General features: G+C 37.4%; 1 protein-coding gene across 1 annotated transcript; it reads left to right on the plus strand.

The window, feature by feature from the left end:
• Positions 1–6189: 6189 nt before the first annotated feature.
• LOC133618061 (sodium-dependent phosphate transport protein 2B-like) lies at positions 6190–44606 on the plus strand. The gene is made up of 13 exons (XM_061978526.2): positions 6190–6321; positions 11603–11750; positions 11825–11956; positions 21299–21427; positions 21503–21646; positions 26543–26654; positions 26714–26909; positions 33225–33320; positions 38154–38265; positions 38448–38615; positions 41583–41699; positions 43406–43530; positions 43600–44606. The coding sequence occupies exons 2-13, from the start codon at positions 11705–11707 to the stop codon at positions 44128–44130; spliced, it is 1908 nt and encodes a 635-aa protein (XP_061834510.2). The 5' UTR covers positions 6190–6321; positions 11603–11704; the 3' UTR covers positions 44131–44606.
• Positions 44607–72089: the final 27483 nt, after the last annotated feature.

A 72089-nucleotide genomic window follows, 5' to 3' on the forward strand; every position in this document is an offset into this window, starting at 1 on the left:
CGAGCGTGATGAGCAGCTGGACTTTGTCGACTTCACATCTTCACAAAAACATATTCTCCACTTTCCACACCCACCTTTAAGAGTTTGAACTCCGGGAGCTCGGGATTTTATTCCCACCGGAGAAGATTTATAGAGTATTTCTATCGTGGCAGCTGCTTAATGAGTAACTTTTATTCCTCTGCAATGTAGTTGTTGTGCAGCCCTCATTAAACTATTGAGGACAAAGATCATCGCCAGCGATGAGATGCTTCACACGCTTCAAGCCAGCTAACCATTGTCTGTTAGTCATAGTGACAACAAACTGTATTACCACAGCAAACATTGTATGGAAACATGTTTCATCCAGTTGTCTTCAACGACTTGCTTGGTCACTCTTTCAAAATAAATGTCTTTGTTCGACAGTAGATCATATTCTGAAGTACATTAAGTTGCTTTTAGCATCTTTAATGTGCAAAATATTTTTTAACTGGCTCAATTAAGTTGGGAAACACTTTTACGTGTTACATTTTTATACTGTTTTAATCAAATTGAATTGGATGGATGGTTTGCACTAAAACAACTAACATTTTTAGTGCAAAACAATAAATGTAACACTAGATCGAAGCTAAAAAAAGAAGCTGGCATAAAACGCTAGCATGCGAATGTTGATGCGGAAAAATGGGAAGCGTAAGCGTACTTGCACGACGGCGGAACATTTTTAAAAACCTCAAATTTTAGGTTTAAATGTATAAAATTAGCTAAAGTGCTAGCATAAAGTGTTGTCATGCTAACATTAGCATAAAGACTTGGAAAAAGTGAGCATTCTTCTCAGATGGCGCCAGGTACCAAAACCCATCATTTTTAGGCATAAACAAATAAAAAATGGCAAAAATCCTAGCATAAAATATTAGCTGCATACTAAAAATAGCAAAAATGCTAACAAAAACATGTATTGCATGCTAATATAGACATAGTATGATGAGAACAGTGGGCGCATTTGCACGACGGTGAAAAGTCACACATTTTAGGTTTGAATTGATAAAAAGAACTTAAGTGCTAGCATAAAATATTAGCATGCTAACATATACATGATGTCATAAGAAAGGTTAGCGTTCTTCTAAGATGTCACCAGGTAATCAAAAGCCACGATTTTCCAGTGTAAACGAATAAAAACTGCAACGATACTAGCATAAACCGCTAGCTCCATGCTAAAGATAGCAAGAATGCTAGCAAAAAAACATTCGCATTCTTCTGAGATAATGCCAGGTATCAAAAGCCAGGATTCTATGGTGTAAACGAATAAAAACAGCAAAAATACTAGCATAGAATTGATAAAATGACCTAAAGTGCTAGTATAAAATAATAGCATGCTAACATTTACATGATGCCATAAGAAAGGTTAGCGTTCTTCTAAGATGTCACCAGGTAATCAAAAGCCACGATTTTCCAGTGTAAACTAATAAAAACTGCAACAATAATAGCATAAACCGTTAGCTCCATGCTAAAGATAGCAAAAATGCTAGCAAAAAAACGTTAGCATTCTTCTGAGATAATGCCAGGTATCAAAAGCCAAGATTCTATGGTGTAAACAAATAAAAACAGCAAAAAATACTAGCATAGAATTGATAAAATGACCTAAAGTGCTAGCATAAAATATTAGCATGCTAACATTTACATGATGTCATAAGAAAGGTTAGCGTTCTTCTAAGATGTCACCAGGTATCAAAAGCCACGATTTTCCAGTGTAAACGAATAAAAACTGCAACAATACTAGCATAAACCGCTAGCTATATGCTAAAGATAGCAAAAATGTTAGCATAAAAACGTTAGCCGCATGCATATGTTGACAACAGTGAGCTTGCTTGCATGACGGCAAAAAGTATCAAAAGCCACAAATTGTAATTTTTAATAGATACATTTAGCAAACGTGCTATTTTAAAACGTTAGCTGGATGCTAAAAATAGCAAAAATGCTAGCATAAAACATTATCGGCATGCTAATGCTGACACGGTATAATGGGAACAGTGAGCTTACTTGCATGACGGTGAAAAGTGTCAAAATTCACAAATGTTAGGTTTAGATTGATAAAATTAGCTACATTTCTAGCATAAAGTGTTAGCATGCTAACATTAGCATGATGACATAGGAAAGGTTAGCATTCTTCTGAGATGATACCAGGTATCAAAAGCCAAGATTTTCTGGTGTAAACGAATAAAAACAGCAAAAATACTGGCATGAACCGTTAGCTCCATGCTAAAGATAGCAAAAATGCTAGAAAAAAAATGTTAGCTGCATGCAAGTGTTGACAACAGTGAGCTTGCTTGCATGACAGCACAAAGTATCAAAAGCCACAAATTGTAATTTTTAATTGATACATTTAGCAAACGCGGTATTTTAACACATTAACTGGATGCTAAAAATAGCAAAAATGCTAGCATAAAACTTTATCGGCATGCTAATGCTGACACGGTATAATGGGAACAGTGAGCTTACTTGTATGACGGTGAAAAGTGTCAAAATTCACAAATGTTAGGGTTAGATTGATAAAATTAGCTACATTGCTAGCATAAAGTGTTAGTATGCTAACATTAGCATGATGACATAGGAAAGGTTAGCATTCTTCTGAGATGATACCAGGTATCAAAAGCCAAGATTTTCTGGTGTAAACGAATAAAAACAGCAAAAATACTGGCATGAACCGTTAGCTCCATGCTAAAGATAGCAAAAATGCTAGCAAATAACATTAGCTACATGCATATGTTGACAACATTGAGCTTCCTTCCATGATGGCATAAAGTATCAAAAGCCACAAGCTGTAAGTTTAAATTGATACATTTTGCAAAAGTGCTAGTCTAAAACGTTAGCTGGATGCTAAAAATAGTAAAAATGCTATCATAGAAACGTTAGCTGCATGCATATGTTGACAACAGTGAGCTTCCTTCCATGACGGCATAAAGTATCAAAAGCCACAAATTGTAAGTTTAAATTGATTAATTTTGCAAAAGTACTAGCCTAAAACATTAGCTCCATGCTAAAAATAGCAGAAATGTTAGCATAAAATGTTAGCTGCATGCATATGTTGACAACAGTGAGCTTCCTTCCATGACGGCAAAAGTATCAAAAGCCACAAATTGTAAGTTTAAATCGATACATTTTGCAAAAATGTTAGCCTAAAACGTTAGCTGCATGCTAAAAATAGCAAAAATGCTAGCATAAAAACGTTAGCTGCATGCATATGTTGACAACAGTGAGCTTCCTTCCATGACTGCATGAAGTATCAAAGGCCACAAATTGTAAGTCTAAATTGATACATTTTGCAAAAGTGCTAGCCTAAAACGTTAGCTGCATGCTAAAAATAGCAAAAACCCTGGCAAAAAACGTTAGCTGCATGCATATGTTGACAACAGTGAGCTTGCTTCCATGACGGCATAAAGTATCAAAAGCCACAAATTGTAAGTTTAAATTGATCAATTTTGCAAAAATGCTAGCATAAAACATTAGCTGCATGCTAAAAATAGCAAAAACGCTAGCATAAAAACGTTAGCTGCATGCATATGTTGACAACAGTGAGCTTCCTTCCATGACGGCACAAAGTATCAAAAGCCACAAATTGTAAGATTAAATTGATACATTTTGCAAAAGTGCTAGCCTAAAATCGTTAGCTGCATGCATATGTTGACAACAGTGAGCTTCCTTCCATGACGGCATAAAGTATCAAAAGCAACAAATTGTAAGTTTAAATTGATACATTTTGCAAAAGTTTAAGCCTAAAACGTTAGCTGCATGGTAAAAAATAGCAAAAATGCCAGCAAAAAACGTTAGCTGCATGCATATGTTGACAACAGTGAGCTTCCTTCCATGACGGCAAAAAGTATCAAAAGCCACAAATTGTAAGTTTAAATCTATACATTTTGCAAAAGTGTTAGCCTAAAACGTTAGCTGCATGCTAAAAATAGCAAAAATGCTTGCATAAAAACGTTATCTGCATGCATATGTTGACAACAGTGAGCTTCCTTCCATGACTGCATAAAGTATCAAAAGCCACAAATTGTAAGTTTAAACCGATACATTTTGCAAAAGTGCTAGCCTAAAACATTAGCTGCATGCTAAAAATAGCAAAAACGCTAGCAAAAAACGTTATCTGCATGCATATGTTGACAACAGTGAACTTCCTTTCATGACGGCATAAAGTATCAAAAGCCACAAATTGTAAGTCTAAATTGATACATTTTGCAAAAGTGCTAGCCTAAAATGTTAGCTGCATGCTAAAAATAGCCAAAATGTTAGCAAAAAACGTTAGCTGCATGCATATGTTGACAACAGTGAGCTTCCTTCCAAGACGGCATAAAGTATCAAAAGCCACAAATTGTAAGTCTAAATTGATACATTTTTCAAAAGTGCTAGCCTAAAATGTTAGCTGCATGCTAAAAATAGCAAAAATGCTAGCAAAAAACGTTAGCTGCTTGCATATGTTGACAACAGTGAGCTTCCTTCCATGATGGCATAAAGTATCAAAAGCCACAAATTGTAAGTCTAAATTGATACATTTTGCAAAAGTGCTAGCATAAAATGTTAGCTGCATGGTAAAAATAGCAAAAATGCCAGCAAAAAACGTTAGCTGCATGCATATGTTGACAACAGTGAGCTTCCTTCCATGACGGCAAAAAGTATCAAAAGCCACAAATTGTAAGTTTAAATCTATACATTTTGCAAAAGTGTTAGCCTAAAACGTTAGCTGCATGCTAAAAATAGCAAAAATGCTAGCAAAAAAACGTTAGCTGCATGCATATGTTGACAACAGTGAGCTTCCATCCAAGACGGCATAAAGTATCAAAAGCCACAAATTGTAAGTTCAAATTGATACATTTTGCAAAAGTGCTAGCCTAAAATGTTAGCTGCATGCTAAAAATAGCAAAAACGCTAGCAAAAAAACGTTATCTGCATGCATATGTTGAAAACAGTGAACTTCCTTTCATGACGGCATAAAGTATCAAAAGCCACAAATTGTAAGTCTAAATTGATACATTTTGCAAAAGTGCTAGCCTAAAATGTTAGCTGCATGCTAAAAATAGCCAAAATGCTAGCAAAAAACGTTAGCTGCATGCATATGTTGACAACAGTGAGCTTCCTTCCAAGACGGCATAAAGTATCAAAAGCCACAAATTGTAAGTCTAAATTGATACATTTTTCAAAAGTGCTAGCCTAAAATGTTAGCTGCATGCTAAAAATAGCAAAAATGCTAGCAAAAAACGTTAGCTGCTTGCATATGTTGACAACAGTGAGCTTCCTTCCATGATGGCATAAAGTATCAAAAGCCACAAATTGTAAGTCTAAATTGATACATTTTGCAAAAGTGCTAGCCTAAAATGTTAGCTGCATGCTAAAAATAGCAAAAACGCTAGCATAAAAACGTTTGCTGCATGCATATGTTGACAACAGTGAGCTTCCTTCCATGACGGCACAAAGTATCAAAAGCCACAAATTGTAAGTCTAAATTGATAAATTTTTCAAAAGTGCTAGCCTAACACGTTAGCATGCAGCTAATGTTTTATGCTAGCGTTTTTTTGCTATTTTTAGCATGCAGCTAATGCTGACACGGTACAATAGGAACAGCTAGCTCACTTGCATGACGGCGAAAAGTTTAGGTCTAAATTGATAACATTTGCAAAATTGTTAGCATAGCATGTTAGCATGCTAACATTAGCACGAAAACCTATAGAAAAAGTGAGCATACTTCTACGATGGCCATTATTTTTGAGGTATAAATGAATAAAAATAGCAAAAAAAACTAACATAAAATTCTGACAATGAAACGTTTTATGCTGGCATTTTTGCCACGCAGCTAACAAGTTGAAGTGGAGTGGTAATTTTTTTTTTTCTCATTCATGAAGTTAAGCTCACGACACAGTAAGTTGAACGATGCGGACACGTTTGTTGGAGACTTTGTCGGCAATAGGCAACTACAATTACTTAATATTTATTTTATTATTATTATTTACTTAGTCAATGACTATATCACCTTGCGTGCTTAGCTGCTGCGTAGCTGCCAGCATGTTTATAGTTGTGCAGCAGTACTGAGGTGAGCCACCAGAGGGCAGTGCAGTTAAAGCTCCTACACGTTGTCGTCATAGCCTAATTGTCCTCATTTGCATAGCACGGCGGTCACGTGACCACAAGGGGGGCGGGGCCGTCGGCTCGACCTTTGCGCGCGCTCGCCCGAGCATAAAGGCAGCGGGCGGGCCGCGCTCCCCGCAAACAGGTGTGTGGCTCTCCATCCCCCCAGGTGTGTCCCCTCGAAGCGGGTGGGTGAGAGCAGCGTGCACGCGACGCACAGACACGCAGGTGAGTTCCGCCGAAATTCACCTGACACGGGTAGCTCATTTGCATAAAGTCTCTTACTAATTAATTTGTCAAATCACACATTTATCTGTTGTGCCCTCGGGCAAGGCACTTTGCCACCATGTTGCTACCATTTAGGGATAAAATGTATGACAACTGCTCTGTATGAATTATAACTGGTTGTTGTTTTCTGCTAACTCAGCACAAATATGATCTTTTGTTTGTTTGTCAACAACATTTTTGATGAAACGGAATATTTGCTTTGGAATTTGTTTTTTGACATCAAATCATTTTATAAAAAAAAAAAAAAGAAAAGTGTTTGAAAATTCACTTGGTAAAAATGCAATTTTTTTAAATCAGCAAGTAAAAAATGAAAGGTAATGAAAATTCAGTGAAAAAAATTAAATGTCAAATATTTCAGTTAAAAAATTGGTACAACAAATTATAAATGTAATAAAAATTAATTGTATAAAATATTCAGTGTAAAACAAAATCAGTGCAGACAAATTTAGTGTAAAATTATTCATTGCAAAAAGTTTTTCATGTAAAAAAATTCAGTTAAAAATGTGAAAAAAATTCAGGGTAAAGAAAATCAGTGCAAAAAAAAAAATCAATGTAATGCAAATTAATTGTATCAAATATTCAATGCAGAAAAAAGGAGTGTAAAACAAAAACAATGCCGTGTACAAATTTTGTGTAAAAAATAAAGTTTAAAAACATTTTCAAGGAAAAAAAAAAACATATTGTGAAAAAATTTGGTGTAAAAAAAATGTATATAAAAAAATTAAGATAAAAGACTCAATGTAAAAAAAAACCCAAGGTGAAACAAAACCAATTCAGTATTAAAAAAAATATATATATATATATATATATATATATAAAATTGTGTGAAAAATATTTAGGGTAATTAGTGTGAAAAAAATTCAGTGCAGAAAATATCAGTGTAAAAAGTATTAGTACAATTTTTTTTAAATAAAAATGTATTGTATAAAAAAAATTCAGTAAAAAAAAAAATCAGTACAGACAAATTTAGTGGAAAATAATTCATTGGAAAAAGTTTTTTATGTAAAAAAATTCAGTTAAAAATAATGTGAAAACAATTCAGGGTAAAGAAAATCAGTGTGAAAAATATTTGGGCAAAAAAAAAAATCAAAGTAATGAAACTTAATTGTATCAAACACTGAGTGCAGAAAAAAATCAGTGTAAAACAAAAACAATTCAGTGTAAAGAAAATATCAATGCAGACAAATTGAAATAATATTGTAAAAAAATTGCTGTAAAAAAATTGCTGTAAAAAAAATCTGTATATAAAAAAAAATTCAGATAAAAGACTCAATGTAAAAAAAAACAGGGTAAAATTAAACCAATTCAGTATAAAAAAATATAAAATAGTGTGAAAAAATTCAGGGTAAAGAAAATTAGTGTAAAAAATATTGGTGCACAAAAATTCCGTGGAATAAAAATTTGTGTAAAAAAATTCAGTGCAGAAAATATCAGTGTAAAAAATATTGGTGCAAAAAAAAATAATTAATAAAAATTAATTGTATAAAAAAATTCAGTAAAAAAAATAAATCAGTGAAGGCAAATTCAGTGTAAAATAATTCATTGGAAAAGTTTTTTATGTAAAAAAATTCTGTTAAAAATAATGTGAAAAAAATATTTGTGCAAAAAAAAACATTGAATGAAAATTAATTGTATCAAACATTCAGTACAGAAAAAATCAGTGTAAAACAAAAAACAATTCAGTATACAAATGTTGTGTAAAAAATAAAGTTTAAAAACATTTTCATGTAAAAAAAAAAGTTCAGTTAAAAGACTTAGTGTAAAAAATAGTGTGAAGAAAATTCAGGGTAAAGAAAATCAGTATACAAATGTAGTGCACAAAAATTCAGTCTCAAAACAAGTCATTGTGTAAAAAGATTAAGTGTGTAAAAAATATTGGTGCAAAAAAAACCCTCAATACATTAAAAATGAATTGTATAAAAAATTCAGAGAAAAAAAATCAGTGCAGACAAATTTAGTGTAAGAAACTCCGTTTAAAAACATTTTAATGTAAAAAAAATTCAGTTAAAAGATTTAGTGCAAAAATAGTGTGAAAAAAAATTGTGTAAAAAATATTTGTGCAGAAAAATTCAGTCTAATAAAAAAATCATTTTATAAAAAAATTCAGTGTAAACAAATGTGTGTAATAATCTGTGTAAAAAATATTGGTGCACAAAAAAATCTATGTACTAATTGTATAAGAAAAATCAGTAAAAAAAAAAAAAAAAATCAGTGCAGACAAATTTAGTGTAAAAATTTCAGTTGAAAAACATTTTAATAAAAAAAATTCAGTTAAAAATATATAGTTAATCTTTAATAGTGTGGAAAAAAATCAGGGTAAAGAAAATCCGTGTAAAATATATTGGTGCAGAAAAATTCAATGTAATAAAAATTAACTGTATAAAAAAATAATTGCAGACAAATTTAATGCAAAAAAATCAGTTTAAAAACATTTTAATGAAAAACGAAAATCAGTTAAAAGACTCGGAGTAAAAAAAAAATTAGTGTAAAACAAAAACAATTTAGTGTAAAGAAAATCAGTGCAGACAATTTTAGTGTAAAAACTTCAGTTTAAAAACATTTTAATGTAAAAAAAAAAAAAATTGTAAAAAATTTGGTGTAAAAAAATTCAATGTAAAAACATGTTGTGTAAAAGAATTACGTTAAAAGACAAAGTAAAAAAAAAAGTGTGAAAAACAATTCACGGTGAAAAAAATCAGTGTAAAAAATATTGGTGCAAAAAAACCCTCAATGCAATAAAAATTAATTGTATAAAAAATCCAAAGAAAAAAAATCAGTGCAAACAAATTTAGAGTAAAAAAATTTAGTTTAAAAACATTTGAATGTAAAAAAAAAAAACAACTGCTAAAGACTTTGTGGAAAACATTTGTGTGAAAAAAATTCAGGGTAAAGAAAATCAGTGTAAAAAATATTTGTGCACAAAGAAAATTATGTAATAAAAATGACTTGCATAAAAAAAAATCTGTGTAAAACAAAAACAATTCAGTGTAAAAAAATCAGTGCAAACAAATTTAGTGTAAAAATGTAATTGTAAAAAATGTTTATTGTAAAAATATTCAGGTAAAAGACTTAGTGTAAAAATAGTTTGGAAAAAATGCAGGGTAAAGAAAAATTAGCGTGAAAAAAAATGTTGTGCAAAAAAAATCAATACAAAAAAAATTAATTGTATAAAAAAATCAGTGAAAAAAAATCAGTGCAGACAAATTTTGTGTAAAAATTTTTGTGTAAAAACAATTTAATGTAAAAAATAAAAGTTCAGTTAAAAGACAGTGTAAAAATAGTGTGAAAAAAATTCAGGGTAAAGAAAATCAGTGTAAAAAATATTGGTGCAAAAAAAATAAATGCAATAAAAATTGATTGTAGAAAAAATTCAGTGAAAAAAAATCAGTGTAGACAAATTTAGCGTAAAAAATTCCGTTAAAAACATTTTAATGTAAAAGAAATTCAGTTAAAAAACTTAGTGTAAAAAAAATTCAGGATATAGAAAATGAGTGTAAAAAATATTTGTGCACAAAAAAAAATCTATGTAATAAAAATGTATTGTATAAAAAATCAGTGTAAAACAAAAACAATTCAGTGTTTAAAAAAAAAATCAGTGCAGACAAATTTAGTGTAAAAACTTCAGTTTAAAAACATTTTAATGTACAAAAAAAAAATTGTAAAAAATTTGGGGTAAAAAAATTCAATGTAAAAACATGTTGTGTAAAATAATTAAATTAAAAGACAAAGTAAAAAAAAATGTGTGAAAAACAATTCACGGTGAAGAAAATCAGTGTAAAAAATATTGGTGCAAAAAAACCCTCAATGCAATAACAATTAATTGTATAAAAAAATCCAAAGATAAAAAAAATCAGTGCAAACAAATTTAGTGTAAAAAAATTCAGTTTAAAAATATTTTAATGTAAAAAAAAAAAACTGTTGAAGACTTTGTGGAAAAAAATTGTGAAAAAAATTCAGGGTAAAGAAAATAAGTGTAAAAAATATTTGTGCACAAAAAAAATCAATGTAATAAAAATGACTTGCGTGAATAAAAATATCTGTGTAAAACAAAAACAATTCAGTGTAAAAAAAAATCAGTGCAAACAAATTTAGTGTAAAAATGTAATTGTAAAAAAATTTTTATGTAAAAAGATTCAGGTAAAAGACTTAGTGTAAAAATAGTTTGAAAAAATGCAGGGTGAAAAAAGATTAGCGTGAAAAAAAATTTTGTGCAAAAAAAATCAATACAAAAAAAATTAATTGTATAAAAAAATCAGTGAAAAAAAATCAGTGCAGACAAATTTTGTGTAAAACATTTGGTTTAAAAACATTTTAATGTAAACAATAAAAGTTCAGTTAAAAGACAGTGTAAAAATAGTGTGAAAAAAATTCAGGGTAAAGAAAATCAGTGTAAAAAATATTAGTGCAAAAAAATAAAAGCATTAAAAATTAATTGTAGAAAAAAATCTGTGAAAAAAAATCAGTGCAGACAAATTTAACGTAAAAAATTCAGTTAAAAACATTTTAATGTAAAAGAAATTCAGTTAAAAAACTTAGTGTAAAAAAATTCAGGATATAGAAAATGAGTGTAAAAAATATTTGTGCACAAAATAAATCTATGTAATAAAAATGTATTGTATAAAAAATTCAGTGTAAAACAAAAACAATTCAGTGTTAAAAAAAATCAGTGCAGACAAATTTAATGTAAAAAAATATTTGTAAAAACATTTTAATGTAAAAAAAAAAACAAGTTAAAAGACTCATCGTATAAAAATCAGTGTAAAATAATTCAGTGTAAAAAAATTCAGTGTAAAAAAAATTCAGTGTAAAAAAAATCAGGTGCAAAAATAGTTGTTGCTTCAAAACTGAAGACTTAGTTAAGACCGAGGCACCTCATTGGCTGGTTCTGAGACAAGATTGATTGATTGATTAGTTTTTATTTGCTGATGTTTTTACTCTGATTTTCAAAATACAGTTTTATAACAAAATGTATTTTTAAAATTCACACATTTTACCCACAAATTTGTAGTAAATAAAATCGTTGACATAATTTGATGCATAAAATTGTCCAAAAAAATATTTGCTAAAGAAGAAGAACATCCAGTATGAAAGTAGCCTCAAAGTGTGATGATAACCATAGAAGAAGACCTACTTGCTCTGGCAGTGGAATAATTCATGTGGTCTTGTCCTTCAAAATAAAATACATTTGTGGAATAGAAGATGTTTTCTTCTATTGAAACAGACTAATTCTAAGTGTGCTGGACTTGGAGACATCAGCTGGGTCTCCAGAGAACTGCCTTTGAATTGAACCCTGACCCAAAGTCTTCTGTCCTTGGTTCCAGTCATGAGTCCCGGACCACAGGTGGGGACAGACCCCCCCCAGGACTTTGGTAGGTCTCCATTTTGGACGCGTTCCTCCTTATCGTCTCCCGTCCGTAACGTTTCTATGTGTCTCTTCCTGAAGACCAAAGTAAGGACGTGAAGGATGGATCCATCCTGCCCGCCTACTCCACCGTGGACCTGGTCAACCAGGACTCGGGTCAGGATGATCCCTGGGACCTGCCGGAACTGAAAGACACTGGGGTCAAGTGGTCTGGTGAGACTTGGTTGGAGTGTTGATGTTATGATCTTGTCCCTCTGATCTTGTCCCTCTGATCTTGTCCTTCTGACCTTGTCCCTCTGACCTTGTCCCTCTGATATTTTCCCTCTAATCTTGTCAGTCTGATCTTGTCCCTCTGATCTTGTCCTTCTGATTTTGTCCCTCTGACCTTGTCCCTCTGATCTTGTCCTTCTGATCTTGTCCTTCTGACCTTATCCCTATGATCTTGTCATTCTGATCTTGTCCTTCTGATCTTGTCCCTCTAATCTTGTCATTCTGATCTTGTCCTTCTAAACTTGTCCCTCTGATCTTGTTTTTTTATCTTGTTCCTCAGATCTTGTCCCTCTGATATTGTCCTTCTCATCTTGTCCCTCTGATCTTGTCCCGCTGATCTTGTCCCTCTGATCTTGTCCCTCTGATCTTGTCCCTCTAATTTTTTCCCTCTGATCTTCTCCATCTAATCTTGTCATTCTGATCTTGTCCCTCTGATCTTGTCCATCTAATCTTGTCATTCTGATCTTGTCATTCTGATCTTGTCCCTCTGACCTTGTCCTTCTGATTTTGTCTCTCTGATCTTGTCCTTCTAATCTTGTCCCTCTGATCTTGTTTCTTCTGATATTTTCTCTCTGATTTTGTCCTTCTCATCTTGTCCTTATGACCTTGTCCTTCTGATCTTATCCCTATGATCTTGTCATTCTGATCTTGTCCTTCTGATCTTGTCCCTCTAATCTTGTCCCTCTGACCTTGTCCTTCTGATCTTGTCCTTCTGACCTTGTCCCTCTGACCTTGTCCCTCTGATATTTTCCCTCTAATCTTGTCAGTCTGATCTTGTCCTTCTGATTTTGTCCCTCTGATCTTGTCCCTCTGATCTTGTCCTTCTGATCTTGTCCTTCTGACCTTATCCCTATGATCTTGTCATTCTGATCTTGTCCTTCTGATCTTGTCCCTCTAATCTTGTCATCCTGATCTTGTCCTTCTAAACTTGTCCCTCTGATCTTGTTTTTTTTATCTTGTTCCTCAGATCTTGTCCCTCTGATATTGTCCTTCTCATCTTGTCCCTCTGATCTTGTCCCGCTGATCTTGTCCCTCTGATCTTGTCCCTCTGACCTTGTCCCTCTAATTTTTTCCCTCTGATCTTGTCCATCTAATCTTGTCCTTCTGATCTTGTCCCTCTGATCTTGTCCCTCTGATATTTTCCCTCTAATCTTGTCAGTCTGATCTTGTCCCTCTGATCTTGTCCTTCTGATTTTGTCCCTCTGATCTTGTCCCTCTGATCTTGTCCTTCTGATCTTGTCCTTCTGACCTTATCCCTATGATCTTGTCATTCTGATCTTGTCCTTCTGATCTTGTCCCTCTAATCTTGTCATTCTGATCTTGTCCTTCTAAACTTGTCCCTCTGATCTTGTTTTTTTATCTTGTTCCTCAGATCTTGTCCCTCTGATATTGTCCTTCTCATCTTGTCCCTCTGATCTTGTCCCGCTGATCTTGTCCCTCTGATCTTGTCCCTCTGATCTTGTCCCTCTAATTTTTTCCCTCTGATCTTCTCCATCTAATCTTGTCATTCTGATCTTGTCCCTCTGATCTTGTCCATCTAATCTTGTCATTCTGATCTTGTCATTCTGATCTTGTCCCTCTGACCTTGTCCTTCTGATTTTGTCTCTCTGATCTTGTCCTTCTAATCTTGTCCCTCTGATCTTGTTTCTTCTGATATTTTCTCTCTGATTTTGTCCTTCTCATCTTGTCCTTATGACCTTGTCCTTCTGATCTTATCCCTATGATCTTGTCATTCTGATCTTGTCCTTCTGATCTTGTCCCTCTAATCTTGTCCCTCTGACCTTGTCCTTCTGATCTTGTCCTTCTGACCTTGTCCCTCTGACCTTGTCCCTCTGATATTTTCCCTCTAATCTTGTCAGTCTGATCTTGTCCTTCTGATTTTGTCCCTCTGATCTTGTCCCTCTGATCTTGTCCTTCTGATCTTGTCCTTCTGACCTTATCCCTATGATCTTGTCATTCTGATCTTGTCCTTCTGATCTTGTCCCTCTAATCTTGTCATCCTGATCTTGTCCTTCTAAACTTGTCCCTCTGATCTTGTTTTTTTTATCTTGTTCCTCAGATCTTGTCCCTCTGATATTGTCCTTCTCATCTTGTCCCTCTGATCTTGTCCCGCTGATCTTGTCCCTCTGATCTTGTCCCTCTGACCTTGTCCCTCTAATTTTTTCCCTCTGATCTTGTCCATCTAATCTTGTCCTTCTGATCTTGTCCCTCTGATCTTGTCCCTCTGATATTTTCCCTCTAATCTTGTCAGTCTGATCTTGTCCCTCTGATCTTGTCCTTCTGATTTTGTCCCTCTGATCTTGTCCCTCTGATCTTGTCCTTCTGATCTTGTCCTTCTGACCTTATCCCTATGATCTTGTCATTCTGATCTTGTCCTTCTGATCTTGTCCCTCTAATCTTGTCATTCTGATCTTGTCCTTCTAAACTTGTCCCTCTGATCTTGTTTTTTTATCTTGTTCCTCAGATCTTGTCCCTCTGATATTGTCCTTCTCATCTTGTCCCTCTAATCTTGTCCCGCTGATCTTGTCCCTCTGATCTTGTCCCTCTGATCTTGTCCCTCTAATTTTTTCCCTCTGATCTTGTCCATCTAATCTTGTCATTCTGATCTTGTCCCTCTGATCTTGTCCATCTAATCTTGTCCTTCTGATTTTGTCTCTCTGATCTTGTCCTTCTAATCTTGTCCCTCTGATCTTGTTTCTTCTGATATTTTCTCTCTGATCTTGTCCTTCTCATCTTGTCCTTATGACCTTGTCCTTCTGATCTTATCCCGAAGATCTTGTCATTCTGATCTTGTCCTTCTGATCTTGTCCCTCTAATCTTGTCCCTCTGATCTTGTCCTTCTGATCTTGTCCCTCTAATCTTGTCCCTCTGATCTTGTCCTTCTGACCTTGTCCCTCTGACCTTGTCCCTCTGATATTTTCCCTCTAATCTTGTCAGTCTGATCTTGTCCCTCTGATCTTGTCCTTCTGATTTTGTCCCTCTGATCTTGTCCCTCTGATCTTGTCCTTCTGATCTTGTCCTTCTGACCTTATCCCTATGATCTTGTCATTCTGATCTTGTCCTTCTGATCTTGTCCCTCTAATCTTGTCATTCTGATCTTGTCCTTCTAAACTTGTCCCTCTGATCTTGTTTTTTTATCTTGTTCCTCAGATCTTGTCCCTCTGATATTGTCCTTCTCATCTTGTCCCTCTGATCTTGTCCCGCTGATCTTGTCCCTCTGATCTTGTCCCTCTGATCTTGTCCCTCTAATTTTTTCCCTCTGATCTTCTCCATCTAATCTTGTCATTCTGATCTTGTCCCTCTGATCTTGTCCATCTAATCTTGTCATTCTGATCTTGTCATTCTGATCTTGTCCCTCTGACCTTGTCCTTCTGATTTTGTCTCTCTGATCTTGTCCTTCTAATCTTGTCCCTCTGATCTTGTTTCTTCTGATATTTTCTCTCTGATTTTGTCCTTCTCATCATGTCCTTATGACCTTGTCCTTCTGATCTTATCCCTATGATCTTGTCATTCTGATCTTGTCCTTCTGATCTTGTCCTTCTAATCTTGTCCCTCTGACCTTGTCCTTCTGATCTTGTCCTTCTGACCTTGTCCCTCTGACCTTGTCCCTCTGATATTTTCCCTCTAATCTTGTCAGTCTGATCTTGTCCTTCTGATTTTGTCCCTCTGATCTTGTCCCTCTGATCTTGTCCTTCTGATCTTGTCCTTCTGACCTTATCCCTATGATCTTGTCATTCTGATCTTGTCCTTCTGATCTTGTCCCTCTAATCTTGTCATCCTGATCTTGTCCTTCTAAACTTGTCCCTCTGATCTTGTTTTTTTATCTTGTTCCTCAGATCTTGTCCCTCTGATATTGTCCTTCTCATCTTGTCCCTCTGATCTTGTCCCGCTGATCTTGTCCCTCTGATCTTGTCCCTCTGACCTTGTCCCTCTAATTTTTTCCCTCTGATCTTGTCCATCTAATCTTGTCCTTCTGATCTTGTCCCTCTGATCTTGTCCCTCTGATATTTTCCCTCTAATCTTGTCAGTCTGATCTTGTCCCTCTGATCTTGTCCTTCTGATTTTGTCCCTCTGATCTTGTCCCTCTGATCTTGTCCTTCTGATCTTGTCCTTCTGACCTTATCCCTATGATCTTGTCATTCTGATCTTGTCCTTCTGATCTTGTCCCTCTAATCTTGTCATTCTGATCTTGTCCTTCTAAACTTGTCCCTCTGATCTTGTTTTTTTATCTTGTTCCTCAGATCTTGTCCCTCTGATATTGTCCTTCTCATCTTGTCCCTCTAATCTTGTCCCGCTGATCTTGTCCCTCTGATCTTGTCCCTCTGATCTTGTCCCTCTAATTTTTTCCCTCTGATCTTGTCCATCTAATCTTGTCATTCTGATCTTGTCCCTCTGATCTTGTCCATCTAATCTTGTCCTTCTGATTTTGTCTCTCTGATCTTGTCCTTATAATCTTGTCCCTCTGATCTTGTCTCTTCTGATATTTTCTCTCTGATCTTGTCCTTCTCATCTTGTCCTTCTGATCTTATCCCGAAGATCTTGTCATTCTGATCTTGTCCTTCTGATCTTGTCCCTCTAATCTTGTCCCTCTGATCTTGTCCTTCTGATCTTGTCCCTCTAATCTTGTCCCTCTGATCTTGTCCTTCTGATCTTGTCCTTCTGACCTTGTCCCTCTGACCTTGTCCCTCTGATATTTTCCCTCTAATCTTGTCAGTCTGATCTTGTCCCTCTGATCTTGTCCTTCTGATTTTGTCCCTCTGATCTTGTCCCTCTGATCTTGTCCTTCTGATCTTGTCCTTCTGACCTTATCCCTATGATCTTGTCATTCTGATCTTGTCCTTCTGATCTTGTCCCTCTAATCTTGTCATCCTGATCTTGTCCTTCTAAACTTGTCCCTCTGATCTTGTTTTTTTATCTTGTTCCTCAGATCTTGTCCCTCTGATATTGTCCTTCTCATCTTGTCCCTCTGATCTTGTCCCGCTGATCTTGTCCCTCTGATCTTGTCCCTCTGACCTTGTCCCTCTAATGTTTCCCCTCTGATCTTGTCCATCTAATCTTGTCATTCTGATCTTGTCCCTCTGATCTTGTCCATCTAATCTTGTCATTCTGATCTTGTCATTCTGATCTTGCCCCTCTGACCTTGTCCTTCTGATTTTGTCTCTCTGATCTTGTCCTTCTAATCTTGTCCCTCTGATCTTGTTTCTTCTGATATTTTCTCTCTGATCTTGTCCTTCTCATCTTGTCCTTATGACCTTGTCCTTCTGATCTTATCCCTATGATCTTGTCATTCTGATCTTGTCCTTCTGATCTTATCCCTATGATCTTGTCATTCTGATCTTGTCCTTCTGATCTTGTCCCTCTAATTTTGTCATTCTGATCTTGTCCTTCTAATCTTGTCCCTCTGATCTTGTTTCTTCTGATATTTTCTCTCTGATCTTGTCCTTCTCATCTTGTCCTTATGACCTTGTCCTTCTGATCTTATCCCTATGATCTTGTCATTCTGATCTTGTCCTTCTGATCTTATCCCTATGATCTTGTCATTCTGATCTTGTCCTTCTGATCTTGTCCCTCTAATTTTGTCATTCTGATCTTGTCCTTCTAAACTTGTCCCTCTGATCTTGTTTTTTTTTATCTTGTTCCTCAGATCTTGTCCCTCTGATATTGTCCTTCTCATCTTGTCCCTCTGATCTTGTCCCGCTGATCTTGTCCCTCTGATCTTGTCCCTCTGATCTTGTCCCTCTAATTTTTTCCCTCTGATCTTGTCCATCTAATCTTGTCATTCTGATCTTGTCCCTCTGATCTTGTCCATCTAATCTTGTCATTCTGATCTTGTCATTCTGATCTTGTCCCTCTGACCTTGTCCTTCTGATTTTGTCTGTCTGATCTTGTCCTTCTAATCTTGTCCCTCTGATCTAGTTTCTTCTGATATTTTCTCTCTGATCTTGTCCTTCTCATCTTGTCCCTCTGATCTTGTTTTTTTATCTTGTTCCTCAGATCTTGTCCCTCTGATGTTTTCCTTCTCATCTTGTCCCTCTGATCTTGTCCCGCTGATCTTGTCCCTCTGATCTTGTCCCTCTGATCTTGTCCCTCTAATTTGTTCCCTCTGATCTTGTCCATCTAATCTTGTCATTCTGATCTTATCCCTATGATCTTGTCATTCTGATCTTGTCCTTCTGATCTTGTCCCTCTAATATTGTCATTCTGATCTTGTCCTTCTAAACTTGTCCCTCTGATCTTGTTTTTTTATCTTGTTCCTCAGATCTTGTCCCTCTGATATTGTCCTTCTCATCTTGTCCCTCTGATCTTGTCCCGCTGATCTTGTCCCTCTGATCTTGTCCCTCTAATTTTTTCCCTCTGATCTTGTCCATCTAATCTTGTCATTCTGATCTTGTCCCTCTGATCTTGTCCATCTAATCTTGTCATTCTGATCTTGTCATTCTGATCTTGTCCCTCTTACCTTGTCCTTCTGATTTTGTCTCTCTGATCTTGTCCTTCTAAACTTGTCCCTCTGATCTTGTCTTTTTGATCTTGTTCCTCTGATTTTGTTTCTTCTGATGTTGTCCCTCTGATCTTGTCCTTCTGATCTTGTCCCTCTGATCTTATCCCTCTGATCTTGTCCTTCTGATCTTGTCCTTCTGATCTCATCCTTCTGATCTTGTCCCTCTGATCTTGTCCTTCTGATCTTTTCCCTCTGATCGTTTCCCTCTGATCTTGTTTCTTCTGATCTTCTCCCTCTAATCTTGTCTCTCTGATCTTGTCCCTCTGATGTTGTCCTTCTGACCTTGTCCCTATGATCTTATCTTTTTGATCTTGTTACTCTGATCTTGTTTCTTCTGATCTTGTCCCTCTGATCTTGTCCTTCTGATCGTGTCCCTCTGATCTTATCCCTCTGATCTTGTCCTTCTGATCTTGTCCCTCTGATCTTGTCCTCTGATCTTGTCCCTCTGATCGTATCCCTCTGATCTTGTCCCTCTGATCTTATCCCTCTGATCTTGTCCCTCTGATCTTGTCCTTCTGATCTTGTCCCTCTGATCTTGTCCCTCTGATCTTATCCCTCTGATTTTTTCCTTCTGATCTTGTCCCTCTGATCTTATCCCTCTGATCTTGTCCTTCTGATCTTGTCCCTCTGATATTTTCCCTCTAATCTCTTCCCTCTGATCTTGTCCTTTTGATCTTGTCCCTCTGATCTTGTCCTTCTGATCTTGTCCTTCTGATCTTGTCCTTCTGCTCTTGTCCCTATGATCTTCTCCCTCTAATCTCTTCCCTCTGATCGTGTCCTTCTGATCTTGTCCATCTGATCCTGTCCCTCTAATATTGTCCCTCTGATCTTGTCCTTTTGATCTTGTCCCTCTGATCTTCTCCCTCTAACCTTGTCCCGCTGATCTTATCCCTATGATCTTGTCATTCTGATCTTGTCCTTCTGATCTTGTCCCTCTAATTTTGTCATTCTGATCTTGTCCTTCTAAACTTGTCCCTCTGATCTTGTTTTTTTTATCTTGTTCCTCAGATCTTGTCCCTCTGATATTGTCCTTCTCATCTTGTCCCGCTGATCTTGTCCCGCTGATCTTGTCCCTCTGATCTTGTCCCTCTGATCTTGTCCCTCTAATTTTTTCCCTCTGATCTTGTCCATCTAATCTTGTCATTCTGATCTTGTCCCTCTGATCTTGTCCATCTAATCTTGTCATTCTGATCTTGTCATTCTGATCTTGTCCCTCTGACCTTGTCCTTCTGATTTTGTCTGTCTGATCTTGTCCTTCTAATCTTGTCCCTCTGATCTTGTTTCTTCTGATATTTTCTCTCTGATCTTGTCCTTCTCATCTTGTCCCTCTGATCTTGTTTTTTTATCTTGTTCCTCAGATCTTGTCCCTCTGATGTTTTCCTTCTCATCTTGTCCCTCTGATCTTGTCCCGCTGATCTTGTCCCTCTGATCTTGTCCCTCTGATCTTGTCCCTCTAATTTGTTCCCTCTGATCTTGTCCATCTAATCTTGTCATTCTGATCTTATCCCTATGATCTTGTCATTCTGATCTTGTCCTTCTGATCTTGTCCCTCTAATCTTGTCATTCTGATCTTGTCCTTCTAAACTTGTCCCTCTGATCTTGTTTTTTTATCTTGTTCCTCAGATCTTGTCCCTCTGATATTGTCCTTCTCATCTTGTCCCTCTGATCTTGTCCCGCTGATCTTGTCCCTCTGATCTTGTCCCTCTAATTTTTTCCCTCTGGTCTTGTCCATCTATTCTTGTCATTCTGATCTTGTCCCTCTGATCTTGTCCATCTAATCTTGTCATTCTGATCTTGTCATTCTGATCTTGTCCCTCTTACCTTGTCCTTCTGATTTTGTCTCTCTGATCTTGTCCTTCTAAACTTGTCCCTCTGATCTTGTCTTTTTGATCTTGTTCCTCTGATTTTGTTTCTTCTGATGTTGTCCCTCTGATCTTGTCCTTCTGATCTTGTCCCTCTGATCTTATCCCTCTGATCTTGTCCTTCTGATCTTGTCCTTCTGATCTCGTCCTTCTGATCTTGTCCCTCTGATCTTGTCCTTCTGATCTTTTCCCTCTGATCGTTTCCCTCTGATCTTGTTTCTTCTGATCTTCTCCCTCTAATCTTGTCTCTCTGATCTTGTCCCTCTGATGTTGTCCTTCTGAGCTTGTCCCTATGATCTTGTCTTTTTGATCTTGTTACTCTGATCTTGTTTCTTCTGATCTTGTCCCTCTGATCTTGTCCTTCTGATCGTGTCCCTCTGATCTTATCCCTCTAATCTTGTCCTTCTGATCTTGTCCCTCTGATCTTGTCCTCTGATCTTGTCCCTCTGATCGTATCCCTCTGATCTTGTCCCTCTGATCTTATCCCTCTGATCTTGTCCCTCTGATATTGTCCTTCTGATCTTGTCCCTCTGATCTTGTCCTCTGATCTTGTCCCTCTGATCTTATCCCTCTGATTTTTTCCTTCTGATCTTGTCCCTCTGATCTTATCCCTCTGATCTTGTCCTTCTGATCTTGTCCCTCTGATATTTTCCCTCTAATCTCTTCCCTCTGATCTTGTCCTTTTGATCTTGTCCCTCTGATCTTGTCCTTCTGATCTTGTCCTTCTGCTCTTGTCCCTATGATCTTCTCCCTCTAATCTCTTCCCTCTGATCGTGTCCTTCTGATCTTGTCCATCTGATCCTGTCCCTCTAATATTGTCCCTCTGATCTTGTCCTTTTGATCTTGTCCCTCTGATCTTCTCCCTCTAACCTTGTCCCGCTGATCTTGTCCCTCTGATCCTGTCCCTCTGATCTTGTCCTGCAGACCTGGACACCAAAGGGAAGATCATGCGTGTGCTGACGGGTTTATTGAAACTGGTGACTCTGCTGGGACTTCTTTACTTGTTCATCTGCTCGCTGGACGTCCTCAGCTCAGCTTTCCAGCTGGTTGGAGGTGAGAGGTTTGATGAAGAAGAAGAAGAAGAAGATGAAGGTCCTCCTGATGTCACCTCTTGTTGTTTGTGCGCAGGTAAAGCTGCGGGGGACATCTTCAAGGACAACGTGATTTTGTCCAACCCTGTGGCCGGCCTGGTGATCGGAGTCCTGGTCACGGTGTTGGTGCAGAGTTCCAGCACGTCCTCGTCCATCGTGGTCAGCATGGTGTCTTCTGGATGTAAGCGCTCTTCATACTACAAGTCAGCTCCTCCAAATCCAAGGCGAGGGTTTTTCAGAAGGAAAAATGATGGATTTTACAATTTGGGCTGAGAGCAAGTTCTTCTTGGAGAAGTTCAAGTGTTTCAGGGTCTGCTTCACAAGTGAGGGAAGGTACAATGGCCAGAAGGACTTCTGAGATAGTGTCAGACCTTTGTGGTGAAGACAGAACTCAAAGTCCTGGTCCATGGACCTTCCTCACTTCTGTCACACGCTTGTAGGTAAGAACTGAAGGAGTCAGACCATGGACACACAAGAGGTTCCTTCAAGAGACAAAGCGAGGAACTCCAGAATCTAGGTCATCCCTGGTGAGGTGTTTGGAGGAGGCAGGACTCAGGACTCAGGACTCAGGACTCAGGACAAGGACTGGAAGGTTATTTTTTTCATCAGCTGGCCTTGGAACACCTCAGTCTCCTTCTGGAGGAGGAGCCACGGACCAGGAACTAGGATTAGTGGATGGAGGGAGGGAGGGAGGGAGAGAAGGAGAAAGAGCTGGATGGATGGTTGATAAAGGGGAACATTGAAGGATGATGGAAGGAATGGTTGGTTGAATGGAAGGAGGGATGAATGAATGATGGGTGATGGAATTATGGATGAATGGTAGATGGATGGATGATGGATTAGTGGATTGATAGAATGTTTGTGGATGGATGGAATGATGGTGGATGGATGATGAATGACGGATGATGGATTAGTGGATGGAAGGGTAGATGGACGGATGGATGGCAGATGGATGAATGATGATGGATGAATGATGATGATTGATGGGTGGATGATAGACGGTGAATGAATGGATGGTGGATAGATGATGAATGATGGATGGATGGACACATGGCGGATGGATGGATGATGGCGAGATGGACGAATGAATAGATGGATGGAGGATGAATGATTGATTCATTGGATTGACGGAAGGAAGGAAGGATGATAGGATGGATTGTTTGAAGGAAGGAAGAATTTTTGGATGGAAGGAAGAAAGGAAGGATGGATGGATGGATGAATAGATTGTTGGATGGATGGAGGATGGATGGATGGTTGGATGAAGGAAGGAAGGAAGGATAGATGATGAATGGTTGGTTGGACGGAAGGGTGGACAGAGGGATGGTAGGATGGCTATTAGGATGGATGATTTGAAGGAAGGAAGGAAAGATGAAGGATGGATGGATGAATGGAAGGAAGGATGGATGGGCGGATATATGGTGGATGATAGATAGATGCTGGATTGATGGATGAATGGATGGATGGATAGATGGATGGAGGATGAATGATTGATTCGTTGGATTGACGGAAGGAAGGAAGGATGATAGGATGGATTGTTTGAAGGAAGGAAGAATTTTTGGATGGAAGGAAGAAAGGAAGGATGGATGGATGGATGAATAGATTGTTGGATGGATGGAGGATGGATGGATGGTTGGATGAAGGAAGGAAGGAAGGATAGATGATGAATGGTGGTTGGACGGAAGGGTGGACAGAGGGATGGTAGGATGGCTATTAGGATGGATGATTTGAAGGAAGGAAGGAAAGATGAAGGATGGATGGATGAATGGAAGGAAGGATGGATGGGCGGATAGATGGTGGATGATGGATGGATGCTGGATTGATGGATGAATGGATGGATGGACAGATGGATGGATGGTGGAAGGATGGATGGATGGATGGTTGATGAAAGGAAGAAATGATGGATGGATTGATGGACGGTTGAATGGAAGGAAGGAAGGAAGGAAGGAAGGAAGGAAGGATGGAAGGAAGGAATGATAGATGATGGATGGTTGGAGGGAAGGGTGGACGGATGGATAGAGGGATGGTAGGATGGATATTAGGATGGATGATTTGAAGGAAGGAAGGAAAGATGAAGAATGGATGGACGAATGGAAGGAAGGGTGGGTGGGCGGATAGATGGCGTGTGGATGGATAGATGCTGGATTGATGGATGAATGGATGGATGGATAGATAGATGGATGGAAGGATGAATGATTGATTTGTTGGATTGATGGAAGGAAGGAAGGAAGGAAGGAAGGAAGGAAGGAAGAATGGAAGGAATAATAGATGATGGATGGTTGGACGGAAGGGTGGACGGATGGATGGAGGGATGGTAGGATGGATATTAGGATGGATGATTTGAAGGAAGGAAGGAAAGATGAAGGATGGATGATGAATGGAAGGAAGGATGGATGGGCGCATAGATGGCGGATGGACGGATAGATGCTGGATTGATGGATGAATGGATGGATGGACAGATGGATGGAAGGATGAATGATTGATTCGTTGGATTGATGGAAGGAAGGAAGGAAGGAAGGAAGGAAGGAAGGAAGGAAGAATGGAAGGAATGATAGATGATGGATGGTTGGACGGAAGGGTGGACGGATGGATGGAGGGATGGTAGGATGGATATTAGGATGGATGATTTGAAGGAAGGAAGGAAAGATGAAGGATGGATGGATGAATGGAAGGAAGGATGGATGGGCGCATAGATGGCGGATGGATGGATAGATGCTGGATTGATGGATGAATGGATGGATGGACAGATGGATGGAAGGATGAATGATTGATTCGTTGGATTGATGGAAGGAAGGAAGGAAGGAAGGAAGAATGGAAGGAATGATAGATGATGGATGGTTGGACGGAAGGGTGGACGGATGGATGGAGGGATGGTAGGATGGATATTAGGATGGATGATTTGAAGGAAGGAAGGAAAGATGAAGGATGGATGGATGAATGGAAGGAATGATGGATGGGCGCATAGATGGCGGATGGATGGATAGATGCTGGATTGATGGATGAATGGATGGATGGACAGATGGATGGAAGGATGAATGATTGATTCGTTGGATTGATGGAAGGAAGGAAGGAAGGAAGGAAGGAAGGAAGGAAGAATGGAAGGAATGATAGATGATGGATGGTTGGACGGAAGGGTGGACGGATGGATGGAGGGATGGTAGGATGGATATTAGGATGGATGATTTGAAGGAAGGAAGGAAAGATGAAGGATGGATGGATGAATGGAAGGAATGATGGATGGGCGCATAGATGGCGGATGGATGGATAGATGCTGGATTGATGGATGAATGGATGGATGGACAGATGGATGGAAGGATGAATGATTGATTCGTTGGATTGAAGACTTAAACGAGTGCGACAGATTTGAAGACTTAAATGAGTGTGACAGAGTTGAAGACTTAAATGAATGTGACAGAGTTGAAGACTTAAATGAGTGCGACAGAGTTGAAGACTTAAATGAGTGTCACAGAATTGAAGACTTAAATGAGTGCGACAGAGTTGAAGACTTAAATGAGTGTGACAGAGTTGAAGACTTAAATGAGTGTGACAGAGTTGAAGACTTAAATAAGTGTGACAGAGTTGAAGACTTAAATGAGTGTGACAGAGTTGAAGACTTAAATGAGTGCGACAGAGTTGAAGACTTAAATGAGTGCGACAGAGTTGAAGACTTAAATGAGTGTGACAGAGTTGAAGACTTAAATGAGTGTGACAGAGTTGAAGACTTAAATGAGTGTGACAGAGTTGAAGACTTAAATGAGTGTGACAGAGTTGAATACCTAAATGAGTGTGACAGAGTTGAAGACTTAAATGAGTGTGACAGAGTTGAAGACTTAAATGAGTGTGACATAATTGAAGACTTAAATGAGTGCGACAGAGTTGAAGACTTAAATGAGTGTGACAGAGTTAAAGACTTAAACGAGTGTGACAGAGTTAAAGACTTAAATGAGTGTGACAGAGTTGAAGACTTAAATGAGTTTGACAGAGTTGAAGACTTAAATGAGTGTGACAGAGTTGAAGACTTAAATGAGTGTGACAGAGTTGAAGACTTAAACGAGTGTGACAGAGTTGAATACCTAAATGAGTGTGACAGAGTTGAAGACTTAAATGAGTGTGACAGAGTTGAAGACTTAAATAAGTGTGACAGAGTTGAAGACTTAAATGAGTGTGACAGAGTTGAAGACTTAAATGAGTGCGACAGAGTTGAAGACTTAAATGAGTGCGACAGAGTTGAAGACTTAAATGAGTGTGACAGAGTTGAAGACTTAAATGAGTGTGACAGAGTTGAAGACTTAAACGAGTGTGACAGAGTTGAATACCTAAATGAGTGTGACAGAGTTGAAGACTTAAATGAGTGTGACAGAGTTGAAGACTTAAATGAGTGTGACATAATTGAAGACTTAAATGAGTGCGACAGAGTTGAAGACTTAAATGAGTGTGACAGAGTTAAAGACTTAAACGAGTGTGACAGAGTTGAAGACTTAAATGAGTGTGACAGAGTTGAAGACTTAAATGAGTGTGACAGAGTTGAAGACTTAAATGAGTGTGACAGAGTTGAAGACTTAAATGAGTGTGACAGAGTTGAAGACTTAAATGAGTGCGACAGAGTTGAAGACTTAAATGAGTGTCACAGAATTGAAGACTTAAATGAGTGCGACAGAGTTGAAGACTTAAATGAGTGTGACAGAGTTGAAGACTTAAATGAGTGTGACAGAGTTGAAGACTTAAATAAGTGTGACAGAGTTGAAGACTTAAATGAGTGTGACAGAGTTGAAGACTTAAATGAGTGCGACAGAGTTGAAGACTTAAATGAGTGCGACAGAGTTGAAGACTTAAATGAGTGTGACAGAGTTGAAGACTTAAATGAGTGTGACAGAGTTGAAGACTTAAATGAGTGTGACAGAGTTGAAGACTTAAATGAGTGTGACAGAGTTGAAGACTTAAACGAGTGTGACAGAGTTGAATACCTAAATGAGTGTGATAGAGTTGAAGACTTAAATGAGTGTGACAGAGTTGAAGACTTAAATGAGTGTGACAGAGTTGAAGACTTAAATGAGTGCTCCTCCTGCGTTTGTTTGTGCAGTGTTGGAGGTGCAGTTGGCGGTGCCCATCATCATGGGCGCCAACATCGGGACCTCGGTCACCAACACCATCGTGGCCATGATGCAGGCGGGCGACCGCAACGAGTTCCGCAGGTAAAGCACAAATCCAAGGAACAGTTCTTGGTGCAGACCCTCACCGTGATCTCCCACAGGGCTTTCGCCGGCGCCACCGTCCACGACTTCTTCAACTGGCTGTCGGTGTTGGTTCTGCTGCCCCTGGAGGTGGCCACAGGTGTGCTGTACAAGCTCACCTTGGTCATCATCAACTCCTTCCACATCCAGACCGGAGAGGATGCCCCGGACCTGCTCAACGTCATCACGGACCCCCTCACCGACTCCATCATCCAGGTAGACCCCTTGGGTGCCAAGCAAGACCTGCATGATGAAGCTTCATGACGTGCACTTGTTGGTTGTTAGGAACGTTCTGGGCTGGTTCTCCCGCCTTGCAGTCAGGCCGCCTTTTGACTCCAGGAAACTAAATCAGTTTCTTCTGTTTTCAAATCAACACACAAAATGTCAGCAGCTCAAAGGATGGATATTACTGTAGTAATAGATAAATATTACTGTAGTATTAGATTAATTTTATTCTAATATTAGTTAAATATTACTGTAGTATTAGGTGAATATTATTGTAATATTAGATGCATATTACTATAATATTAGTTGAATATTACTGTAATATTAGATTCATTTTACTGTAAAATTAGATGAATATTATTGTAATATTAGACGAATATTACTGTAGTATTAGGTGAATATTATTGTAATATTAGATGAATATTACTGTAATATTAGATGAATATTACTGTAATAATAGATGAATATTACTGTAGTATTAGATTAATTTTACTCTAATATTAGTCAAATATTACTTTAGTATTAGGTGAATATTATTGTAATATTAGATTAATATTACTGTAATATTAGTTGAGTATTACTGTAATATTAGATTAATTTTACTGTAAAATTAGATTAATTTTACTGTAAAATTAGATGCATATTATTGTAATATTAGACGAATATTACTGTAGTATTAGGTGAATATTATTGTAATATTAGATTAATATTACTGTAATAATAGATGAATATTACTGTAGTATTAGATTCATTTTACTCTAATATTAGTCAAATATTACTTTAGTATTAGGTGAATATTATTGTAATATTTGATGCAAATTACTATAATATTAGTTGAATATTACTGTAATATAGATTAATTTTACTGTAATATTGGATTAATTTTACTGTAAAACTAGATTAATATTATTGTAATATTAGACGAATATTACTGTAGTATTAGGTGAATATTATTGTAATATTAGATGAATATTACTGTAATAATAGATTAATATTACTGTAGTATTAGATTAATTTTACTCTAATATTAATTAAATATTACTTTAGTATTAGGTGAATATTATTGTAATATTAGATGCATATTACTATAATATTAGTCAAATATTACTTTAGTATAAGGTGAATATTATTGTAATATTAGATGAATATTACTGTAATATTAGTTGAATATTACTGTAATATTAGATGAATTTTACTGTAAAATTAGATGAATTTTACTGTAAAATTAGATTAATATTATTGTAATATTAGACGAATATTACTGTAGTATTAGGTGAATATTATTGTAATATTAGATTAATATTACTGTAATAATAGATGAATATTACTGTAGTATTAGATTAATTTTACTCTAATATTAGCTAAATATGACTTTATTATTAGGTGAATATTATTGTAATATTAGATGCATATTACTATTATATTAGTTTAATATTACTGTAATATTAGATTCATTTTTCTGTAATATTAGATTAATTTTACTGTAAAATTAGATGAATATTATTGTAATATTAGACGAATATTACTGTAGTATTAGGTGAATATTATTGTAATATTAGATGAATATTACTGTAATATTAGATTAATATTACTGTAATATTAGATTAATATTAATATAATAGTTAAAATTTACTCTAATATATATATATATATATATATATATATATATATATATATATATATATATATATATATATATATATGTGTGTGTGTGTGTGTGTGTGTGTCATGAAGTGGTGGCGACGAACCCCAAGACGCAGAGATGACAGGCGGTGTACAAGAAAACATGGTTTTAATGTTTTAAAAAAAGCAAGGAAAACACGAACCAGAAACAGCAAACAGGGACAGGAGTCAGGATCCAGGAAATAGCTCACAGAAACAGGCAGTCCACAGCATACAGCAAATAATACTCCAGCACTGACTGGAGGGCAACGCTAGTTTAAATAATGCCTCTGATTAGTGCTCGGTCCGCAGGTGAGCGGGCGAACACTAATCAGAGGCAGGTGGAAATAATAAGTAACCATGGTAACTAAAACAAACAAGGATGCACAAAAAACAGGAACTATGAAGTCCAAAACTAACAGAACATAACAAAACATGATTCGGGACGTGGATCATGACAATGTGTGTGTGTATATTGTGTATATACTGTATGTATGTGTATATATATATATATATATATATATATATATATATATATATATATATATATATATATATATATATATATATATATATATATATATATATATATATATATATATATGTACATATATATATATATATGTATATATTAGACTTAGATTTAGACTTCCTTTTCATTGTCATTCAAATTTGAACTTTACAGTACAGATAAGAACACAATTTAATTTCAACAGCTCATGGTAGTGCAGGATAAAAAAGCAATAAGGTGCATATATAAATAAATAAATAGGTTACTGTACAGATAAATATATTGCACTTTTTCACATGCGTCCACGTTTATGGATGTATGTTATATTGTCTTTTTTATTCCATATTTTTATTCCCCCAATCCATTTTGGGGGGAGTTTCGGGGATTTTTTATGATGCGTTCAAGAGTATGTATACATACATACATATGTGCATATTTACCATACTTGCCAACCCTCCCGGATTTTCCGGGAGACTTCCGAAATTCAGCGCCTCTCCTGAAAACCTCCCGGGACAAATTTTCTCCTGAAAATCTCCCGAAATTCAGGCGGAGCTGGAGGCCACGCCCCCTCCAGCTCCATGCGGACCTGAGTCCGCTTTCTCACAATATAAAGAACGTCTACAGTAAAGCAGTCCGTCTGCCGTAAACAGCAATGTTGTGACACTCTTAAACAGGACAATACTGCCATCTAGTGCATTTGATGAAAGCACTTTTGTGCGTGCCACACATCAATGCATAATCAGAGAGGGTGTTCAGCATGGTTAGAAAAATAGTGACAGAGAATAGAACAAGGATGGACAATTCAACCCTTAACTCAACAATGAGTAGATGAGTGTTATGTGTGTGTATATGTGTAAATAAATGAACACTGAAATTCAAGTATTTCTTTTATTTATATATATTTATATATATATATATATATATATATATATATATATATATATATATATATATATATATATATATATATATATATATATATATGTCTTAATAAGGTTATCCAAAAAATAATGCTCGATACCGTAGTAGAGCGCAATATATGTATGTGTGGGAAAAAAATCACAAGACTACTTCATCTCTACAGGCCTGTTTCATGAGGGGTTCCCTCAATCAAATCTCCTGATGATTGAGGGAACCCCTCATGAAACAGGCCTGTACAGATGAAGTAGTCTTGTGATTTTTTCCCACACATACATATATATATATATATATATATATATATATATATATATATATATATATATATATATCCATCCATCCATTTTCTACCGCTTATTCCCTTCGGGGTCGCAGGGATATATATATATATATATATATATATATATATATATATATATATATATATATATATATATATATATATATATATATATATGAAATACTTGACTTGGTGAATTCTAGCTGTAAATATACTCCTCCCCTCTTAACCACGCCCCCAACCACGCCCCCGCCCCAACCACGCCTCCCGCACCCACCCCCCACCACCCACCTCCCGAAATTGGAGGTATCAAGGTTGGCAAGTATGATATTTACACACACACACACACACACACACACACACACACACACACACACACACACACACAGACACACACACACACACACACACACACACATATATACATATAGACACATTCATACATATATAGATAAATATACACATACATATATAAGCATGCACATACATACATATATATATATACACATACATACATATATGCATATATATACATAGATATACACTTACATACATATATACATACAGTATATATATATATATACATAGATATACACATTCATACATATATACACATACATACATATATACATGCATATACATATATACATAGCTATACACATACAAACAGTACATACATATATACAGTACATATATATACACATGCATACATGTACAGTATATATACATACATATATACACATACATACATACATATACAGTATATATACACATACATATATACAGTACATATATATACACATACATACATACACATCCAACCCTCTATAGCCTTACATGTATGTATATATATATATATATATATATATATATATATATATATATATATATATATATATATATATGTATATATATATATATACAGTATATATATATATATATATACCTGAGAAATAACAGCTACCAACCATTCACGAAACCCAACACAACACTCCAATACGTGCACCATGACAGCAACCACCCACCCACCACCACGAAAAGGATACCTACCGGAATTAATAAAAGGCTATCGATGCTGTCATCTAGCAAAGCTGAATTTGACCAAGCAACCCCCCCCCCGTACCAAAAAGCCCTTGATGAAAGCGGATACAATTTCACCCTCACCTATGAACCCACGCCAGGAAACCAACCAAAAAAGCACAGAAAACGAAACGACATCATCTGGTACAACCCCCCATACAGCAAAAACATCTCAACTAACATTGGACACAAATTCCTCAATCTGATTGACAAACACTTTCCCAAAGACAACACCCTAAGAAAAGTATTCAACAAGAACAACATTAAATTGAGCTACAGCTGTATGAACAATATACGACAAATCATCTCAAACCACAACAAAACAATTGCAAATGAGCCGTCGGCCCCCGGACAGAGCGACTCCAAAACCAACAAAGGCTGTAACTGCCGAAAGAAACCTGATTGCCCTCTCAACGGGGGGTGCTTACAAACATCAGTTGTCTACCAATCTAAGGTAACACGCAAGGACATTAACACATCCGACACATATGTAGGATTAACCGAGGGAGAGTTCAAAACCAGATGGAACAATCACAAGGCTTCTTTCAGGAACCAAAACCTGCGGAATACCACAGAACTCAGCAAACACATTTGGGACCTCAAAGACAATAATGTTGAATATTCAATAACATGGCAAATTCTTGCATCCAGCACACCTTACAATAGTGGTAATAAAAGATGCAACCTATGCTTGAAAGAGAAACTGTTTATTATTTACCGTCCAGACCTGTCATCCCTCAACAAGCGCAGCGAAATTGTAACAGCATGCCGCCATCAGACGGAAACACCTCCTAGGTAACACATGAGCCAATCACCACGCCCCTACGCCAGCCTGTACCCACCCACTCTGTGCCCTATATAAACCATGGTATGTGAATGCTCCCATTAAAATCTCCTGATGATTGAGGGAACCCCCTCATGAAACAGGCCTGTAGAGATGAAATAGTCTTGTGATTTTTTTCCCACACATACATATATATATATATATATATATATATATATATATATATATATATATATATATATATATATATATATATATATATATATATATATATATATATATGTCTTAATAAGGTTATCCAAAAAATAGTGCTCGATACCGTAGTAGAGCGCAATATATGTATGTGTGGGGAAAAAAAATCACAAGACTATTTCATCTCTACAGGCCTGTTTCATGAGGGGGGGTACCCTCAATCGTCAGGAGATTTTAATGGGAGCATTCGCATACCATGGTTTATATAGGGCACAGAGTGGGTGGGTACAGGCTGGCGTAGGGGCGTGGTGATTGGCTCATGTGTTACCTAGGAGGTGTTTCCGTCTATGGCGGCATGTTGTTACAATTTCGCTGCGCTTGTTGAGGGATGACAGGTCTGGACGGTAAATAATAAACAGTTTCTCTTTCAAGCATAGGTTGCATCTTTTATTACCACTATTAATATATATATATATATATATATATATAGCGGTCTGAGGCTAAAGGTGGTGTTGTACCGTGAGTGCTGTTGCATGTTTAAAATGGCTGTTTGGGCCCCACAGACCATTGGCACCTTTTCACTTTGGCCCCTGGAGGCCAAACATTGGGACAAGCCAGTATCAGACGGATTGCTACTTTAAAGACAGACTGATAGTATTAAAAAAAATACAATAATATTGAGTTTGAACAAGTATCACGGTCACAAAGTGAGAACATCGTAGTTGTAGTTTGCTTCTTCCAGGAAACAAAAGAAGGTTATTTTACTTCATCAAGCATTTGAAAGATATTTCATATCTAGACTAGACTAGGTTTCCATGCTCTTAATTAGTCTGATTGTTTTGTACTGTCACACCTGCATGTTCTTCCTTTCTGTCGCAGCTGGATAAATCCGTCATCACCGGCATCGCCACCGGAGACCCGGAGGCCAGAAACAAAAGCCTGATCAAAATATGGTGCAAGAAAAAGGTCAACACGGTGAGAAAATATGTTCTACGTCATTGTTTTTTAGACCTTTAACATCAAAACTGTATTTGCCATTATGATGTGCAGTGATGTTTTTAAAATGTCTTCAACTATATTTCAATGGTCGAAATCTGCACTTTTGGGTGTTATAGGAGTTATTATGGTAATCTAGGTCACAGCAGCTAAGAACAGGAACAAAGCAAAGTGGGCGGAGTTTTACATGATAATATATCATATTGTAGGTGTTCATTGCACTTTGATATGTTGTTGATATTCAGTGTTTTATTGTTCATAGTTAATATTGTAAATCCCACTTTCTTTATTTTCATGTGCATTTTTGGGTGTCCCATTCAGGAAAAAACTGTAAAATTCCTTTCCGGTTTTTTGAGGTGGTCTATCATAACGTTTTTACAAAGTCATCACGTCGTGTAAATGGTAAATAAAAACAGAATATAATGATTTGAAAATCCTTTTCAACTTATATTCAAGTGAATAGACTGCAAAGACAAGATATTTCACGTTCTGACTGGAAAACGTTGTCATTTTTTGCAAATATTAGCTCATTTGGAACTGGATGCCTGCGACGTGTTTCAAAAAAGCTGACACGAGCGGCAAAAAAGACTGAGAAAGTTGAGGAATGCTCATCAAAGACTTATTTGGAACATCCCACAGGTGAACAGGCTAATTGGGAACAGGTGATTGGGTATAAAAGTAGAGTCAATGAAATGCTCAGTCTTTCACAAACAAGGACGGGGCGAGGGTCACCACTTTGTCAACAAATTGTCCAACAGTTTAAGAACTAAATTTCTCAACCAGCTATTGCAAGGAATTTAGGGATTTCACCATCTACGCTCCGTAATATCATCAAAAGGTTCTTAGAATCTTTTCAGAAATCCATGATATTACGCACCTTGGATCGCACCTTGGATCCTTCAGGCGGTCCTGCATCAAAAAGCAACATCGGTGTGTAAAGGATATCACCACATGGGCTCAGGAACACTTCAGAAAACCACTGTCAGTAACTACAGTTGGTCGCTACATCCGTAAGTGCAAGTTAAAACTCTACTATGCAAAGCGAAAGCCATTTATCAACAACACCCAGAAACGCTTTGCCGGCTTCGCTGGGCCCGATCTCATCTAAGATGGACTGATGCAAAGTGTAAAAGTGTTCTGTGGTCTGACGAGTCCACATTTCAAATTGTTTTTTTTGGAAACTGTGGACGTCTTGTCCTCCGGACCAAAGAGGAAAAGAACCATCCGGACTGTTCTAGGCGCAAAGTGTAAAAGGCAGCATGTGTGATGGTATGGGGGTGTATTAGTGCCCAAGACATGGGTAACTTACACATCTGTGAAGGCACCATTAATGCTGAAAGGTACATACAGTTGGTCGCTACCTCCATAAGTGCAAGTTAAAACTCTATTTTGCAAAGCGAAAGCCCTTTATCAACAACACCCAGAAACGCTTTGCCGGCTTCGCTGGGCCCGATCTCATCTAAGATGGACTGATGCAAAGTGTAAAAGTGTTCTGTGGTCTGACGAGTCCACATTTCAAATTGTTTTTTTTGGAAACTGTGGACGTCTTGTCCTCCGGACCAAAGAGGAAAAGAACCATCCGGACTGTTCTAGGCGCAAAGTGTAAAAGGCAGCATGTGTGATGGTATGGGGGTGTATTAGTGCCCAAGACATGGGTAACTTACACATCTGTGAAGGCACCATTAATGCTGAAAGGTACATACAGTTGGTCGCTACCTCCATAAGTGCAAGTTAAAACTCTATTTTCTATTTTGCAAAGCGAAAGCCCTTTATCAACAACACCCAGAAACGCTTTGCCGGCTTCGCTGGGCCCGAACTCATCTAAGATGGACTGATGCAAAGTGTAAAAGGGTTCTGTGGTCTGACGAGTCCACATTTCAAATTGTTTTTTTTGGAAACTGTGGACGTCGTGTCCTCCGGAACAAAGAGGAAAAGAACCATCCGGACTGTTCTCGGCGCAAAGTGTAAAAGGCAGCATGTGTGATGGTATGGGGGTGTATTAGTGCCCAAGACATGGGTAACTTACACATCTGTGAAGGCACCATTAATGCTGAAAGGTACATACAGGTTTTGGAGCAACATATGTTGCCATCCAAGCAACGTTATCATGGACGCCCCTGCTTATTTCAACTTTTTTGCTGCCATTAAATTCTAAGTTAATGATTATTTGCACAAAAAAAAGGAAAAAAAGAAATATCTTGTCTTTGCAGTCTATTCAAGGCCTACTGAAATGCGATTTTCTTATTCAAACGGGGATAGCAGGTCCATTCTATGTGTCATACTTGATCATTTCGCGATATTGCCTTATTTTTGCTGAAAGGATTTAGTAGAGAACATCGACGATAAAGTTTGCAACTTTTGGTCGCTGATAAAAAAGCCTTGCCTGTACCGGAAGTAGCAGACGAGTAGCGTGACGTCACAAGTTGTGGAGCTCCTCACATCCGCACATTGTTTACAATCATGGCCACCAGCAGCGAGAGCGATTCGGACCGAGAAAGCGACGATTCCCCCATTAATTTGAGCGAGGATGAAAGATTTGTGGATGAGGAAAGTGAGAGCGAAGGACTAGAGGTCAGATAGGGAAGATGCTGTGAGAGGCGGGTGGGACCTGATATTCAGCTGGGAATGACTAAAACAGTAAATAAACACAAGACATATATATACTCTATTAGCCACAACACAACCAGGCTTATATTTAATATGCCACAAATTAATCCCGCATAACAAAACCCGCCAATACAACTCAAACACCTGCACAACACACTCAATCCCACAGCCCGAAGTACCGTTCACCTCCCCAAAGTTCATACAGCACATATATTTCCCCGAAGTCCCCAAAGTTACGTACGTGACATGCACATAGCGGCACGCACGTACGGGCAAGCCATCAAATGTTTGGAAGCCGCAGCTGCATGCGTACTCACGGTACCGCGTCTGGGCATCCAACTCAAAGTCCTCCTGGTAAGAGTCTCTGTTGTCCCAGTTCTCCACAGGCCAATGGTAAAGCTTGACTGTCATCCTCCGGGAATGTAAACAATGAAACACCGGCTGTGTTTGTGTTGCTGCAGCCGGCCGCAATACACCGCTTCCCACCTACAGCTTTCTTCTTTGCTGTCTCCATTGTTCATTGAACAAATTGCAAAAGATTCACCAACACGGATGTCCAGAATACTGTGGAATTTTGCGATGAAAACAGACGACTTAATAGCTGTCCTCTACAATCAGACGTTTTCAGCAGGATATTTCGCGCGGAATTTAAAATTGCACTTTAGTAAGCTAGTATTGGCATGTGTTGCAATGTTAAGATTTCCATCCATCCATCCATCCATCCATCCATCTTCTTCCGCTTATCCGAGGTCGGGTCGCGGGGGCAGCAGCCTAAGCAGGGAAGCCCAGACTTCCCTCTCCCCAGCCACTTCGTCCAGCTCTTCCCGTGGGACCCCGAGGCGTTCCCAGGCCAGCCGGGAGACATAGTCTTCCCAACGTGTCCTGGGTCTTCCCCGCGGCCTCCTACCGGTCGGACATGCCCTAAACACCTCCCTAGGGAGGCGTTCAGGTGGCATCCTGACCAGATGCCCGAACCACCTCATCTGGCTCCTCTCGATGTGGAGGAGCAGCGGCTTTACTTTGAGCTCCCCCCGGATGGCAGAGCTTCTCACCCTATCTCTAAGGGAGAGCCCCGCCACCCGGCGGAGGAAACTCATTTCGGCCGCTTGTACCCGTGGTCTTGTCCTTTCGGTCATAACCCAAAGCTCATGACCATAGGTGAGGATGGGAACGTAGATCGACCGGTAAATTGAGAGCTTTGCCTTCCGGCTCAGCTCCTTCTTCACCACAACGGATCGATACAGCGTCCGCATTACTGAAGACGCCGCACCGATCTGCCTGTCGATCTCACGAGCCACTCTTCCCTCACTCGTGAACAAGACTCCGAGGTACTTGAACTCCTCCACTTGGGGCAAGATCTCCTCCCCAACCCGGAGATGGCACTCCACCCTTTTCCGGGCGAGAACCATGGACTCGGACTTGGAGGTGCTGATTCTCATCCCAGTCGCTTCACACTCAGCTGCGAACCGATCCAGTGAGAGCTGAAGATCCTGGCCAGATGAAGCCATCAGGACCACATCATCTGCAAAAAGCAGAGACCTAATCCTGCAGCCACCAAACCAGATCCCCTCAACGCCTTGACTGCGCCTAGAAATTCTGTCCATAAAAGTTATGAACAGAATCGGTGACAAAGGGCAGCCTTGGCGGAGTCCAACCCTCACTGGAAACGTGTCCGACTTACTACCGGCAATGCGGACCAAGCTCTGGCACTGATCATACAGGGAGCGGACTGGCACTGATCATACAGGGAGCGGACTGCCACAATCAGACAGTCCGATACCCCGTACTCTCTGAGCATTCCCCACAGGACTTCCCGAGGGACACGGTCGAATGCCTTCTCCAAGTCCACAAAACACATGTAGACTGGTTGGGCAAACTCCCATGCACCTTCAAGGACCCTGCCGAGAGTATAGAGCTGGTCCACAGTTCAGTAGGCCTTTCAATTGATTATTTACAAATAACACAACGCGACAACTTCACTGCTTTTGGGGTTTTGTAGAATTCTATCGGACTTTGTGACTTTTTAGTGTCCCTGACAAAAAAGGGACACCAAACACACATACTGTACAGAAGAGTTGTAGGCTCCCTAGACACATTTTTTCCTTTCAATATGGCCCCCTGAGTCCAAATATTTGTTATCTCCTAAAGCCGAACCAGGTTTTGGATCACAATCCTTTCACCCTCTGCCTGCTTTTCCTAATCAAGACTTTCTGGAACGAGACGGTGGAGAGTTGCCCCGTCGGTGCCGTCTGCTGGGAGGTGAACAACCAAAGCTGGACGGAGAAGAACACCACCTGGACCGACTACCAGGAGAAATGTAAGGGTAGCTCCGGATGAAAGCCCCCTGGAGAGAAAGCTGAGAGGCCTCGTAGGAAACATGAGAGGAGACCCAACAATGACAACCTTTGAGTCGTTGACTCAGCAGATTCCTGGGACCCGCTCAATGAGAGTATTCACGGGCCCCTGAGTCTCCGAGTTAATGGTTGCTTCTCCTGACAGGCGCACACATCTTTGTCAACGCCAACCTGCCCGACTTGGCGGTGGGCCTCATCCTTCTGGGTCTGTCCCTCTTCGTCCTCTGCACCTGCCTCATCCTCATCGTCAAGCTGCTCAACTCCATGCTCAAAGGCCAGGTGGCGCTGGTCATCAAGAATTTGCTCAACACAGGTGAGAGAGCCCGCCAAAAAAAATGGACTTTTTGTTGATTCAGGCCAAGGGCGAGGATTAGTGATTCAGAAGTAGCTAAAACACTGTGGATGGATGTTAGCCGCTAGCGAGTTAGCCATGTCTTAAAGCACCTCTTCCTGAGGGTGTTTCAGTGTTAGAACTTCACCTTTATCTTTACTTTTTACACCAAAATGTGTGCGTCCAACTGTGACTTTGAACTGTGAGTATGGACTGTGAATATGGACTGTGAATATGAACTGTGATTATGGACGATAAATATGGACTAAGTATGAAATGTGAGTATGGACTGTGATTATGGACTATAAGTATGGACTAAGTATGAACTGTGAGTATGGACTATAAGTATGAACTGTGCGTATGTACTGTGAGTATGAACTGTGAATAAGAACTGTGAGTATGAACTGTGAGTATGGACTGTGAATATGGACTGTGATTATGGACTATAAGTATGGACTAAGTATGAACTGCGAGTATGGACTATAAGTATGAACTGTGAGTATGGACTATAAGTATGAACTGTGAGTATGGACTGTGAGTATGGACTGTGATTTTGGACTATAAGTATGGACTAAGTATGAGCTGCGAGTATGGACTATAAGTATGAACTGTTAGTATGGATGGTGAGTATGAATTATAAGTATGGACTGTGAGTATGGACTGTGAATATGAACTGTGAGTATGGACTATAAGTATGAACTGTTAGTATGGACGGTGAGTATGAATTATAAGTATGGACTGTGAGTATGGACTGTGAATATGAACTGTGAGTATGGACTATAAGTATGAACTGTGAGTATGGACTGTGAGTATGAACTGTGAATATGAACTATAAATATGAACTGTGAGTATGGACTGTGAGTATGGTCTGTAAGTATGGACTAAGTATGAACTGCGAGTATGGACTATAAGTATGAACTGTTAGTATGGACTGTGATTATGGACTATAAGTATGAACTAAGTATGAAATGCGCGTATGGACTGTTATTATGGACTATAGGTATGGACTAAATATGAACTGCGAGTATGGACTATAAGTATGAACTATGAGTATGGACTATAAGTATGAACTGTGAGTATGGACTGTGAGTATGGTCTGTAAGTATGGACTAAGTATGAACTGTGAGTATGGACTGTAAGTATGAACTGTTAGTATGGACTGTGAGTATGGACTGTGATTGTGGACGATAGGAAGGACTAAGTATGAACTGCGAGTATGGACTATAAGTATGAACTGTTAGTATGAACGGTGAGTATGAACTATAAGTATGGACTGTGAGTATGGACGTGAGTATGGACTGTGAGTATGGACTGTGAATGCGAACTGTGAGTATGGACTATAAGTTTGAACTGTGAGTATGGACTGTGAGTATGAACTGTGAGTATGAACTATAAATATGAACTGTGAGTATGGACTGTGAGTATGGTCTGTAAGTATGGACTAAGTATGAACTACGAGTATGGACTATAAGTATGAACTGTGAGTATGGACTATAAGTATGGACTGTGTGTATGAACTGTGAGTATGAACTATAAGTATTAACTGTGAGTATGGATTGTGAGTATGGACTGTGAGTATGGACTGTGAGTATGGATTGTGTGTATGGACTGTGAATATGAACTGTGAGTATGGACTATAAGTATGAACTGTGAGTATGGACTGTGAGTATGAACTGTGAGTATGAACTATAAATATGAACTGTGAGTATGGACTGTGAGTATGGTCTGTAAGTATGGTCCAAGTATGAACTGCGAGTATGGACTATAAGTAGGAACTGAGAGTATGGACTGTGATTATGAACTGTGAGTATGGACTGTAAGTATGGACTGTGAGTATGAACTGTGAATATGAACTGTGAGTCTAAGTATGGACTGTGATTATGAACTGTGAGTATGGACTGTAAGTATGGACTGTGAGTATGAACTGTGAATATGAACTGTGAGTATGGACTATAAGTATGAACTGTGAGTATGGACTATAAGTATGACCTGTGGGTATGGACTTTAAATATGAACTGTGAGTATGGACTATGCGTATGAACAGTGAGTACGAACTGTGAGTATGGACTCTAAGTATGATCTATGAGTATGGACTGAGAATAGGATCTTTGAGTATGGACTGTGAGTATGAACTGTGAGTATGAACTGTGAATATGGCCTGTGAGTATGAACTGTGAGTATGGACTATACGTATGAACAGTGAGTACGAACTGTGAGTATGGACTCTAAGTATGATCCATGAGTATGGACTGAGAGTAGGATCTGTGAGTATGGACTGTGAGTATGAACTGTGAGTATGGACTATGAGTATGGACTGTGAGTATGAACTGTGAGTATGAACTGTAAATATGGACTGTGAGTATGAACTGTGAGTATGGACTGTAGGTATGAACTGTGAGTATGGACTATGAGTATGGACTGTGAGTATGAACTGTGAGTATGAACTGTAACTATGGACTGTGAGTATGAACTGTGAGTATGGACTGTCAGTATGGACTGTGAGTATGGACTGTAAGTATGGAATGTGAGTATGGAGTATAAGTATGGACTGTGAGTATGGACTGTGAGTATGAACTGTGAGTATGGACTATAATTTTACTTGGTAATAATGAACTGTGAGAATGGATTATAAGTATGAACAGTAAGTATGGACTATGAGTATGGACTATAAGTGTACTCTGTAAGTATGGACTGTTAATATGGACTATAAGAATGCACTGTGAGTATGGACTGTGAGTATGGACTGTGAGTATGGACTGTATGAACACTCCTGGTCGCCTGCTTGATAGTCAGCACATCTGCTGTGGTGATGATGCTTGATGAGCTACGCAAGCCAAGCAACTCTGAAGCTTCCACCGCACATTCAGATCCTCCGAGTCCTGACTTGTGCGATGGACGAAGCTGAGAAACAAACCTCTTCCTCCCTTTCAAAGACGTATTTCTCCGCAGACTTCCCCTTCCCCTTCGCCTGGGTGACCGGCTACATCGCCATCCTGGTGGGAGCCGGCATGACCTTCATCGTTCAGAGCAGCTCCGTCTTCACCTCGGCCATAACGCCTCTTGTTGGTGAGCCTGAACCTCTTCCAAATGTCTCCTTCCAGTCAGAACCAGGGAGATCTGAAGTCCCTAAGGGACCTTGGACAGACCAGTTTAGATACGAGCTTCAGAAACCAGAACAAGATGCTAGCTTCGGATTGTCTTTGACGTTACAGAAACACGTTTGCATAAGTGAAGACTCATCCTTAGTAGTTATAAAAACATTGAACAGCCTTCAAGTACTTTAGGTCCACTGACGGTCAACCTCTCAAAAAACCTGTATTTTGAAGACTGAAGAATCTAGTAATGTACGTTAAAATATGGAATATGGCAGAAGAAGAAACACATGAAGACCAAGATGGCTAGTTTGAAAACGGGTTAGCAGCATTTACAAATCCCGGTGTGAGAACGAGTGGTTAGAAACGGTTCGGAAAAGTCCAGATCAGACCAACCAAAAGGTATCCCCCCTAGCTACCACCTGCAGATCTTCAAAGGTTGTTGATTGGTCCTCTCATCTTGTAGAAAGACCACAAACTAGTTTGTTGATTTACTTTGCTGTCCAATTCTCCCTGGTGGTGTAGTGGTACACGCTGGACGGTTGGTTCCTGTTCCTGGCACCCACACTCGACCATCCCTACAGTCCTCGTTCCAATCCTGGGTCAATGAAAGTGTTGTGTAACGAATACTAAGCCAAACAATCCTCTTCAAAGAATGTTGGTTGGTCCTCTCATCTTGTAGAAAGACCACAAACTAGTTTGTTGATTTACTTTGCCATCCAATTCTCCCTGGTGGTGCAGTGGTACACGCTGGACGGTTGGCTCCTGTTCCTGGCACCATACACGACCATCCCTACAGTCCTCGTTCCAATACTGGGTCAATGAAAGTGTTATGTCACGAACACTAAGCCAAACAATCCTCTTCAAAGAATGTTGGTTGGTCCTCTCATCTTGTAGAAAGACCACAAACTAGTTTGTTGATTTACTTTTCCATCCAATTCTCCCTGGTGGTGCAGTGGTACACGCTGGACGGTTGGTTCCTGTTCCTGGCACACACACACAACCATCCCTACAGTCCTCGTTCCAATCCTGGGTCAATGAAAGTGTTATGTCACGAACACTAAGCCAAACAATCCTCTTCAAAGAATGTTGGTTGGTCCTCTCATCTTGTAGAAAGACCACAAACTAGTTTGTTGATTTACTTTTCCATCCAATTCTCCCTGGTGGTGCAGTGGTACACGCTGGACGGTTGGTTCCTGTTCCTGGCACACACACACAACCATCCCTACAGTCCTCGTTCCAATCCTGGGTCAATGAAAGTGTTGTGTAACGAATACTAAGCCAAACAATCCTCTTCAAAGAATATTGGTTGGTCCTCTCATCTTGTAGGAAGACCACAAAATAGTTTGTTGATTTACTTTGCCATCCAATTCTCCCTGGTGGTGCAGTGGTACACGCTGGACGGTTGGTTCCTGTTCCTGGCACCCACACATAACCATCCCTACAGTACTCGTTCCAATCCTGGTTCAATGAATGTGTTGTGTCGCGAACACTAAGCCGAACCATCCGTGCCTTAGACTCAGGTGGTGGAAGAAACTGAAAGACTTCTGGACCACTATCAACTATCATTTCCTGATTCATTCCAGTAACGGTTGCCAGTGTGTGCAGGAACAGGAACAGAGCAGCAAAGTCAGGACAACCTGTGTGGATTTCATTTGAAACCTTTTGCTTGTCTTGAAGGTATCGGCGTCATCAGCCTCGAGAGGGCCTATCCTCTAACTCTGGGCTCAAATATCGGTACGACCACCACGGCCATCTTGGCGGCGATGGCCAGCCCTGGAGAAACCCTCTCCAACTCGCTCCAGGTACGGCGCCAGAGAGAGTCGTGCGTTTTATTTGCTGTTCCAGGTTCTAATAGTGGTCTCTCTTGGTAGATTGCCCTCTGCCATTTCTTCTTCAACATCATGGGCATCCTCCTGTGGTATCCCATCCCCTTCACACGCTTGCCCATCAGGCTGGCCAGAGGGTTGGGGAACCGCACAGCCGAGTACCGCTGGTTCGCCGCCCTCTACCTGGTCCTGTGCTTCCTGGTCTTGCCTCTGACCATCTTCGGCCTGTCGATGGCCGGCTGGCAGGTCTTGGTGGGCATCGGGGCCCCCATCATTGTGCTCGTCGTCTTCGTGGTGATCGTAAACATCATGCAGTCTCGCTGCCCACGCTTCCTGCCCCGCTTCCTGCGCGACTGGAAGTTCCTGCCGCGGCCCCTGCGCTCCCTGGCGCCCTGGGACTCCGTGGTGACCTCCCTCATGGGTTTCTGCGGCCACTACTGCTGCTGCTTCTGCCGGTGTTGCGGGTGCTGCCAGAAGGACAAAAAACTCGGAGAGGGCAAGAGCCTGGAGATGTACGATAACCCGGCGCTGACTGAGGAGGACGACCCGAAGGTCATCCGAGGAACTCATCTTTGATGATGTTGACCTGGGCTGTAGTTATGGCACAGGTGTACTCCGAACTCTGAACACTTTGCACCTGTTGTTTGTCGCGAAGAACATTATGAAACACTTCTCTGTCTTTTTAAGTCTGTTTATATTTTATCTACGTAGAGTAGGGAAGGGGTTCACACGGCCCCAGTCCTAGGTGGATCCCCTGAGAAGAATGTGGGACCGTGGGGGTAATCATTTGGCAATGCAGTCTGCCAAAAGCAATGGAAAGCGCCACCCTACATAGCAACTGAACATTTTAAGATGTTCAACACTCTAAAGTGGATAGTGCCTCCCGCGATTCGTCACGTTTCACGTGTCAGGTAAAGGGTGACCAATGGGGCCGTATGGATCCCCTTCCTACTCTGTAAGAAATGATCTTTGCATGAACATGTTGCTCCTTCCTCAGTATTTAAGGCTGAATCATCTTTGTCAATTAAAAATAAATATTTTTCACTAACTTATGGGCGTGCCCCTTTTTTTAAATACCGAAGGTGGACAGTGGTGTGTGTTTGTGGGACTCCACTGGAGGGTGTGTCCAAACATGCCACTATTCTTTTTCATTACAACACAAGTTCACTTGACTTGAAATTTCTCACACAGCTCACACAAACACTGTGTTTTGTGTGTTGCGTTGTTTTCCCAACTACTATTAAATTAGGTACACACTACTAATTTTGTTTTACTATATTATATACACTAATATACTCTATTGTTTTACTATATTATATACACTATTATACTTTGTTGTTTCACTAAATTATATACACTATTATACTTTGTTGTTTTACTATTTCACACTATTATACTATGTTGTTTTACTATTTTACACTAATATACTATGTTGTTTTACTATAATATATACACTATTATACTTTGTTGTTTCACTAAATTATATACACTATTATACTTTGTTGTTTTACTATTTCACACAATTATACTATGTTGTTTTACTATATTATATACACTATAATACTTTGTTGTTTCACTAAATTATATACACTATTATACTTTGCTGTTTTACTATTTCACACTATTATACTATGTTGTTTTACTATTTTACACTAATATACTATGTTGTTTTACTATATTATATACAGTATTATACGTCGTTGTTTTACTATTTTACACTATTATACTGTATTGTTTACCTATATTATATACACCAATATACTTTGTTGCTTTACTATATGATATACACTATTATACGTTGTTGTTTAACTATATTATATACACTATTATACTATGTTGTTTTACTATATTATATACACGATTGTACTATGTTGTTTTATTATTTTACACTATCACACTATGTTGTTTTACTATATTATATACACTATTATACTATGTTGTTTTACTATTTTACACTATTATACTTTGTTATCTTACTATATTATATACCAGAGGTGGGACCAAGTCATTGTTTTGCAAGTCACAAGTAAGTCTCAAGTCTTTGCCCTCAAGTCCGAGTCAAGTCCCGAGTCAAGACAGGCAAGCCCCGAGTCAAGTCCAAAGTCAAGACTGGAAAGTCTCAAGTCAAGTCCTAAGTCCTGCATTTTGAGTTTCGAGTCCTTTCAAGTCCTTTTAACCACAGACTAATATATTAACACAGATTGTGTATGCTTTTCAAATGCTGTATTTATTTATTAAAACAAGTGCATTTTAAATTGCAGGAAAGAAAATTGTGCTGGCATTGCACTTTATAATAGCACTATTAACCAGTCATTTTAAACATTAACTCATTCCTTTACAGAACAAACACATTGAAAAATAAAGTGCAAATGTACTTATTTGTACAAAAGTGTTAACATTGAAAAAACATGACATATACGTGAACATAACAAAAAAGTTGTACTTTTTATATGTCAGGGCCCTATGCTGCATTGCATTTGCAAAAGACCAAATTAGCCAAGAGTCTGTCAGTCATTTGTGCACGATGGGGGCGTAGTATGATGCCACCATGGCTGAAAACTCGCTCCACTGGAGCACTGGAGGCAGGCACTGCCAAGACTCTCATGGCCACTCGGAACAGTGAAGGAAGAGTCTTCATGTTCAATGCCCAGAACAAAAGGGGGAGAGAGTTTTTTTGGGTTGGTGCACTACTTGTAAGTGTATCTTGTGTTTTTTATGTTGATTTGATTTAAAAAAAAAAAAAAAAAAATTCTTGTGCGGCCCGATACCAATCGAACCACGGACCAGTACCGGGCCGCGGCCCGGTGGTTGGGGACCACTGAGGTAAACAACCAACAGTATGTCAGAAAGCTAGCTAAAACGGTACACATATTCATAATATAGTATACATTTTAACTGACCTTTATTTTACTATTTTTGTCTTTTTTTTAGGTGGCTAAAATACGCGGTGCTGCTGACCGCCGTCTAACGTTACGTGTGATATATTGACTAACGTAACCCTGCTTAAAAAAAATCACTGAACAAAAAGTATGAATAAGGTAGTGAACTGCAACAGATTCCCGTGTTTGCAATAACGTTATAACGTTAGCAGTGAGTTTACAGCCTCACTGATTTAACTACACAGCAAATAAAAGTCACGTTACTTAGCCAATAAACGTTATCTTACATTCAAAACTTACCGTTCTTTGTGCAACTTCAAATGCCGGACGAAGTTGGAAGTTGTTGCCTCTCCATCAGTAATTTTCGAACCGCATGTGTTGCATACTGCAAACCGTTTTGTGTTGACCACCTCGTAATTTTTATACCCAAACAAAATTATTTTAGGTATCATTTTTTGTTCACTGGCGTGTGGTTTGGACATGTCTTCTTCGTTGGTTGTCCTGTAATTTGATTGGATGAATGCTGTGTGATGAAAACAAAGTAGATCTAATTTGATTGGCTGTTGTACTGAGCGCACACCAGCTGACACACGCAACGCTGATAGACAAGTACACAATGAAAAATACGGAGCGCTCCCGAATAACTTTTTCATCTTTGGGTTTTGGGGAAAGTAGCAAGTCGTGTCAAGTCATGTCAATTCAAAAGGCTCAAGTCCAAGTGAAGTCACAAATCATTGATGTTAAAGTCTAAGTCGAGTTGCAAGTCTTTTTACATTTTGTCAAGTCGAGTCTAAAGTCATCAAATTCATGACTCGAGTCTGACTCGAGTCCAAGTCATGTGACTCGAGTCCACACCTCTGACAACTTCCAACATCGTTCGACATTTGAAGTTGCACAAAGAAGGGTAAGTTTTGAATGTAAGATAACGTTTATTGGCTAAGTAACGTGACTTTTATTTGCTGTGTAGTTAAATCAGTGAGGCTGCAAACTCACTGCTAACGTTATAACCATAGACATCTTATAAGTAGACGCAGCATAGAGCACTACTGCCTACTGGCGCAGACGAGGCGCGTGGCCGCCATCTTGGAGTGGTGATCCGCTCCACTCAGTGCAATTAATTTGGCAGGAGCAATGAACTGTCAGCGCATTTAATTCATTTTACCTCACTGAATACCACTGATTTTCACACCCTTTTTTGTCATACGTGTAGCTATGATAACAGACACATGTTTTGGCGTGTTTTATTATTCATAGTTTGCTTAACAGTAATATAATATTCTTATACGCTATAAGTGACCAGACGTCCGAGATCAAAACTGGGAATATAATCCCAGAGAAGGGGGAAAAAAACGGTAATCTATTTTTAATTTGAAGAAACAATATGATTAGGTTATATATACATATGTGTGTATTAGAGATGCGCGGATAGGCAATTATTTCATCCGCAACCGCGTCAGAAAGTCGTCAACCATCCGCCATCCACCCGATGTAACGTTTGATCAGAACTGCATCCGCCCAACATCCGCCCGTTGTTATATATCTAATATTAATAAAAAAAATTTAAAAAAAGGGTGAAAGCTACGCGAATTGCACCTTGTGCAGACAAGATTTTTCGATCGGACACGGAGGAATTAGCGATGTAAAAGACCACGTTGGGACAAAAAAACACAAGTCTAATGCCGTTGCTAGCGATACAAGTGGAAAACTTTCAACGTTTTTCGTCGCCCAAACAGATTCTTTGGATGTGATAAATGCCGAAGTTTTATTTACGGAGGCAATAATTGAGCATGGACTTCCAATCGCACTGGCTGATCACATGGGTCAGTTAATAATGCAACCTTTAAAAATCATTACGCGGTGATCGCGATCCCAAAAATAAACTTTTCTTGCATGATAATGTCCAGAAAAATTCGCTTTATATTACTATAGAGTCCTTTTAACGAATGAGTTTGATGGTTTATCACAAACCTTAAATGAAAGAAGTCCTTTGTTCTCCTGCACCATGCATGCACAATCCTGTCGGCTGTATTTCACAGCACGACATACTGTAAAAAGTGTTTATACTATTTATACTTTCAATTAACAAATTGAAGTCTTGTGAAAGGTTGACAGGATAACTGGCATTAACTGTCAAAATAATTTCAAACTATTGAAGTTAGCTTACAGAATAAACATGTCAATCAACCCATATGATTTTTGCTGTAATATTTTTGTTTTGAAAAGTCACTGTGACTGATAGAAAAGTGATGGTTTTAGCAACATTTTAACCTGTCTGAATGCTAATAGTCATTTTGCGTCGGGGGGCGAAGCCCTGAACCCTCCACCAGGACTTTGTCCTGGACCTACCGGGGCCTGCGGCCCTTGGACCCTGGCTACTAGGTTTTTCTGATTTAAAAGTTGGCAGGTATGGTGAGGTTATAAAGCTTTTGCCTGTTAAAGAAAGGAGACTGATCCAATGCACAGACATTCGCGTGCCACGCTGTCACGACCCAGACGCACACCAGTGCGCAATCATATGGGAGCCGCGCTGAGCGCACCTCCAAGCGCGTCTCGCTGCCGGCGACGGCCAGATATGGGCCCACGCTCCAGCGCCATCCATTTTCAGGGCTAGTTGATTCGGCAGGTGGGTTGTTACACACTCCTTAGCGGGTTCCAACTTCCATGGCCACCGTCCTGCTCTCTATATCAACCAGGGTGAGCCCCACCCCTTTCATGAGCGCACTACGCGCGGAGTGACCCCTGTTACGCGCCCCCGGCAACAGGGGTGGCAAGCAGGTAAGCTGCGCGGGCGGAGCGCGCGGAGTGACCCATGTTACGAGCCCCCGGCCACGGGGGTGGCGGGCAGGTAAGCTGCTTACCTGCTGCGCGTGACGCCGGCCGCGGCGAAAGCGGACGAGGCGGGGTGTCGGTGCGGTGGGCGCGGTAGTGACCCTGGACGTGCGTCGGGCCCTTCTCGCGGATCGCCTCAGCTACGGCTCCCGGTGGGGCCCTCTCGGGGGAAGGGGCCTCGGTCCCGGACCCCGGCGAGGCGTCGGGGGCCTTCTCCGCTCCGTAAAAGTGTCCATCTCTTTTCTTTTTTTTTCTTCTGTTGTGGCATATGCAGCAGGTGCCTGCTCGTTTTTCGTATGTGGGTAACAACATTTAACTATGTATATATATTTCCCAATTGGTTTAACTGCCACCCGCAAAAAAAAAAAAAAAAAAAAAAAATTAATCCGCCCGACCCGACCCGCGAGCGGATAAAATCTTAGTTTTTTTAATTTCATCCGCCCGATCCGCGGATAATCCGCGGACTCCGCGGTTGTGTCCGCAAACCGCGCATCTCTAGTGTGTATCCTACATAAACAATGTATGAATACATTAGATATCTATACGTATATCTTAGGGACCTATAGACTGTATCTCTGTTGCTTCAGCAGCAGAGAGTTTATTCTGTCTTGACACTTTGTATTGATATTTTCTATTACATTCTTCCCTTAGATGATAATGTTTGCAGTGATTGTTTTATATGTATTATTTTATGTAAGTCGCTTTGGATAAAAGCGTCTGCCAAATACTTAAACATATACAAACACCTGAAAGTCCTCATATCAGCTAAAACCACCAATCTGTTTCACTGGATTCAGAATAAAACCAAATTCTGTTTAACCCAACAATGTTAGTATTTGAATATTGTTACTTGAAGACTTATTCCTGGTTACAATTATACTGTTAAGAAAGTATTGTCTTATACTTTGCCTAAAATGAGAATGCATCATAATCAGTGGCGGCTGGTGAATTTTGTTTTAGGTGGGGCTGAAAGTTTGTAAACCAAACCCCTGTAGGGGCGTCATCCTCCCCCAGAAGATTTCTTTGTGATTTTCACATACAAATATTGAAGATCTTTGCTCCTTCTCAACTCTGTGGTAATATTATTTTCATAAAATACAACCAATAGTACGTTAATGTTAAATCTCACTTGTGAAAAGTAATCCCCCGATTCCTATTTTCAACAGTCCGCTCATTTGAGCAGGAAAACGCTACCTGTCAACTGTCAGTTTAGGCTGCTCGCCGGCTCCTCATCACCACTTCAAGATGGCAGCCAAATTGCTCACGTCACAGCAACCAATGCTGCGTCTAATTATAAGATGTCTATGGTTATAACGTCATTGCAAACACGGCAATCTGTTGCGTCCACTGCAGTTTGCTACCTTATTCATACTTTTTGTCAAGTGATTTTTTTTTAAGCAGGGTTTCATGAGGTACCTACACATAACGTTACGTTAGTCAATGTATCACACACAGTAAAGTAACGTTAGACGGCAGTCAGCAGCACCGCGTATTTTAGCCACCTACAAAAAGACAAACATAGTCAAATAAAGGTCAGTTAAAATGTATACTATATTAAGAATATGTGTACATATTGCATAGGGTCCTGACATCTAAAAAGTACAACTCTGTTCATTGTTATGTTCATATATTTGTTATGTTTTTCATGTGTACGCACACATAAACACACATACAGTATGAGATGAGATCAATGAGATAAGGTAAGAACAGGATAGAAACTGCTGTGGAACTAGTTACAATGCAATATGCCATGGAAATACAATGTTAACACTTTTGTGCAAATAAGTACAGTTGCACTTGTTTTTTTTTCAAATGTGTTTATTCTGTAAAGGAATGAGTTACATGTTTAAAATGACTGGTTAATGGTGCTATTTTGAAGTGCAATGTCAGCACTATCTTTTTCCCTGCAATTTCAAATGCACTTGTTTTAATAAATAAATACAGCGTTTTAAAAGCATACACAATCTGTGTAAATATTTTAGTCTGTGGTTAAATGACTTGAAAGGACTCGAAACTCAAAATGCAGGACTTGGGACTTGACTTGAGACTTTCCAGTCTTGACTTTGGACTTGACTCGGACTTGCCCTGTCTTGACTCGGGACTTGACTCGAGACTTGAGGGTAAAGACTTGAGACTTACTTGTGACTTGCAAAGCAATGACTTGGTCCCACCTCTGATACTTTGTTGGTTTACTATATTAACTACACTAATATACTCTATTGTTTTATTATATCATATACACTATTATACTATATTCTTTTACTATATTATATACTCTATTATACTATGTTGTTTTACTATTTTACACTATTATACTTTGTTATCTTACTATATTATATACACGAATATACTTTGTTGTTTTACTATTTCACACTAATATACTTTGTTGGTTTACTATATTATATACACTAATATACTCTATTGTTTTACTATATTATATACATTATTATACTATATTGTTTTGCTATATTATATACTCTATTATATATTGTTTTGCTATATTATATACTCTATTATACTATGTTGTTTTACTATTTTACACTATTATACTACGTTGTTTTACTATATTATATACACTATTGTACTTTGTTGTTTTACTATATGATATACATAAATATACTTTGTTGTTTTACTATATTATATACACAATTATACTATGTTGTTTTACTATTTTACTTTGTTGTTTTACTATTTTACTTTGTTGTTTACCTATATTATATACACTATCATACTTTGTGGCTTTACTATATTATATACACTATTATACTTTGTTGTTTTACTATATTATATACACTATTATACTTTGTTGTTTACCTATATTATATACACTATTATACTTTGTTGGTTTACTTTTTTACACCATTTTACTACATTGCTTTACTATATTACACTATTATACTATGTTGGTTTACTATATTATATACACTATTATACTATGTTGTTTTAGTATTTTACACTATTATACTTTGTTGTTTTACTATTTTATATACACTATTGTACTTTGTTGTTTTACTACATTATATACACTAGTATACTATGTTGTTTTAATATTTTACACTATTATACTTTGTCGTTTTACTATATTTTACACACTTTTATCCTTTTTTGTTATACTATATTATATACACTATTGTACTTTGTTGGTATACTTTTTTCCATTATTTTACTACATTGCTTTACTACATTACACTATTATACTACATTGCTTTACTATATTTTACTGTTATACTACATTGCTTTACTACGTTACACTATTATACTACATTGATTTTCTATATCATATACACTATTACACTTCGTTGGTGTAATATTTTACAATATTATATTATGTTGCTACTTGCTAACATGCTACTTTGTTACCCGCGCTATTACTTTTCATGACACCACAAGTTAGGTTGACTTGAAATTTCTCGCACAGCTCACACAAAACCCACTGTAACTTCAGAGTTGTTATCCCGACCTCCACTAAATTAGGCGCACACCTTCAGGGGACCGGCAAGCATACATGTGCCAAGTTTGGTTGAAAAACATGTCCGCAAAGAATCAAAAAGGGGCGGGACTAAGACACTTAATTCATTGCTCATTGGTCAAATGATTATACGACTTTGACATTTTACCTCAGCAAACATTTCCAACATAACACGGTCATTTTGTCACACGGGTCCACCGTAGCTCGTAGAGGTCGTGAGGTCATTGGGTCACGTGCCTGAAAGGTGAGAAGCCAGACTCCGCCCCCCCCCCCAGCGTCCTGCAGGTGAATAGTGCTGATGATGAGAGGATTCATATCTGATGTGCCTTTGAACGACAACGTCTTATCTCCACGCTTGATGCCTTCGCCAGCTGACCACGTAGAAGTGTTGTTGTGCCTGGGGGTCAAAGGTCAGCACTGAGCAAACATCTTTGTCAGTGTGTAGTCTCCTCCCGCAGTACTCTGAAAGTACTCCTTGTGAGTTGGGGGAATGTCACCTGAGGGCAGGCTGCTGAGTTGAGGTGAGGGCAGGCTGCTGTCTGATGACATATCTCCTGGGACCTAAACGTGCTTTTCAACAGAAACCTAAACATAAATGTCACACACTACTCCACATTTACTGCATTTCACTGAGTGACTGTAGGATGACAACAAGTTCATTGAATCCGAGATGTATTTATTAGTATTATTACACCATTGTACTACTGTATGTGTTTTACTATGTTGGTTTCATTTGTTACACTATTATACTATGTTGTTTTACTCTGTGACACTATTATACTATGTAATTGTACTATTTTACACTATTATACTATGTTGTTTTACTCTGCGACACTATTATACTATTTAATTGTTCTATTTTACACTACTATACTATGTTGTTTTACTCTATGACACTATTATACTATTTAATTGTACTATTTTACACTATTATACTATGTTGTTTTACTCTATGACACTATTACACTATATAATTGTACTATTTTACACTGTTATACTATGTTGTTTTACTCTATGACACTATTATACTATTTAATTGTACTATTTTACACTATTATACTATGTTGTTTTACTCTATGACACTAATACACTATTTAATTGTACTATTTTACACTATTATACTATGTTGTTTTACTCTATGACACTAATACACTATATAATTGTACTATTTTACACTGTTATACTATGTTGTTTTACTCTATGACACTATTATACTATTTAATTGTACTATTTTACACTACTATACTATGTTGTTTTACTCTATGAAACTATTATACTATTTAATTGTACTATTTTACACTACTATACTATGTTGTTTTACTCTATGACACTATTATACTATTTAATTGTACTATTTTACACTATTATACTATGTTGTTTTACTCTATGACATTAATACTCTATTTAATTGTACTATTTTACACTATTATACTATGTTGTTTTACTCTCTGTCACTAATACACTATTTAATTGTACTATTTTACACTATTATACTATTTAATTGTACTATTTTACACTACTATACTATGTTGTTTTACTCTATGACACTATTATAATATTTAATTGTACTATTTTACACTATTATACTATGTTGTTTTACTCTGTGACACTATTATACTATTTAATTGTACTATTTTACACTATTATACTATGTTGTTTTACTCTGTGACACTATTATACTATTTAATTGTACTATTTTACACTGTCATACTATGTTGTTTTACTCTATGACACTATTATACTATTTAATTGTACTATTTTACTCTATTATACTATGTTGTTTTACTATATTATATACACTATTATACTCTGTTTTTTTACTATATTATATACACTATTATACTATGTTGTTTTACTATATTATACACACTATTATACTATCTTGTTTTACTATTTTACACTAGTATACTACAGTATGTTGTTTTACTATATTATATACACTATATTATATTCACTGTTATACTTAGCTGTTTTACTATATTATATACAGTATTATATTTAGTTTTTTTTACTTTATTATATACACTATTATACTATGTTGTTTTACTATGTTGTATACACTATTATACTATGTTGTTTTACTATATTATATACGCTATTATACTATGTTGTTTTACTATATTTTATACACTATTATACTCTGTTTTTTACTATATTATATACACTATTATAATATGTTAATTTACTATGTTATATACACTATTATACTATGTTGTTTTACTATATTATATACACTGTTATACTATGTTGTTTTACTATAATACATACACTTTATTATATTTACTGTTATACTTTGCTGTTTTACTATATTATATACAGTATTATAATTTGTTTTTTTACTATATTATATACACTATTATACTATGTTGTTTTACTATATTATATACACTATTATACTATGTTGTTTTACTATATTATATACACTATTATACTTTGTTGTTTTACTATATTATATACACTATTATACTATGTTGTTTTACTATATTATATACACTATTATACTGTTGTTTTACAATATTATATGCACTATTATACTCTGTTGTTTTGCCGTATTATATAGACTATTATACTATGTTGTTTTACTATATTATATACACTATTATACTATGTTGTTTTACTATATTATATACAGTATTATACTATGTTGTTTTACTATATTATATACACTATTATACTATGTTGTTTTACTATATTATATTCACTATTATACTCTGTTGTTTTGCCGTATTATATAGACTATTATACTATGTTGTTTTACTATATTATGTACACTATTATACTATGTTGTTTTACTATATTATATACAGTATTATACTATGTTGTTTTACTATATTATATACACTGTTATACTATGTTGTTTTGCTATATTATATACACTATTATACTATGTTGTTTTACTATATTGTATACACTATTATACTATGTTGCTTTACTCTGTGACACTATTATACTACTCAATTGTACTATTTTACACTATTATACTATGTTGTTTTACTCTGTGACACTATTATACTATTTAATTGTACTATTTTACACTACTATACTATGTTGTTTTACTCTGTGACACTATTATACTATTTAATTGTACTATTTTACACTACTATACTATGTTGTTTTACTCTATGACACTATTATACTATTTAATTGTACTATTTTACACTACAATACTATGTTGTTTTACTCTATGACACTATTATACTATTTAATTGTACTATTTTACACTATTATACTATGTTGTTTTACTCTATGACACTAATACACTAATTAATTGTACTATTTTACACTATTATACTACCGGTATGTTGTTTTACTCTATGACACTAATACACTATTTAATTGTACTATTTTACACTATTATACTATTTAATTGTACTATTTTACACTACTAAACTATGTTGTTTTACTCTATGACACTATTATAATATTTAATTGTACTATTTTATACTATTATACTATGTTGTTTTACTCTGTGACACTATTTTACTACTCAATTGTACTATTTTACACTATTATACTATGTTGTTTTACTATATTGTATACACTATTATACTATGTTGTTTTACTCTGTGACACTATTATACTACTCAATTGTACTATTTTACACTATTATACTATGTTGTTTTACTCTGTGACACTATTATACTATTTAATTGTACTATTTTACACTGTCATACTATGTTGTTTTACTCTATGACACTATTATACTATTTAATTGTACTATTTTACTCTATTATACTATGTTGTTTTACTATATTATATACACTATTATACTCTGTTTTTTTACTATATTATATACACTATTATACTATGTTGTTTTACTATATTATACACACTATTATACTATCTTGTTTTACTATTTTACACTAGTATACTACAGTATGTTGTTTTACTATATTATATACACTATATTATATTCACTGTTATACTTTGCTGTTTTACTATATTATATACAGTATTATATTTAGGTTTTTTTACTATATTATATAGACTATTATACTATGTTGTTTTACTATATTGTATACACTATTATACTATGTTGTTTTACTATATTATATACGCTATTATACTATGTTGTTTTACTATATTATATACACTATTATACTATGTTGTTTTACTATATTGTATACACTATTATACTATGTTGTTTTATTATATTATGTACACTATTATACTATGTTGTTTTACTTTATTATATACACTGTTATACTATGTTGTTTTACTATATTATATACACTATTATACTCTGTTGTTTTACTATATTATATACACTATTACACTTTTTTATTTTACTATATTATATACACTATTATACTATGTTGTTCTACTATATTATATACACTATTGTACTCTGTTGTTTTACTATATTATATACACTATATTATATTCACTTTTATACTTTCCTGTTTTACTATATTATATACAGTATTATAATTAGTTTTTTTACTATATTATATACACTATTATACTCTGTTGTTTTACTATATTATATACACTATTATACTCTGTTTTTTTACTATATTATATACACTATTATACTATGTTGTTTTACTATATTATACACACTCTTATACTATCTTGCTTTACTATTTTACACTAGTATACTATGTTGTTTTACTATATTATATACACTATATTATATTCACTGTTATACTTTGCTGTTTTACTATATTATATACACTATTATACTATGTTGTTTTACTATATTGTATACCCTATTATACTATGTTGTTTTACTATATTATATACACTATTATCCTATGTTGTTTTACTATATTATATACAATATTATGCTATGTTGTTTTACTATATTATATACACTATTATACTCTGTTGTTTTACTATATTATATACACTATTATACTGTTGTTTTACAATATTATATGCGCTATTATACTCTGTTGTTTTGCCGTATTATATAGACTATTAAACTATGTTGTTTTACTATATTATATACACTGTTATACTATGTTGTTTTACTATATTATATACACTATTATACTATGTTGTTTTACTATATTATATTCACTATTATACTATGTTGTTTTACGATATTGTATGTACTATTATACTCTGTTGTTTTGCCGTATTATATAGACTATTATACTATGTTGTTTTACTATATTATGTACACTATTATACTATGTTGTTTTACTATATTATATACAGTATTATACTTTGTTGTTTTACTATATTATATACACTATTATACTATGTTGTTTTACTATATTATATACACTATTATACTGTTGTTTTACAATATTATATGCGCTATTATACTCTGTTGTTTTGCCGTATTATATAGACTATTAAACTATGTTGTTTTACTATATTATATACACTATTATACTATGTTGTTTTACTATGTTATATACAGTATTATACTATGTTGTTTTACTATATTATATACACTATTATACTATGTTGTTTTACTATATTATATTCACTATTATACTATGTTGTTTTACAATATTGTATGTACTATTATACTCTGTTGTTTTGCTGTATTATATAGACTATTATACTATGTTGTTTTATTATATTATGTACACTATTATACTATGTTGTTTTACTTTATTATATACACTGTTATACTATGTTGTTTTACTATATTATATACACTATTATACTATGCTGTTTTACTATATTATATACACTGTTATACTATGTTGTTTTACTATATTATATACAGTATTATACTATGTTGTTTTACTATATTATATACACTGTTATACTAAGGGTTAGGTTTAGTTACTTAAAAAAAAAAGATACATGGCGTATGCAGTTGAGAGACGTTTAATATGAGTGCACAGTGTGCGTGCTTTTGAAAGGCGGAGCCTGTTGCTTAGTGACGTGTGATGTCATCGAGGGTTTCAACGGCGCTGTGTTTGTTAGCTTTAGCAGTTAGTAGCGCCAGCTCTTTTGAATCTTTTCACAGAATTGAGTCAATAAAAAGATGAAATGTGCTTCCATGGCTGTCATATTGCTTGTCAACAAACGGGGTATTGTTTGGATGGCAAGTTTGTCACCTCACTCATTGATGTGTTGTGGATTATTCCCATCGTGTACGTTGTTGTCTACTGTGTCACAGTGCGATGGCGACTCTCCCTGTCCGTTATTTTTAGAGGACTATCCCACATTGAAATATTAGGACACGCCCACTGGTGTAAAGAGAAGAAAACAAAAAAAACATCTCGTTAATCCCAACCTTGACCTCCATTTCAAATATTGAATCTTGCCCAGATGTCAGTTTTTGTGGCGTGGAGGTCCAAGTGCGAGTAAACGTTTGTATCAGTCAGACGTGAGTGAATGAGTGAACGCACAATGCCAGCCAGGAATCTTATCCACTCACTTCACCACCAACTTTGTTCCAGGCGGACAAAACATGAGCGCACGTCTGCCAAAATAACACAAACCTGCGCTACAATCTCAACAACACTGTCGAGTTGATGTTGTTCCTTTTTTCATGGCAAACAAAAGTCAACTTGTTGGAAAGTTAACAGAAATTCAGCATCAGAAGCTTCTAGAATCCTCCGTTTGTCGAGACATATACATACATATATGTACATATATATATATATATATATATATATATATATATATATATATATATATATATATATATATATATATATATATATATATATATACATACATACATACATACTTACATATATATGTGTGTATATACGTATATGTATATATACACATTCTTACATACATACATATACACATGTAGTATATATGTATGTATATATAATGTATATATGTATGTATATACATACATATATGTGTTTGTGTATATGTATATGTATACATACACACACACACACACACACACACATATATATATATATATATATATATATATATATATACAAACATACATATATACATATGTGTGTTTGTGTGTATGTATATATGTATATATATCCATATATACACACATATATACATATGTAGTATATAAGTATGTATATATGTATGTATGTATATATATATATATATATATATATATATATATATATATATATATATATATATATATATATATATATATATATATATATATATATATATATATATATATATATATATATATATATATATATATATATATATTATGTAGAGATATTCCATTGAGTGGAAGAGAAGTGAGTCCAAGAGTTTCCAGGTTCCTGAAGTAAGTTCATGCATAAACGAGCAATAAAAACGTTGAACTTTGTCTGGATTGAGGATTTAGTAAAGAATGTTTGACATTAGAAGACACATCAGTGCTGGCCAAAGGTCTTTTTTTCTCTTCCCTACTTCCATCCTGCCTCAGTCAAAATGTTCCGTTTGTGCTCAGCACTCAACTTGGAGGAAAGACTTGCTGGGAAACATATTTATTTATATTTATATTTATATTTATATGAATGATGTGAGGGCATGAAATGTAAGGAATGACATAGTTATTATAAATTACATATTTATTATGAAAATGTCTTTCTTGGATAGCAAAGTTCATTTTGGCAACTTAAATGTGTAGTTTTTATTATCTCATACATTTATGGACATGTTTCATTTGTGATGCAAACAATACTCTGTAGTCTGAAACTAACTCACTTTATAAAACTAACTCACTTCATAAAACTACTCACTTCTTAAAACTAACTCACGTCATAAAACTAACTCACTTCATAAAAGTAACTCACTTCATAAAAGTAACTCACTTCATAAAACTAACTCACTTCATAAAACTAACTCACTTCATAAAACTAACTCACGTCATAAAACTAACTTACTTCATAAAACGAATTCACTTCATAAAACTAACTCACTTCATAAAACTAACTCACTTCTTAAAACTAACTCACTTAATAAAACTAACTCACTTCATAACACTAATTCACTTCATAAAACTAAATCACTTCATAAAACTAACTCACGTCATAAAACTAACTCACTTCATAAAACTAACTAACTTCATAAAACTAACTCACTTCATTAAACTAACTCACTTCATAAAACTAACTCACTTCATAAAACTAACTCACGTCATAAAACCAACTCACTTCATAAAACTAACTCACTTCATAAAACTAACTCACTTCTTAAAACTAACTCACTTAATAAAACTAACTCACTTCATAAAACTAACTCACTTCATAGAACCAACTCACTTCATAAAACTAACTCACTTCATTAAACTAACGCACTTCATAAAACTAACTCACTTCATAAAACTAAATCACATAAAAAACTAACTCATGTCATAAAACTAACTCACTTCATAAAACCAACTCACATCATAAAACTAACTCACTTCATAAAACTAACTCACTTCCTAAAACTAACTCACTTCTTAAAACTAACTCGCTTCTTAAAACTAACTCATTTCATAAAACTAACTCACTTTATAAAACTAACTCACTTCATAAAACTACTCACTTCTTAAAACTAACTCACGTCCTAAAACTAACTCACTTCATAAAAGTAACTCACTTCATAAAAGTAACTCACTTCATAAAACTAACTCACTTCATAAAACTACTCACTTCATAAAACTAACTCACTTCATAAAACTAACTCACGTCATAAAACTAACTTACTTCATAAAACGAATTCACTTCATAAAACTAACTCACTTCATAAAACTAACTCACTTCTTAAAACTAACTCACTTAATAAAACTAACTCACTTCATAACACTAATTCACTTCATAAAACTAAATCACTTCATAAAACTAACTCACGTCATAAAACTAACTCACTTCATAAAACTAACTAACTTCATAAAACTAACTCACTTCATTAAACTAACTCACTTGATAAAACTAACTCACTTCATAAAACTAACTCACGTCATAAAACCAACTCACTTCATAAAACTAACTCACTTCATAAAACTAACTCACTTCTTAAAACTAACTCACTTAATAAAACTAACTCACTTCATAAAACTAACTCACTTCATAGAACCAACTCACTTCATAAAACTAACTCACTTCATTAAACTAACGCACTTCATAAAACTAACTCACTTCATAAAACTAAATCACATAAAAAACTAACTCATGTCATAAAACTAACTCACTTCATAAAACCAACTCACATCATAAAACTAACTCACTTCATAAAACTAACTCACTTCCTAAAACTAACTCACTTCTTAAAACTAACTCGCTTCTTAAAACTAACTCATTTCATAAAACTAACTCACTTCATAAAACTAACTCACTTCTTAAAACTAACTCATTTCATAACACTAACTCACTTCATAAAACTAACTCACGTCATAAAACTAACTCACTTTATAATACTAACTTACTTCATAAAACTAACTCACTTCATAAAACTAACTCACTTCTTAAAACTAACTCATTTCATAACACTAACTCAGTTCATAAAACTAACTAACTTCATAAAACTAACTCACTTCATAAAACTAACTCATTTCATAAAACGACTCACTTCTTAAAACTAACTCACTTCATAACAATAACTCAGTTCATAAAACTAACTCATTTCATTAAACTAACTCACTTCATAAAACTAACTCACTTCGTCAAACTAACTCACTTCATAAAACTAACTCAGTTCACAAAACCAACTCACTTCATAAAACTAACTCACTTCTTAAAACCAACTCACTCCTTAAAACTAACTCACTTCATAAAACTAACTCACTTCATAAAACTAACTCACTTCATAATACCAACTCACTCCTTAAAACTAACTCACTTCATAATACTAACTCACTTCATAAAACTAACTCACTTCATAATACTAACTCACTTCATAAACCTGACTCAGTTCATAAAACCAACTCACTTCATAAAACTAACTCACTTCATAAAACTAACTCAGTTCATAAAACTACTCACTTCATAAAACTAACTCACTTCTTAACACATCTATCAGGACTGTTGTTTCTGCTCCAGCGCTCTTATTTTCTAATGTCCACTTCCTGTGTGAGTCCACTTCCTGTCACTGCCTCCCTCAACTGTTCCTGCTTGCCATTTGGGACACACCTTTTTATGCTTGCCAATCAGGACACACCTGTCCCTGCTTGCCAATCAGTACACACCTGTTCCTGCTTAGCATTCAGGACATGTCTGTCCCTGCTTGCCAATCAGGACACACCTGTCCCTGCTTGCCAATCAGGACACACCTGTCCCTTATTGCCATTTAGGACACACCTGTCCCTGCTTGCCATTTAGGACACACCAATATCTGCTTGGCCATCAGGACACACCTTTTTCTGCTTAGCAACCAGGACACACCTGTTCCTGCTTAGCAATCAGGACACACCTGTTCCTGCTTGCCATTTAGGACACACCTTTCTCTGCTTGGCAATCGGAACACACCTGTCCCTGCTTGCCAATCAGGACACGTGTGTTCCTGCTTGCCAATCAGGACACACCTGTTCTTGCTTGCCAGTTAGGACACACCTTTTTCTGCTTGCCAATCAGGACACACCTGTCCCTGCTTGCCAATCAGGACACACCTATTCCTGCTTGCCACTTAGGACACACATTTTTCTGCTTGGCAATCAGATCACACCTGTCCCTGCTTGGCAATCAGGACACACCTATTCCTGCTTGCCACTTAGGACACACATTTTTCTGCTTGGCAATCAGATCACACCTGTCCCTGCTTGGCAATCAGGACACGCCTGTTCCTGCCTGCCAGTTAGGACACACCTTTTTTTTGCTTGGCAATCAGGATACACCTGTCCCTGCTTGCCAATCAGGACACACCTGTTCCTGCTTGCCAGATAGGAAACACCTTTTTCTGCTTGGCCACCAGGACACACTTTTTTCTGCTTAGCAATCAGGACACACCTGTTCCTGCTTGCCAGTTAGGGCACACCTTTCTCTGCTTGGCAATCGGGACAGACCTATCCCTACTTACCAATCAGGACACGTCTGTTCCTGCTTGCCAGTTAGGACACACCTTTCTCTGCTTGGCAATCGGGACACACCTGTCCCTACGTACCAATCAGGACATGTCTGTTTCTGCTTGCCAATCAGAACACACCTGTCCCTGCTTGCCACTGAATAAAAACACCTGTTCCTGCTTGCCAGTTAGAACACACCCTTTTCTGCTTGGCAATCAGATCACACCTGTCCCAGCTTGGCAATCAAGACACGTCTGTTCCTGCTCGGCAATCAAAACACACTCGTCCCCGCTGGACAATCAGCACACACCTGTTTCTGCTTGGCAATCAGGACACGTCCGTTCCTGCCTGTCAGTTAGGACACACCTTTTTCAGCTTGGCAATCAGATCACACTTGTCCCTGCTCGGCAATCAAAACACACTCGTCCCTGCTGGACAATCAGTACACACCTGTTCCTGCTTGGTAATCAAGACACACTTTTTCCTGCATGTCGATCAGGACACACCTGTTCCTTCTTGGCAATCAGGACACACCTGTCCCTTTTTATGCCAGCCCTGTCCTTTAGGGGTTGGATCATTTCATTGCACAGTGGATTTCTACCGAGACAGGTTTCCGGAACAAATGTCTGGTTTCTCGTGCACTACCGAGCTGCACTAACCTAGTTTTCCGATCAAATGTACTTCTATCTGCCTTCTGCCTGCTGTTCTCTGCATTCGGGGTCACACTGCAAGCAACACTTCCCCACAATAATAAGTGCTCTTTTTCTAAAGCACTTATTGGAAAAAAAAAATGTTTTAATGGAATATTTTTAAGAATATTATTTGTAATCAAAAGTAGTCTACTGTAGGGATGATGTTTGATAAGAAATTGTCGAGTTCGAGCTTATTATCGAATCCTCTTATCGAACCGATTCCTTATCGATTCTCTTATCGAATCCAGATAGGTTGTTGTATATGGAAAAAAACACAATATTTGGTTTAACAAAAGCTCACTTTTATTTTACAAGAAAAAAATAAAGTAAAATAAATAAATATTGACTGTTACCCCCCTAAAAAATAAAATAAATAAATATTGACTGTTACCCCCCTAGAAAATAAAATAAATAAATATTGGCTGTTACGCCCCTAAAAAATAAGATAAATAAATATTGACTGTTACGCCCCTAAAAAATAAAATAAATAAATATTGACTATTACCCCCCTAAAAAATAAAATAAATAAATATTGACTGTTACGCCCCTAAAAAATAAAACAAAATAATATTGACTGTTACGCCCCTAAAAAATAAAATAAATAAATATTGACTGTTACCCCCCTAAAAAATAAAATAAATAAATATTGACTGTTACCCCCGTAAAAAATAAAATAAATAAATATTGACCGTTGTTACCCAAAGTATATTAAGTGGGATTTTTCAGAAAAACAAATATATACAGTAACACAAAAACAACCTGTCTCTGTGATCACTATAGGTGAATAGCCATGCTTTGAGGCGTTTTTTCCGGTCCATTATTAATGCTGCTTGTGTGACATCACAGGAAATGATTTCTTGTGATGTCCCACAGGGCATTTCCTGTGGGACGGGATTCGTTCCCAGGGATTCGAATAAAGAACCAACTCTTTTTCTTTACTATCGTGGCCTCGATAACGGGAACCGGTTCTCAAAAAGGGATTTGAGTCCATGGAATCGGTTCTTTTCTTAATCTCCTCTCTGAGCTGCCACCTTAACGTGGTAGAGGAGTTTGCGTGTCCCAATGATCCTAGGAGCTATGTTGTCCGGGGGCTTGATGCCCCCTGGTAGGGTCTCCCAAGACAAACTGGTCCTAGGTGAGGGATCAGACAAAGAGCAGCTCGAAGACCTCTATGAAGAAAACGACTAAGGAACCCAGATTTCCCTTGCCCGGACGCGGGTCACCGGGGCCCCCCTCTGGAGCCAGGCCCGGAGGTGGGGCACGATGGCGAGCGCCTGGTGGCCGGGCCTGTCCCCATGGGGCCCGGCCGGGCACAGCCCGAAGAGGCAACGTGGGTCCCCCCTCCAATGGGCTCACCACCCATAGCAGGGGTCATAGAGGTCGGGTGCGATGTGAGCTGGGCGGCAGCCGAGGGCAGGGCACTTGGCGGTCCGATCCTCGGCTACAGAAGCTAGCTCTTGGGACGTGGAACGTCACCTCGCTGGGGGGGAAGGAGCCTGAGCTAGTGCGCGAGGTGGAGAAGTTCCGACTAGATATAGTCGGACTCACTTCGACGCACAGCAAGGGCTCTGGAACCAGTTCTCTCGAGAGGGGCTGGACTCTCTTCCACTCTGGCGTTGCCGGCAGTGAAAGGCGACGGGCTGGGGTGGCAATTCTTGTTTCCCCCCGGCTCAGAGCCTGTACATTGGAGTTCAACCCGGTGGACGAGAGGGTAGCTTCCCTTCGCCTTCGGGTGGGGGAACGGGTCCTGACTGTGGTTTGCGCTTACGCGCCAAACCGCAGCTCAGAGTACCCACCCTTTTTGGATTCACTCGAGGGAGTACTTGAGAGTGCTCCCCCGGGTGATTCCCTCGTTCTACTGGGGGACTTCAATGCTCATGTTGGCGGCGACAGTGAAACCTGGAGAGGCGTGATTGGGAAGAATGGCTGCCCGGATCTGAACCCGAGCGGTGTTTTGTTATTGGACTTTTGTGCCCGTCACAGATTGTCCATAACGAACACCATGTTCAAACATAAGGGTGTCCATATGTGCACTTGGCACCAGGACACCCTAGGCCGCAGTTCCATGATCGACTTTGTAGTTGTGTCATCGGATTTGCGGCCTCATGTTTTGGACACTCGGGTGAAGAGAGGGGCGGAGCTTTCTACCGATCACCACCTGGTGGTGAGTTGGCTACGATGGTGGGGGGGATGCCGGACAGACCTGGCAGGCCCAAACGCATTGTGAGGGTTTGCTGGGAACGTCTGGCAGAGTCTCCTGTCAGAGAGAGTTTCAATTCCCACCTCCGGAAGAACTTTGAACATGTCACGAGGGAGGTGCTGGACATTGAGTCCGAATGGACCATGTTCCGCGCCTCTATTGTCGAGGCGGCTGATTGGAGCTGTGGCCGCAAGGTAGTTGGTGCTTGTCGTGGCGGTAATCCTAGAACCCGTTGGTGGACACCGGCGGTGAGGGATGCCGTCAAGCTGAAGAAGGAGTCCTATCGGGTTCTTTTGGCTCATAGGACTCCCGAGGCAGCCGACAGGTACCGACAGGCCAAGCGGTGTGCGGCTTCAGCGGTCGCAGAGGCAAAAACTCGGACAGGGGAGGAGTTCGGTGAGGCCATGGAAAACGACTTCCGGACGGCTTCGAAGCAATTCTGGACCACCATCCGCCGCCTCAGGAAGGGGAAGCAGTGCACTATCAACACCGTGTATGGCGAGGATGGTGTTCTGCTGACCTCGACTGCGGATGTTGTGGATCGGTGGAGGGAATACTTCGAAGACCTCCTCAATCCCACCAACACGTCTTCCTATGAGGAAGCAGTGCCTGGGGAGTCTGTGGTGGGCTCTCCTATTTCTGGGGCTGAGGTTGCTGAGGTAGTTAAAAAGCTCCTCGGTGGCAAGGCTCCGGGGATAGATGAGATCCGCCCGGAGTTCCTTAAGGCTCTGGATGCTGTGGGGCTGTCTTGGTTGACAAGACTCTGCAGCATCGCGTGGACATCGGGGGCGGTACCACTGGATTGGCAGACCGGGGTGGTGGTTCCTCTCTTTAAGAAGGGGAACCGGAGGGTGTGTTCTAACTATCGTGGGATCACACTCCTCAGCCTTCCCGGTAAGGTCTATTCAGGTGTACTGGAGAGGAGGCTACGCCGGATAGTCAAACCTCGGATTCAGGAGGAACAGTGTGGTTTTCGTCCTGGTCGTGGAACTGTGGACCAGCTCTATACTCTCGGCAGGGTCCTTGAGGGTGCATGGGAGTTTGCCCAACCAGTCTACATGTGTTTTGTGGACTTGGAGAAGGCATTTGACCGTGTCCCTCGGGAAGTCCTGTGGGGAGTGCTCAGAGAGTATGGGGTATCGGACTGTCTGATTGTGGCAGTCCGCTCCCTGTATGATCAGTGCCAGAGCTTGGTCCGCATTGCCGGTAGTAAGTCGGACACGTTTCCAGTGAGGGTTGGACTCCGCCAAGGCTGCCCTTTGTCACCGATTCTGTTCATAACTTTTATGGACAGAATTTCTAGGCGCAGTCAAGGCGTTGAGGGGATCCGCTTTGGTGGCTGCAGGATTAGGTCTCTGCTTTTTGCAGATGATGTGGTCCTGATGGCTTCATCTGGCCAGGATCTTCAGCTCTCACTGGATCGGTTCGCAGCTGAGTGTGAAGCGACTGGGATGAGAATCAGCACCTCCAAGTCCGAGTCCATGGTTCTCGCCCGGAAAAGGGTGGAGTGCCATCTCCGGGTTGGGGAGGAGATCTTGCCCCAAGTGGAGGAGTTCAAGTACCTCGGAGTCTTGTTCACGAGTGAGGGAAGAGTGGATCGTGAGATCGACAGGCGGATCGGTGCGGCGTCTTCAGTAATGCGGACGCTGTATCGGTCCGTTGTGGTGAAGAAGGAGCTGAGCCGGAAGGCAAAGCTCTCAATTTACCGGTCGATCTACGTTCCCATCCTCACCTATGGTCATGAGCTTTGGGTTATGACCGAAAGGACAAGATCACGGGTACAAGCGGCCGAAATGAGTTTCCTCCGCCGGGTAGCGGGGCTCTCCCTTAGAGATAGTGTGAGAAGCTCTGCCATCCGGGAGGAGCTCAAAGTAAAGCCGCTGCTCCTCCACATCGAGAGGAGCCAGATGAGGTGGTTCGGGCATCTGGTCAGGATGCCACCCGAACGCCTCCCTAGGGAGGTGTTTAGGGCACGTCCGACCGGTAGGAGGCCGCGGGGAAGACCCAGGACACGTTGGGAAGACTATGTCTCCCGGCTGGCCGGGAACGCCTCGGGATCCCCCGGGAGGAGCTGGATGAAGTGGCTGGGGAGAGGGAAGTCTGGGCTTCCCTGCTTAGGCTGCTGCCCCCGCGACCCGACCTCGGATGAGCGGAAGAAGATGGATGGATGGATGGATCTTTTTCTTTACTATAGTGGCCTCGATAACGGGAACCGGTTCTCAAAAAGGGATTCGAGTCCATGGAATCGGTTCTTTTCTTATCGGACGAAGAGTCAAATAAAAACATTTTTGTCCAGACTGTACTTCCTATAAAGGGGTAATGTACAGTATGTACAGTACACAAGGTTAGCAAAAAAAAGATTTTGTAAACTGGAATTTACAAAATCAATAATAAAGTAAAAAAAATCTGATTTTAAATCTCAAAAAAAGTAAAGAAAGTTTAGAAAAAAAGCATGTTGGTAAATAGTCAAAACGACAATCAGTAATTAAATTAAAATGTTTTGTGTTTCATGTAAAACACAATCAATGTTATTCTTTTAAGTCAATGAATGCAAATAATTATTGCCAATAACCTATCAATAGAAGGGAAAAACTCTTAAAAAAATGTCAAGTTCCTACGCTCATTGGAAAACAAGTTCAAGGTAAGTGCAGATTACGACCGTCAGTGAACGCATCGCCAGCATGACAATGTCAATAAATTGTCCCAAACAGAAGCAATAAAGATGAAGTAGTGGAAGATATGACGATATTAATACTAATATTTGGTGAAATAAGACAAATAAATCATTTCAACCACATATCAAAACAAGCAGTGAGACCCCATCATTGTTAATAATAATACATGATTATATTATACTTTAAATACAACTGTTTTGATCAAATAAAGTCAAATATTTGAAATGTTCCTGGTGTATTGTGTCAAAAATGTTCTTTCAATTTCGCGAGCAAGTATTTTACTGTTTGCTTGTGATGAATCAAAAAGGAAAAAAGTGTGATTAATCTGATAGCAAATGTAATATAATAACTTTTTTATTGTGATGACTGACAAAGTGTTCATCTCTTTAGGGGATAATGAACAATTAGAGGCGTGCGTTACATAAGTGTACTTGCCGTCATAATCTTGTCTTTTCCACCATCACAGTACACAAGGTTGCCGGGGGAACTTTATCAGTATCATAAAGTTCTCATAAAGTCTGCTCATCATATGCCTGCCAAGCACCGTGACTCATACGCCATCAATGTGTGTGTGTGTGTGTGTGTGTGTGTGTGTGTGTGTGTGTGTGTGTGTGTGTGTGTGTGTGTGTGTGTGTGTGTGTGTGTGTGTGTGTGTGTGTGTGTGTGTGTGTGTGTGTGTGTGTGTGTGTGTGTGATCGCCAAAGAGGAATCTTTCCAACATGATTTTCTGTCAACATGATCCTCACCTTTGACCTCGATCCCCAATTCCACTGACTGTCAAACATGAGGATAATATTAAATAATAACAACCCATAATATCAATTTATTGCAATATAACAACCCATAATATCAACATATTACAATGTAACAACCCATACTATCGATATATTATAACAACCTATAATATCTGTATATTACAATATAACAACCCATAATGGCAATATATTATAATATAACAAACCCATAATATCAATATATTATAATATAACAACCCATAATATCAATATATTATAATATTAAGAAAAACATAATATCAGTATTTTATACTATAAAAACCCATATTATCACTATATTACAATACAACAACCCATAATATCAATATGTTATAATATCACAACCCATAATATCAATATATTACAATATAACAACCCATAATATCAATATATTACAATACAACAACCCATAATATCAATATAATACAATATAATAACCCATAATATCAATATATTACAATATAACAACCCATAATGGCAATATATTATAATATAACAACCCATAATATCAATACATTACAATACAACAACCCATAATATCAATATATTACAATATAACAACCCATAATATCAATATATTACAACATAAAAACCCATATTATCAATATATTACAATATAACAACCCATAATATTAATGTAGTATAATATGACAACCCATAATATCAATATGTTATAACATAACAACCCATACTATCAGTATTTTATACTATAAAAATCCATATTATCAATATATTACAATATAACAACTCATAATATTAATGTAGTATAATATACCAACCCGTAATATCAATATTTTACAATATAACAACCCATAATATCAATATATTACAACATGACAACCCATAATATCAATATAATATAACATAACAACCCATAATATCAATATATTACAATATAACAACCCATAATATCAATATATTACAATATGACAACCCATAATATCAGTATTTTATACTATAAAAACCCATATTATCAATATATTACAATATAACAACCGATAATATCACTATTTTATACTATAAAACCCCATATTATCAATATATTACAATATAACAACCCATAATATTAATATAGTATAATATAACAACCCATAATATCAATATATTACAATATAACAACCCATAATATCAATATGTTACAATATAACAACCCATAATATCAGTATTTTATACTATAAAAACCCATATTATCAATATATTACAATATAACAACCCATAATATTAATATAGTATAATATAACAACCCATAATATCAATATATTACAATATAACAACCCATAATATCAATATGTTACAATATAACAACCCATAATATCAGTATTTTATACTATAAAAACCCATATTATCAATATATTACAATATAACAACCCATAATATCAATATGTTACAATATAACAACCCATAATATCAATATATTACAATATGACAACCCGTAATATCAATATGTTACAACATAAAAACCCATAATATCAATATATTACAATATAACAACCCATAATATCAGTATGTTATACTATAAAAACCCATATTATCAATATATTACAATATAACAACCCATAATGGCAATATATTATAATATAACAACCCATAATATCAATACATTACAATACAACAACCCATAATATCAATATATTACAATATAACAACCCATAATATCAATATATTACAATATAAAAACCCATATTATCAATATATTACAATATAACAACCCATAATATTAATGTAGTATAATATGACAACCCATAATATCAATATGTTATAACATAACAACCCATACTATCAGTATTTTATACTATAAAAACCCATATTATCAATATATTACAATATAACAACTCATAATATTAATGTAGTATAATATACCAACCCGTAATATCAATATTTTACAATATAACAACCCATAATATCAATATATTACAACATGACAACCCATAATATCAATATATTACAATATGACAACTCATAATATCAATATGTTACAATATAACAACCCATTATATCAATGTACTACAATATCACAACACAAATATTTTGAATACACTACAATATTACAACAAAACTATTAAGAATATACTACAATATCACAACACAAATAAAATGATTGTACTGCAATATCACATTACACACATTATGATTGTACTA

The sequence above is a fragment of the Nerophis lumbriciformis genome, linkage group LG18 (assembly GCF_033978685.3).
Source record: "Nerophis lumbriciformis linkage group LG18, RoL_Nlum_v2.1, whole genome shotgun sequence".
In the NCBI taxonomy this organism is placed as follows: Eukaryota; Metazoa; Chordata; class Actinopteri; order Syngnathiformes; family Syngnathidae; genus Nerophis; species Nerophis lumbriciformis.

Coding starts and splice junctions, on each gene's coding strand:
- LOC133618061 (XM_061978526.2), top strand. CDS start 11,705: ATGAGTCCCGGACCACAGGTGGGGACAGACCCCCCCCAGGACTTTG. Junction 21,428..21,502: donor AGCTTTCCAGCTGGTTGGAG/GTGAGAGGTTTG, acceptor GTTTGTGCGCAG/GTAAAGCTGCGGGGGACATC. Junction 38,266..38,447: donor GACCGACTACCAGGAGAAAT/GTAAGGGTAGCT, acceptor TTCTCCTGACAG/GCGCACACATCTTTGTCAAC.